The 71,011-nt window shown below is 44.7% G+C and overlaps 2 protein-coding genes across 2 annotated transcripts; one reads left to right on the forward strand and one right to left on the reverse strand.

Moving 5' to 3' along the window:
- Nucleotides 1-3,249: 3,249 nt before the first annotated feature.
- Nucleotides 3,250-24,548, reverse strand: Slc39a6 (solute carrier family 39 member 6). The gene is made up of 10 exons (XM_051164009.1): nucleotides 24,070-24,548; nucleotides 21,539-22,396; nucleotides 19,936-20,119; nucleotides 18,794-18,963; nucleotides 17,390-17,608; nucleotides 12,510-12,612; nucleotides 7,574-7,951; nucleotides 6,090-6,170; nucleotides 4,303-4,493; nucleotides 3,250-3,437 (listed from the first exon to the last, which is right to left on the reverse strand). Exons 2-10 carry the CDS (start codon nucleotides 22,385-22,387, stop codon nucleotides 3,285-3,287), a joined length of 2,328 nt encoding a protein of 775 aa, XP_051019966.1. The 5' UTR covers nucleotides 22,388-22,396; nucleotides 24,070-24,548; the 3' UTR covers nucleotides 3,250-3,284.
- A 185-nt stretch (nucleotides 24,549-24,733) lies between these two features.
- On the forward strand, nucleotides 24,734-59,603 carry Elp2 (elongator acetyltransferase complex subunit 2). Its single transcript, XM_051164011.1, has 22 exons — nucleotides 24,734-24,917; nucleotides 27,834-27,912; nucleotides 30,920-30,990; nucleotides 32,997-33,153; nucleotides 33,627-33,704; nucleotides 35,630-35,694; nucleotides 36,456-36,522; nucleotides 37,135-37,272; nucleotides 38,548-38,643; nucleotides 39,610-39,710; nucleotides 39,909-40,040; nucleotides 43,695-43,844; nucleotides 44,093-44,278; nucleotides 47,282-47,351; nucleotides 47,808-47,903; nucleotides 48,069-48,126; nucleotides 48,639-48,711; nucleotides 51,505-51,697; nucleotides 52,900-53,021; nucleotides 54,462-54,595; nucleotides 55,006-55,113; nucleotides 59,315-59,603. Exons 1-22 carry the CDS (start codon nucleotides 24,780-24,782, stop codon nucleotides 59,466-59,468), a joined length of 2,466 nt encoding a protein of 821 aa, XP_051019968.1. The 5' UTR covers nucleotides 24,734-24,779; the 3' UTR covers nucleotides 59,469-59,603.
- Nucleotides 59,604-71,011: the final 11,408 nt, after the last annotated feature.

Raw genomic sequence — 71,011 nt, forward strand, 5'->3', positions numbered from 1 at the left:
ACTTTGGCCTGCTCTGCAGTTCCTCGGGTTCCCTTTCTGTTTTACATGGAACCACAGCAATTAATTGTTTCAGTAGTGCACACACACTAACACATTCAGGCTGGGGTGTGGACTGCAAAGGGTCCTGTTGTTTCCATGGGCCAGGCTCACCTGCTCTCACCTTCAGAGTTTCAGAATAGACAAGAGACAAGCCTCTGTGTTTCCCAAACTTGTCAAGTGGACATTTCCAGTTAGTACAAGCAGCTCTTCACCTTGCTGTAATAGCAGCCCAGCAGGTCTGTGGCTCTCTGAAGCAGAGAGGTCATTTAGGCAAGGAGGGTGCTTTTCTCACTCTGGCAGGCTCTCCAATAAGTAAGCCTGTTAGGCGTAGCCTTTGCATTAGGGGAAAGAAATGGTGGTTTCACAGTCTGCCACTAGGCCCTATGTAGGAGGTATGACTTGTCTCTGATTGTACTTAGAATGTAGCTAATAATACTTTGAACACTCCTCCATTTTTAGGCACTGTTCCTTTTTTTGTTTGTTTGTTTCAAAGTTAGGGACAGAGGGGGTTGGGGGACGGCTCAGTAGGTTAATTGCATGGCACACAAGTTTGAAGACAGAGGCCATGTAAGTAGCCAGATGTGGCGATGCTCACCCACTGTTCAGGGCTAGCAGGGCACAGAAGCAGACCGCTGGGGTTCAGCAGACCGCTAGCCTTGCTGAATTCAAGAGCCCCAGGTTCAGTTAGAAAACCTGTCTCAAAAAATAAGATGGAGAGTGATTTTGGAAGCCACCCAAGGTGGCGCTCCTGGCCTCCACATTTATATGCGCACACACGTATGCATAACCACATGCACTGAGGCACCCACACACCTTCTCCTCCAAAGTTAGAGAAAGTTGGGGTCAAACTAAGGATCATGATTCTTTAAAATGACCTTTGAAATCAAGAGTTCAGAAGCCGCATAAGGCTATACAATCAGGTAATAGGTAAGTAAATTGGCTGGTGTATTTTACTCTAGATAATCTAGATTATTACATAAAATAACAATGCCCTTTTCTATTGTGATAAAATACCCTCCCCTCAAAGGAACTTAATAGAGGGTTTCTTTTGGCTTAGTTCCAGAGGGGTGGAGTCTATTGTGGGGACCCTCAGGGGACATGGTAGGAGATAGGGACAGTATGGTGACAGAAGTTGGAGCCCTGAGTCGGGAGGTGGTGCCTCACACCTTTAATCCCAGCATTTAGGAGGTAGAGACAAATGCCTCTCTGAGTTGGAGGCCAGCCTTGTCTACAGAGCTAGCCCTAGGACAGCCAAGGGGACACAGTGAAACTGTCTCAAAGGGGAGAAAAAAAAAAAAGCAGCAGCTGGAGCCTGGCTGGTCACATTGTATCTTCATCCAGGAAGCAGAGAGCAAACAGGAAGTGCTACTGTAATATAAAGCCTCACGGTTGACCTCGAGCACCCCACTTCCTTCAGCATGTTGTATAGGTTCACAACCTGGGAGCCGTGTGCTCAAACCTGAGTATACGGAGGACATTTCCCATTCAGATCACAACTGCTAGACATTTTCACTTTTGGTGTGTCTGTACACATGTATTGCCAATATACACACCCATGTGCGTGTGCAGGCCAGAGCATCAGGTGTCCCATCCTATCACACTCTGCATTAGTCCCCTGAGACTAGAGTCTCTTACTGGACTTGTGTTTTGGGAAGCTGGTGGCCAGCGAACCCCACCTTCCACTGCCGGGGTTACACAAGAGGACTCTGTCATGCTTAGCTTTTTAGACAGGGGCTGGGGCTGTGAACTCAGTTCCTCTTGCTGTAGGGGCTCCTGCCCACAGATCCATCTCTCCAGGCCTCGGATAGCTCAACTTTATAAAAGTGAAGTAGATATTTAAAAGGATGGGTAAGAGGACATAGGGAGGCTTTGTTTTGATATAGGGTCTTACCATGTAGTCCTGGCCAGAGAACCACCTGCCTCTGCTTCCCAAATGCTGAGATTTATGGCATGTGCCACTATGACAGGCTGGAAAGTTTTTTGTGTTTTTGAGACAAAATTTCTCTGTGTAGCCTTGGCTATCCTCCAACTCTCAGAGATCCAACTGCCTCCACCTCCCAGAGTGTTGGGACTACAGGTGTGTGCCATCATGCCCAGTTCAGGCTGTAAGTTCTTAGTGGGTTTAGTTTTCATCTTGCAAGATATACAGGTTCTGAAGATACTGTGGACAGAGTCAGCGCTCCTCAGCTGCATGCTTGCCAGCAGGTAAGCTAGTAAAAAAGAAAACATGAAGCCTGACATTGAGTAGATACTTTTATTTATTTATTTTTTTAAGAAAGAAAACATCTAGACAGTGCTACAATAGCCCTAATGTATCTACATGGAGGACAGTTGCTCACAATGACATTTTAAAGCACTGAAAGAGAGCTAAGCGCTTTCTCAAGCCAAGAAGTCAAAACATATTCAGAATGGGTCTTACTGTCCTCACACTAAGGTTTTATTACAACCAGAAGCCCACAGGCAACTCTGAGTGTGACACAGCTTAGTGAAAACCCAGTCCTCTGGGGACACGCACTAGTTACTCATCTGGTCTATCCCCATACACAGATTTAAAATCTTAGTTTCTCAGGCAAGTAACACATGGCTTGGATTAATTAAATATGTTTAGACTTCTCTGTTATACAAACACATGTACAACCAAATTAAGTGGATCAAAAGTGCTCACTGTTTCTACAGGAACATTAACAATCTGACGGAGGTTCACGAATGCACCCGCACTCAGTACGCCCCTTTAAAACACGTCCAGAATTTCCCTTCTCTCCATTACACGCAGTGCTGCGATTTCTCTAAGCAGTGTGCATTCTCAGTCCTCCAACTCTTCTTTGCTTCTACTTCTTGGCTACGCTCAGTCCAAGCTGTTGGCATCTCGCGCGCTGTGCCAGTCTTCCTCACTGCGAGCAGGTGTGCAGGGCTAAAGCTAAAGCTGTACACAGGAGCACTGAAGACACGCTCTCTACAATATACGGAACACGGCATGCCAACACATACGGTAAACCGGTAATATTGCGGGATCGCACATAGAAATTACATTTCCAAAACAGAATAACTTAAATATTAAAACGTACCTTTATGCTACCCAACGTAACTGACTTTATAAGCATAACAAATGGCAAAATTTGGTACAAAAATCACAAACCCCACTAGTTTTAAACGCTGTGTATCACAGCATATGAACATATTTCTACCATCTACTCGTACTGCAGACAGCAATGCTTCTGTAAGCTGTTCTAGGGGTTAGAACCTAATCAGAAGTTTATACGAAACACAATCTTATGTTCAAATATGGAAATGAGTAACATAATCCCAAAACCCAGAAGTATCCCCGCGTTCTGCAGGAAGAAATATCCCCAGCGGCTGCATCCGTGGTCACTGGCGTCATTGTGCAGCATCTCAGGCACCTGGGAGAGGCAAAGCAGCGGTTTAGCTTTCAGAAGTACAGACGAACTCCAGAGACTCTGAGGGCGGGGTGGCTTGGGGCTGGATAAAGCCAGGGTTGGTTCCCCTGAGCTTGACTGACGACATGCACACTGACTGTGGCAGAGCACAGCGCACGACGGTGTTCTGAGGTAAACATTCACACACTGTTAAGTGAGAAGTGATGCTGGCTTTCCTGCCTCCGGACTGCCTGCAGGTCTACGGTTCACTTGTGATGCAGATAGGGGCTCTCCAGCCACACAGAATACAAGCTCAGCAAGAAGACTGAGCAAGAGTGTTAGGTACACGTGGTGAAGAGAAGACTTTATTTTGTCAATAGGGCGTTTTAAGCATAGCTATGGACGACATGTGTCCTGGGCTGGGCTTATTGTGAGTGTAGAAGCAACTCAGGGCCTGATTCTACCAAAAAGGTAAAACAAAGGGAGGGGTTTTCATGTGTTTCCTGGGAAACCTTGAGTAGGAGAAAAGGCATGTATGTGACCAATCAAAGACAACGTACACAAGGGTACTCATAACCTCAACTGCTACCCTTCTGGGTCCAGAACTCCTTCTCATCACTGGACTCTAAGACCATTTTTGCAACAATTTTTTTTTAATTAAAAAAGATTTAATTTTGTTTATATGGCTTTGTGTTTATGAGAGGGTCAGGCTCCCGGAGCTGGAGCTACACATTGTTGAGTCATAGGCTGCAGGTGCCGGAACCAAGCCCTGGTGCTCTGGAAGAGGCGCTCCTAACAGCTGAGCCACCTCTCCATACCCTGCAATCAAGTTTTGCCCAACACTTCCGGTTTTATTTAGTCCGTGCCCTCTGACTTCTTTGAGACTTACCATGTCAACCAGAGCGACGTACATGAACAAGCCGGCCGTGAGCGCAAATATCCACATAGAGACATTTTCGGCATAGTGCCCGATGAATATCCCTGTCGCCATCCCGAGGTAGGCCAGCATGGCGGACAAGGCGTTATAGAGCACGGCCTGCTTGACGGCCATGCCGGCTTTTAGCAAAACAGCAAAGTCACCTGTGACGGGAACCAAAACAAGGGTGAAGCCACTGAGCAGGTCTCAAAGATTCCTCAGGTCACATGAGTTAGATCTCTCTCCAGGGGGATAAAAAGAAAGAAAGTATCCATGACAGCGCAGGGTTAGTTAGTGAGTGTAGTCTCCCCTCAGGGTTACAAACTGCACACTTACTTTAGCCAAAACTGTCGGAAGCTGCCTCTGTATCAGTGAGGTGAGTGAGTGCACAAGTCTGTTCTTGTATTCTTGTACTGTTTTTTTAAAAGATGTATTTATTTATTATTATGTACACAGTGTTCTGCCTGCATGCACACCTGTAGGCCAGAGGGCATCGGATCACATTACAGTTGGTTGTGAGCCACCATGTGGTTGCTGGGAATTGAACTCAGGACCTCTGGAAGAGCAGGTGGCGCTCTTAACCGCTGAGCCATCTCTCCAGCCCCTCTTGTACTGTTTTAAGGGGTTGACGCTGAAAGTACAGGCAGGAACAGCAAGAGTTCAGGTATCCTTAACTACACAGTGAACTTATGGCTAGCGTGGTCTACGTGAGACCCAATCTCAAAAACACTAAAACAAACACCAGCAATAAACCAACTGGCAATGGAGGGGGAGGGTGGAATGCAGTGCACATGAAAGGGTCAGCAACTGGCAAAAACAACACCTATGAGCTACCGGGTCATGGAGATGGAAATGGTTGAAAGCTTCACAGGGCAGGAAGGACTGACAGCGGGGAACAAAAGGGAGCTGCAGGCTCACATAAGCGTGCACCAGGTGGAGGGGCAGCCTTCTGAATGGCTGGGTGTGTGCCAAGGAACGACGCTGAACATAGGGTCAGAGTGATCCGAACAAAGGAGGAAGGTTTCAAATTGTAGTAAAACTAGAACTGCAAGCCACCGGCTCCTGTGCCTCAGCTCCGAGACATATCTGTGTGTGCCTGCGCAGGCGTGAGCAGTCAGCTGTCCTGCTCTTCCGTTTTCCACTTCATTCCTCAGAGGCAGCCTCTTACTAAACCTTGAGCTAGCCTGGCAGTCAGCAAGCCCAAGTGATCCTCCTGTCTCCACCCTCCAGCGCACAGGGGTTACAGGAGCACACCTCAGTGCTAGGCTCTGAACTCAGGTCCTTGGGCTTGCACAGCAAGTGCTCTGGCCCTCAGTCTTAGGTGGCACTGGGGACTGAATCTAGGCTGTCATGCATTCTAGGCAAGTGCTCTACCACGGAGCCGCTACACACAGACAGCTAGATCCGTCTTCCGAACTTCCTGACTTCCTCCTGCCTTGACCTCCCCAGTGCCGGGATGATAGTTATGCACATTTATTTGTAGGGCCACAACACTCCCGTCCCTTGTGTGCCAGCACAGCACGGAGGACTACAGAAGGGGCCCAGGGATTGCCGGACAAACACACACAGACATCACCCACTTGTAGGGTCAGAATTCTGACAGGAAACATTTGTGTCCAGTGAGAAAGGAGGCGGTTCAGTGAGCAGACAACAGGAAGGAAGGTCTGGGTTATGAAGAGGCCTGCTAGTGTCCCTTAGCCGACCAGTGACAGCAGCATAGTTCATTCTCACAGCAAAGGCAGCGCACACAGTTCGCTTACCTAGTTCATGAGGCAGTTCATGACAGAACACAGCAACAGAGGTGCTCAGCCCGCTGGACAGGCCCTCGGTGAATGCAGCGCCTGCGTAAACACAGTCAGAAAAAGATTGGCTGCAGGTCTGAGATCTTGTCAGTACACAAAAAAACACGGAAAAACAAGGACAGTACATTTGGCTGTGCATTAACACACCTTCCCAGATCAACCTCTATCTTCTTACTAATAACAATAAAATCTGGACGTGGTGATGCACACATTTAATTATAGTACCCAGGAGGAACTCTGTGCATTCTGGGCCAGCCTGGTCTACAGAGGGACAGCCAGAGCTACACACAGAGACTTCCCCTATCTGTTTTTACTTGTGTGCAACCATGGTACTTGTGAGGTCAGAGGACAACTCGTGGGAGTTAGCAGTCTGCTTTCCTCACGTGGATTCTAGGGATGGAACTCAGCTAGGCAGGTTTGCTAAGTGCATTTCCGTCCTGAACCATCTCCCTGGCCTCAAGCGTGATCTTTTTTATAAGAAATCTCAGAGCATATCTCATTGGGCCTCCTTTCCCCGGGAAGCACAGGCATACAGGAAAGGTTCAACTGTCTACAGTGAGCCGATATCCACAAACCTGAGACGGGACTGCTACCATATAAAACACTGAGCTGAGAATATGAAGTCGGATTAATGGTAAGCCCTCTGTAGCCAGAAGTACATAAGCAAGTCAGAGCGATTCACAGTGCCATCAGATTTATGTACATGCCTCCTTCTACCCGTCCACAAGAAGGCTCAAGACAGAGCCCCTCCCACTCAAAAAGCTGACCACTTATCTGCTAACTGCGCACCCCGACCCCACCAAGTGAGCCAAAGCCTGGCTGAAATGCAGCACTGCCTCCCTGCCCTCCACCAGCATCTCCTGCCTAATTGCTAGTATTTTCACGTTTTGGGTCTAGAACTCTCAGTTATGGTACAGGATTTAACTTTTGTCTTTTTCTTTGGCTAGAGATGAGTCCCTAGAATCACCAGGTTCATGTGAATCCCTTCAGTGAAACAGGAAAGATCCGACTTCACGGGGGACGTGGATACACACAGGATGCCTCACACATATTCCATTCATGTTTAAACCACAACCTGAAGACCACATGGATGAAGAACAACTCTGAGTGTGTGTATGCGTGTATGTGTTGCAAGGGCTCCAACCCAGGGCTCATGCATACTATGTAAGTGCTCAAGCACTGAGCGAGGGCCCCACCCTAAGAACAACTATTGATAAATATAATTGAAGCAATAGGTGAGGCACAGATCCTAATCGATTTGTGGCCCACATTTATTAAGTACTTTACTGTCACAAAGTAGACAAAAAATATTTTGATAGTTTTAGAAGTCAACATCCTCACCTAAACAAACCTTTTTGTTTCTTTTTTTTCTTTTTTGGTTAAATCTGACAGAGTATTTAATGTGCTATTTCTAGGCAAGCACTAGCTATGGAGCAGCATACCAATAGCAAGGCCATCACTGAAATTGTGCAGTCCGTCACCCATGATCACCATCCAGGCCAAGGTGGCAATGCCAGCATCCTTCAGCTCCTCTCGAGAGTAGCGCTGGCTGTGGCTGTGGGGGTGGTGGTTCTGGTGGTGGTGGTGGTGCAGAATGTGATGGTAGTCGTGATGGTGGTGAATGAGGTCATCTGACTGGCCCAGTGTATCATGGAAGTGTGAATGGCACTTGTTCTTGCAGCCCCTGGACACATATTCATTGTAGACTTCTTGTGGGTGTGTATGCGCTATCATGACCTCTTCCTCTTCCAACATCACTGGCTGTTGGGAATCAAAGGGGGAGGGCTCTTGGGAGTCCGCTCGCAGATAGCTTTCGGGTCCTAGAGAGAAACATGGAGAACACTGAGACCAAATGAAGACGTTATTCCTGAACGCAGTGCAGACGCTCCCACTGACCTCCCACAGCCCTCGGACCTGCAGAACTGAGCAGCTGTGCCCTGTCAATGAGGAGTGCCAACAGGCTCTAGTGAACTCTTCAAACGTGACATATAACGCATTTTAAGAATGGCTTTCCAGTGCAGAATTCTAGCACTAAAGAAGTACAGAAAGGGATACTTGAGCTCAGAGCTTCAAGATTAGACCAGACAACACAGTGATAGTGAGATTATAAAATAAATTCATAAAATAAGAGTTGATTTTTAGTTTACTTTTTAACTACATTAATTAATTAATCAATTTTGGGGTGCATGGGGGCTGACACGTGGCCATGGCATACATGCGGAGGTCAGAAGAGAACTGTTTGGAGTTGTCGTATCTTCCCTGGAGTGGGTCACAGATTGAACTCAGGTAATCAGGCTAGCTACCCTTGCCGACTAACCCACCCATCTCACTGGTTTGACTTCCTCTTAGCCCTCTCTTTTGTCTAACTAATTTATTAATGATTCATTTAAAAATGTTTAGCTGGGCATGGTGGCGCCCACCTTTAACCCCAGTACTCGGGAGGCAGAGGCTGAGGGATTGCTGTTGAGTTTGAGGCCAGCCTGGTCTACAAAGTGAGTCTGGGACGGCCAAGGCTACACAGAGAAACCCCATCTTGAAAAAAACAAAAACAAAAAGCAAAACAAAACAAAAAGTTTATTTATTCAATTTTTTATGTGTATTGATGTTTTGCCTGCATGTATGTCTGTGTGAGGGTGTCGGAGTTACAGACAGTTGTGAGCTGCCATGTGGATCCTGGAAATTGAACCCAGTCTTCTGGAAGAGCAGCTAGTGCTCCCAAGCACTGAGCCATCTCTTCAGCCCATTATTGACTCTTTTTTTGTTTTGTTTTGAGACAAAGTCTCTCCGCATTAGCCTTGGCTGTCCTAGACTCACTTTGTAGACCAGGCTGGCCTCGAAGTCACAGGGATTTGTAAATGCATGTTGAATTGGTTAGAACATGACTGTTCTCAAAATGATAAGAAGCTAGTGGGTTTTGCCCATTACTCACTTTCTCTGACTTTTCTGTCCAGTTACCCATCTCTAAAGCTGCTGTGGTTCCTAGCAACAATGCATGTACAGCACTCTCACAAACTCTGAGCTAGGGGAAAAAAACCCCCACAAAAACTCTCTATCATAATTACCCAGGCCCATCTGGAAGTCAGTCCACTCCAGATATGCCATTCTCTGTTATCCCTTGGCATCAGAGAGATGAGGGCATCTCAACTCAACACATCCAAGTTCTACAGTCAGTTTTCCTACTTCCAAAATGATCCGCAGTGCCTAGGTGGCTTCCCCGGGAGCTAAACCAGCGACTCGAACGCAGTCCTCTGAGTCACCAGAGAGGGATGTGCATGGCGAACAAACCTTTGTACACCTTCTTGCTGCTCCTGTACGATTTTAAAGCTGGGATTATTAACACTTTCATTCCCACAAAGCCACTCCGCAGACCACCACGGTCACGGGGCAGGCACAGCTCTTGGTAGACATGAAGATCCCCTTCCTCGATGTCTAGAGCATTTGATTCATGGGGGAAGGGCCCAGGCTTGGGAAGACAGGAGTCCAGTTCTACCAAGAGCCAGGCTCAGAGCTTATTTATTTATTTTTTTTATTTCAGCTTTGTGAGACAGACTCTACATAAGCCAGGCTAGCCTTGAGTTGTTTAGCTGAGGGTGACCTTGAACTCCCAATTCCTGTCACCACCTCTCAAGTGCTGGGATTACAGGCTTGCATAAAGCCTGGTTTTATGTGCTGCTGGGAATGGGACTCAAGGTTTCATGCACGCTAAGCAAGAACTACCAATGGAACTGCACCCTTAGGCCTGAATAAAATGATTTAAAACATCAGCTTTCATAACTGCCTTTCTGATTATCCCTTAATATCTTCTACCTCCTTGTATTTGAAGAGATGAATTTTTCTTTTCATTAAAAAAAAAAAAAAAAAAAAAAAAAAAAAAAGATGGGTGGTGGCACATACCTTTAATCCCAGCACTTGGGAGGTAGAGGCTGGTGGATCTCTGAGTTTGAGGCCAGCCTGGTCTACAGAGTGAGTTCCAGGACAGCCAGGGCTACACAGAGAAACCCTGTCTTGGAAAAGCCAAAAAAACCAAACAAACGAAAGTACAGCCCTATCAGCCGACTTGCTATTCGTTAGATGGCTAAAGTCTAGAAAAACAACAGCAGCAAAACAACCCCAGTTACTTTATCATCATCTAAGAAACATCTATCGGCTGGGCTTGCAGCTCCTGCCCACAGCCTACATTATCTGCTTGAATGAAGGGAAGGAAACTGTAACAGTAAGGTGCTCTTTGTCCTGTGCACCATTATCAGTTTTCTGGGGGGCATCCCTGACCTATCATTACAAATGTCACTGAAGACCATTCAGAACGCTGAAGAAGGACCAGTTACAGAAAGAAGAGCCGACGCACTTTATTTGTTCTTTAGAGAAAAATAACATGTTGGAAAATGCAGGGTGAACTGGAAAGCTTGCCAACAAGCAACGGATTTTTTCTTTCTCCTTAGTCAGTAGCTGTCGGTTGAGCTCCTACCCTGTGCTAAGTATTCGGGGTTGTTTGTTTTACAGTTTTGCTAGGTAGCCCAGGTTGGCCTCACACTCTCATCCTCCTGTCTCAGGATCCTAATGCAGGGATTATAGGCCTGTGGCCCAGGCCTGGCTACACCAGCTGTTCTTGCAGGCCCTGGGGATGCATTAGAAAACAGCTACCTTCAACAAGTTTAAGTTGACTCGAGTGATACAAGTATGCATTTGTGAAAATTCCTAAAACTATACTTAAAACTGTGACCCTTAGTGAGTAGAAAGCAAAGAAATATAAGTCTCTTTCATCAGCTAAGAGGAAGTTCGCTTGTCTGTGTGTAACAAAGACACTTCCCTTCCCAAAGACTGATGACCCATTAAGATTTCCCAGGAACCCATCGTGATGCTAAGAGACACTCCCCACTGTCTCATAAGACCTCAGTTCAGTTCAGCTCTCACTTCAGCAGAAAGAGGTTACCAGCAACAAGTCACTATGTTCACACCAAGTTCTTAGAGGCAAAGCTCAGGGAAGACTGTGGCTTTCAGCCAAGACCCTCAAGATGGAGCCTGTTGATAACTGTTGGTCCCTCACAGCAGGAGGTGTTGAAGCCTGCTCCTTTGGGTGGCATAACTATAGACCTTTTTATTTTAGGCCCACCAGCCATGTCACCTCACCTCATTGCTGATGTAAAAGAGTCTCTGTATGTTTGATCAGCATACCCTATGGCCTTATTAATCAGCAAAAATTCCCCAACCACAAGCCAGTTGCCCGCAACTGCCAGGCACATCTGCAAGGTTAGCTAGAACTGCTTGTTAGCAAAAATAACTTGAGTCAGAGCTGACCCCACCCTGTTCCACTCTCCACCCTCTGTATGAGCTAATTGCAGTTTTCACTTTTGAATATGCAATACAATTTCCCCTCAAGGACATGGTCCAGATCCCAAACTGGCCACCTCCCTGAGCTCAGAAAATAAAGCTTTCATTTTAAGCGTCTGCGTCTGAAGTGAGTTTTCTCGGCTTCCATCCTGAACCCAACAGAGGCACTGAACGTTGTTGACCTCTTGCCTGGGATTCTGGCCAGCTGTAGGTCCCTCCGGCCTAACTGCACATAGCCTTATGGTCTCTAGAGGCGGAAGGATTGACTGAATGTTATGCAGCTATGGTGAAACGTGGGGCAGTATGGCTGCTTTGGGCTCACCCATGCTCCTATAAGCCAAATAAGCTCACTGATTCTTCAAGTTGGGCTCCGGTGAAATCACACTTGGGTTGGTCAGTGGTGTCCCATCTTGGGTAGGTGGGAGAGCAGGAATTTGTTTCTATTACCCCAGGGAAAGAATTCACAAAACAGATGTTCACACATGAACCCTCCAGCAGTTCCTCGTGACTCAGTGAGAGGTATGGAGGAAGGCCTTCGACACACTGACCCACATTCTTTGGCCAGAGCCAACACTTGCTCACATGAATTCAGTTCTGTACTTTTAGCAAATAAGCAGGATTTCTGTTAGTCTCACATGAATTAAACTGCCTTAGGAGACTGTCCTGCCTACAGCTCTGTACAAGAGCGCTCACACCCTGTGCCACACCTGGGCTCCCTGTGGCATGGGCTCCCTGCTGCACGTCCACAGTAAGCCTCCAGTATCCTCTCTACGGCACACCGGCACACTGTGCTTACTTCTGGCGCCAGCCACTGTGCGGATCCCGAGCCTGCAGAGAATTGCCTGCTAGAGTAAGCCACTCCTTAGACACTTAAATCCTGCCTCTTGGGTGGGTCCCAGCATGCACTGCAGATCCTCATCTGAGCACTCTAGAGATAATTTTGAAAAACCATTGAGATACCTTAGGAAACAAACAAACGAAAGGCCATGGCTCTTCCAAATGGTCCCAGTTGCCCTGGGTCCTGCGCCACCCGAGCCTTGTAAGACTTACGTTCACCCGCATCCACCTTCTCCTGAGATTCCAGCTGAGATTCGTATTTGGACAGCTGCTTCTTGATCTCCACGTCCTCGTCGTTTTCAGGCTTCTTTTGGTTCTGAAGCGGGCAGGAAAACAACATTTTGAAATAACTGATTTGCTTATGTGGACAGCTTTCAATACAAGTGGGGCTGTGGATCAGCGCTACAGCACTGGCCTAACATAAGTGGGACCCTGGGTCCAATCCCTAGCACCACAACCAAGCAAAAACCAGGTAGGTAAGCAAAGACATGGAAAAGGCAGCCTATGCTAAATTAAAGCACCTAGTTTAGCACTAGTATGACTTTTGGCCATAATAGTTGTCAAAAAGAAAAAAGAAAAAAAGCCTGACTCAAATTAACCACAGTTAATCTTCCTGTGCGGCCTCTCGCCAGCTATTGTGGTGTTAGAAATGCACATCTTGAGGCATTTGGGGACTGGCAGTGATGCCCAATGTGGACTTTAATTAGATCCTGGGCTGATCCATCCACACGCTAAAGCTAACTTCCTCCAGGCTTGGTAACCACTGGGCCACTATCGGACATTGAAACTTACTTTTTGTTATAAAGAGCAAGGATAAGTACCTTAGTAAAAACACCATTAACATAATCAAAGATTCAGTTTTCAGTTTTGTATCTGTGTGTTTGTGTGCCCAGAGAGGCCAGCTGAGGGCACTGGAGCCAGGGTCACAGGTGCTGTGAGCTGCCTGATGTGGGTTCTGAAGACTCCAGTCCTCTCTAAGAGCAACAAGAGCTCTTAACTCCTGGGCCAGCTCTCTACTCCTAGTATTTCCTTTATTTTGAAGTACTTATTATTTAGCCTTGAAATTACCAGCTTTTTAAAAAACCTTGATTGTTTCTTGTATATTTTTGCGTGGCAACGGGGATGGAACCCAGGTTTTCATGTATGTTCCACAAGCACTGTGCCACCGAGCTAACCCATCAGAATTTTCTCTCCTCTCCTCACCTCTCTCTCCCTGAGACAGGGTTTCCGTCTGTAGTAAGGCTAGGCTCAGCTCATGGCACTCTGCCTACATCACGCTGAGTGCTGGGATTGGGGGGGGGGGCTCAGACACTATTACTAAGCACTGTAGCCACCCCATGTGCTAGGCTTCCTACGTGATTCTGAGGCAACGTTTATGCTGCAGAGGTCTCACAGAATGGTCAAGTCTGTGCGTCATCTACCATGTGGTAGATAATATTTTTAATTATAGGAATTACCACAAATAATATTATTTGCATTACATTTAAATGAGCAAGATACACCTAGTGGCTACTACTGCTGTTCCCAGAAGACTGGAGCATTAACACAGGTGAGGACTTCACAATTCTTGCTTGTAATCATTGATGCATTTTATAAAAGAAAACCACAGGGTGCTATCAGAGTGTATAACAGGACCTGAGGAAGTTTCAGGATGGGTTTTTTTAAAAATGCAGCAGTTAAACCAAGACCTGAGAGTGAGCATGGCTTTGGGTGAAGGATGGAGAGGCAGAATTCTAGGTAGTATTTTTCTTAAGTGTGAGAGAGGGTTCATAAACAGCAAAAATCCAGTTTCTTCCAGGAACTAAAAGAAATGCATGGTAGCCTGAGAGGCTCTCTCTATAGCATGGTTGGGACAGAGTTGAAGCTGCAGCAACTGAAGGAGACCAGGTAACACGGAGCACTGTTGGGAGTGGCCTTTGTTCAGAGAGCAAGGGGAAGGCGGCACTGGAGGACCCGGAGCAGAGATGTGGAGCACTGCCTGCTCTGTATAAATAAAGTAGGTGGGAGAATGGAAAGTATGTGAACAGGCTGGGAAGACTAGGCCTGGACTAGAGTGACAGCAAAAACGGTTGGGGAAATAGAAAGAGTGTGGACATGTCTGGTAAAGCCTGGCTGGACCTGGATGGCTGGAGTCACAAGGACTCTGGTTCCCAGCGAGAGCTGTAGTTCTGCTGTGTGGAAGGAGCTATGGCGTGGAGCTGCGGGCAGGGCCGGACTACACAGACAGAGCAAGAGCAGTTACTCTAACTGGAGTGCACTCCACACTAACTGACTGCACCTGCCATACAAAGCACCGGGGCACAGCTGAGGCTCCTTCAGGAAAAGGCCTCTTATGCTGAGGGCTGACACGTTTCTCACAGTCATGACACAATGAAGGGCTTTTATTTTGTTTCTCTTTATGAGGGAAAAAAGGAATTAAGAAGTGACACTAAAACTTGAATGCTCTTGAAGAAGAAGAAGAAGAAGAAGAAGAAGAAGAAGAAGAAGAAGAAGAAGAAGAAGCAGCAGCAGCAGCAGCAGCAGCAGCAGCAGCAGCAGCAGCAGCATCATCATCATCATCATCATCATCATCATCCAACCTTTTCTGACATGGGACCAAACTTGGTGCAGGCTGACTGGAGTACTTTCTGCTGCCTCATGGTTCCTCCATCCCATAGGCATGTATCGTCATCTGCTACGTGCCAGATAGAGGGAAGTGCACAGGACACAGACGTCCTGCATCTTCCATGCGCATGTTCCACTGCATGTCTTAAAATAGAGAAACCTAACTTCCCTGCGGCAATCCACAGCAATATGAAGATTGCTTTACTGTTAAAGATACTGGCACAACACATGGTTCATAGTTTATTAGTGACTTACAGTTGGAAAAGAAACTGCTATATTCTATATAATAGCCTGTCTTTTAGCATCTCAAGTTATAGAGGTCCCAGTTAAAAGAAAGTTAGCTAAAATGTAGGTAAAAATTGAAAACTAAGGCTGATAAGATAGCAGAGTGGGTAGAGGACACTTGCTGCCAAGCTTGATGACCTGAGTTCTGTCCCTGGACCCACATGGTATAAGGCAAGTTGTCCTCTTTCCTCCATGTGTGTCATGGCATTCATGTGACCTCCCCCACATAAACATAATTTAAAACTGATCTAGCCAATGGACAGCTCACTCTCCACAGTTGTGGGGAGAGCAGGGACTGCCTCTGGTGCCCCCAATTTGATCACTTCCCATTGGTGGGGAGGCCCGGCAGCACACAGAGGAAGGGGAAGCAGGCTATCTGGATGAGACCTGATAGACTTTGGTCATATGGTGGGAGAAGAGGTCCCCTTCTGTCAGAGGTCTAGGGGAGGGGTACAGAGCAGAAGAGGGAGGGTAGGAATGGGAAGATACAAGCAAGGGCATACCAATTAAGATATAAGCTGAATAAATTATGATAAATTAAAATTTAAAAATAAAAATATTAAACAAATTAGGTTGTTTGAATACACAGCCGGGCAGTGGTGGAGCATACCTTTAATCCCAGCACTCAGGGATACATGTATGTATGTATATATGCATGCATGTATATATGTACATATATGGTACACATATATACACGCAGGTAAAACATTCATATACATGAAATAAATATTTTAAAAATTAAAAAAAAAAAAAGGAATGAAGAAACTATTCTTTCATTTGTGTTGCCTTTTGAAACAGATTCTCACATAGCTCAGACTGGCCTCAAACTTGCTATGTAGAAGAGGATGACCCTAAGACCTTAATATTTGTGCCTCTATCTTCCAGGTGCTGAGATTACAGGCATGTGACACCATGCCCAGCTCAGGAGGAGGCTATTTTTTACTTATTTCTTCCTTTTAAACTTGGGTCCATTAAGTGGAGGGTTCATACTTGTAATATATGATTTTTTAAAAATCTGCTTTTTGAAACAAGACTCTTACTACATAGTCCAGACTGCCGTGAAATTCATTATGTAGTTCAGGCTGGTCTTTAAGCTCAGGATACACCATCCTCCAACTCCTAAGCACAGGGAGATTACAGGTGTGTGTCACCCTACCCTGTTTAGCATATGAAATTTTTCTGAGTGTAAAATCCCTAAGGGTAAACATTTCATAGGATGGAGGCGGTGGCACTTCTGCTCACACATACGCTTGTTTCCCACAGTGAGACTGATGCTCAGTTGGGGCCAGCTACACTTAATCTTTAGGCTTTTCCATGCCAACTATCCTGGTTGTATAATTACACAACTTAATTACAGGTTGCTCAAATTCGAAATGACGGTCAGAGTAGCTACTTCTGTGAAAACAGAAGCTGAATGCATTTAAAAGATGCCAAGACAAATTCTGGCCCAAAAAAAGAAAGGGAAAAAAAAAAAAAAAAAGAAAGAAAGAAATGAAAGAAAAAGATTTTTATATAAGGTGTCCATGTAATATTTTCAAAATCTAGGATCTGTGTTCAGAGCAGCTCTACGAGTAGGTGACCTCTTGTTCAATTTTAGAGAAACCAAAACTGGAAATGAAGCTGAGCTATAGCAGAGGTATAAAGACAATAAGGACATAGAACTAATCACCCCATGCCCATTTTTCTTTTTTTTAATCAGACGATGAGAACTTGTCTGGTTTTTATTTAGAACATTTTGAGACAGGTCTCACATAGCCCATCTGATCTCAAACTCACTATGGCAGCTGAGACTGGCCTTGAAGCGCCGGGGTGACAGTCGAGCCACACCGGGCTGGCTGCACTCCTCACTTCCAAGAGTTCTTCTGCCAGTCTTCTGACTGCGCTGCCTGATCACATCAGATTAGACGGGGACCCCCCTCATGGCTGAAAGGTGGTATTATCACAAAGAAAGGGCCTCTAGCTGCCTTCAGACTGTTTTATGGCCCAATTTGCAAATGACAAGCTTGTAAGTCATGCAGCCGTTGAAGCACAGCAGAACCACAGTTATGGCAATTAACTTAAAACCACCGAGTTTACTTCACCACAGCACCAATGCGGGCTGATGATGTGTCTGTAACACATGTGCTCTCTAATGCCAGGCTTCTGCTTTGGGGTCAGTCATATACATTATACAGATAGCAGGTCCTCAGTAACTGTAGCCTTACCTTTTTTTTCTTATCTTTAAATTGCTTGATCAACGTGAGTACGTGTTCCACAAGAAACATGAAATATAAGCCCCCTAGAGCGGTCAGACCTTTCCATGTGGAATCAAAATAGGTGCTTTCTTCTATGTTCTGCGCTGACAGGTGGCTGAACAGCGGGCCTCTTTTCATTTCCATTGCTGGTTCGTCATGGCTATGACTGTGGTGGTGACTTGCATGAGACTAAAAGTGACGTGATACACAATTTTTATTCACTGGTTTCACACATTACAGCAACTGGTAGATATGAAATCATTCAGAATAAGGCAGTGGATACTTTAGAGCTGAGGAGAACTTGGAAAAACAAAGAGGATGATGGGCAGCTGGCTACCTAGGGCTTCGTGAATGCTACCTGCGATGCACTTAACAGAGTGGGTCTGTTTGCTGTAAAGGCAGACTGATCATCATAACTTAGAGTATTATCAATGTCTGACATGTTAGCACTGCCACAATGAACACACACTTAATATGCATTAGAGATCTATCACTTACAGGTGCCACCTGAAAGGCACAGGGACAGGCCCCATGGCAGCTGAGAGCCTGCGGCAGAGTGTAGCAGTAACTAGCTGATGCTTCTTAACAGGAAACCAATCAGTGTGCAGCATCCTAACAAAGGCCATGGGGTACCTGCTATGCACAGGACACGTCCCACAGATGGTATGCCTAAATACCTGTCACTTGGTATTTGGGGAAGCAGCCACTCAGAATAGTCTTCATTTTGAATCCAACATGAGATTGTCAGTGTTCTAGAAAGAAATAACTTCCCCTTTCTAGCAAACTGAAAATGTCTATGCTAATTTCTTTTTCAGAATTGCGTACTAAAGCCAGGGCTTTACTCATTCCTGTCGAGCGCTTTACCATTAAGCCATATCCTCAACCCTCTTAAGAGAAATGAAAAAGTGACTTCCAAATATTTCCTGCTTGTGACTTGCCCAGCCTGTCTGTTGAAGTATTTATTCAGGTCATGAAGTATGAATCTCTAGACACACAAACTCAACGGCAAAGAAAAAGCTCTAAGTTTCATGGATGTATGAAACTTTACATCTGTGGCAACAACAGGTAAGCGCTATTGCCGCTGTCACGGTGCTTCCAATCTGAGCACGATTTCTCTCCTTTAATTAGTTCAAAAAGCCTGGGATGATTTGGTACAGTCTCTAACAGACAAAAGCAACAAAACAAAACAACAAAAGTCTTACCAATATGTACTAAAATCTTGCATGTTATCAAATATACTTTAAAATTAACTTTTCAAAACAAGGTTTCTAACCTCTTATCAACACAAAGAGTCCGAGTGCAAACCCAATGCTTGTGATTTCAATGTGTGATGATAAAACCCAGCAGGGGATGGGTCACCACCACGGAACTTACATGTGGGAGAAGATGTAACAGAGCATCGCCACTCAGGGTCCCAACAGCCAGTGCCACGAGGAAGCTCAGCAGGAACTTGAAAAACACCCGGTTCATGAGTGGGACCAAGATGACGCCCAGCAGAGACAGGAAACTGATGATGGAGATGGCTATGAAGCCACCGAGCCAGGCTGGCAAACCAGTCAGAAGAGAGGGAAGTCACGTAAATATAAACCAAGAGGCTTCCAGCCAGGGCATTACACAGCACACAAGCAAAGCAGCTCAATGCAGGGCAGTGAGGACCACGGCACCCTCACTCTAACCCTGCCGCAGGCCCAGACAGAGTGTCCCTATGTAGCCCGGGCTGGCCTGGATGGAACTCACAGAGATCCACCTGCCTCTGCCTCCAGAGTGCTGAGATTAAAGGTGTGTGCTTCCATACCTGACTTTAGTGGAAAAATCTTAAAATGGGGAGTAAAGGAAGAGAAAAAGTTACAAGGATGAACTTTATCTTACTTGGGGCCCAAGTGGGGCTTTCATCTCCAGAACAGCTAAGGTATAAACAGGAGAGGAAAACAAACTAGGAACTCACTAATATCCTCAGGAAGCAATTTTCCTCATTATAGTGTTTTCCCTCTCCACTCCTTTTTTTCTTCTTTTCTTTGAGACAGTCCCTATATAGACCAGGCTAGCTTTGAACTTACAACCCCCCTTCCCTAGCTTCCTCAAAACTAGGACTACACCTCCTAACATACAAGGCTTTATTTGCTTTAAAATATATTTATTTTATTTTATGCATATGTGTGTATGCTTGAGTGTATGTCTGTGCACCATATGTGTGCAAGAGCCCTCAGAGGTCTTGCATGGGATCACCTACAAGTGGAGGTAGAGATGGTTGGTGCTAGGAATGGAAACGCATTTTCTTCAAGAATAGTCAGTGCTCTTGACCACTGAGCCATCTCTCAAGCGCCATCCCACCCCCATGCCTTCTTAAAGGAGGCAAACACACTCTTAAAATTTATACTCAGAACATTCAAGGCACAGAACAACTAAGATTTTGCATATAGAGCTACGATTAAAAAAAAAAGTCTCAAATATAAAGAGAAGCACAGTGTTAAGTGTATATAGTAGAAACCGTTCTGATGTAACAAAGGCAACTCTACCTATTTGTAAAGAATAGGTCTTTGGAGGGATTTCCGCCTTCTTCTCACTTGCTGTATGAATCAGACAAGACCGAGCATCAATTTGATTGATGATGGCTGGGCAAAGATAGTTAAACTCTGTAGCATTCAACAGAACCTGGATGTTCATGCCATGGGTTGTCAGCAACTTTGTTGCATTGAAGCACTGAAGGAAACAAAGAGTGAAAATCACAGAAGGAAATTCCCACTAGAAGACTCTAAAATGTAGTCTGACTCATCTCTAGGACAGCTACTTTGTTGATAAAATTAATGCCAGTTAAAGTGAGCTTTGCTTTCAGCACTTTGGAATTTGTTTCCAGTAGCCCGAAGAAGACAGGATGTCACAACCATGGTATGCCAATTCTCCTCTGGCCACATCGCAAGTCACCACGGGACGAAGCTTCCAGGGGAACAAGCTTGGGGGTAAGTGGAGATTCACAAGCCTGTTAACTCATTGTATAAAGTTATTAAGGAAACGAGCTTTAATTTCAAAATGGGGTTCATTAGAGATTGAGAAATAGGTTTTGGGACGAATGCTCCCTGACTTGGCCTAAACAAGCCCAAGACATGTTGCTCCTGCTATGACACTACTTGCAAAAACTCAGCTCAAGTTCTGTCTACGTGCCTGGCACAATGATTCTCTGCAATGAGAGATTATTAAATTATACAGATGCAGAGGGCAACGCTGGTTAATAAAACAAACTTGTCCCAGCAGGCAGATGCGTTCAGCAGTTTTAATTGGAAGTTTAGTTTGAAGAGAAACTCCTCTATGCAATTTAGGGCCCCCCCTCTAAAGAAGGCCCACACTGTTATAGTATCTGTTTCTCACTTTCTACAAAGATATTTTAGAGTCTCCCAATTCTACACCATCACTACTCAGCACAACTTGATCACCAGTGTTGCCAGAGCGAGGACCATTCCCACAACTACCCCAAACATCAGTCATATACAGGTGTGCATGAAGTAGCTTCATTGTGATCATTAAAAGACTGGCAACTAATACCTTTTTTTTTTTTTTTTTTTTGGCCTGATATTGATCAGACAAAGTGAATTATGTAGCGCTGGGGAGTCTATTTTAGAAAAGCCACGTGATCTGGGTATCTTACCACCTGACAATCTTGGTCCAACTTGCTCCAACTTCAATCATTCCACAAGTCTCTGCCAAGGAGAGACCCAAAGCCGCTCTTGCTGTTTTCAGCTCCTTAGCTGTGCTTTCCCCTAAACCCTATAGACCGCTTCTTCAGATCCCCTACTGTCTGGTTATTAACATTATCCATCCCTAAGGACTTCCCCCCACAATTAACCTTGGCGTCTTTCTATAGTTAGAATAAACTCTGTATTAGGAAAACTCAGCAGGCAGCACTATTCTCCCACAGAGCTGGTCCTCAAGGATGTTTACAGCACAGTATAACAGCACTGTTCTTCTGAGCCAGTCTTCAGGGATGTTTATAACACACTGTGAGCCAACACCTTGCTGAGAAGGAAGAAAAGCTTCCCCTTAAAAACAACCGCTTTATTTTTATTTTACACTTATCCCTGGAGGGGAGAAAGAGGTGCATTAAATACTGCACAACATTTATCTTACCTCCTGAATATTGTCATTTGTGTTTCGGGAATACATAAAGCTCTTTCTGGGCTCGCTCACAGACTCATTGCTTTTCCTACTAGCTAGCCGGCTCAACCGGCCCACTCGGCCCGCTCGACTCTTCTCTGTGATGCTGGGTGGGGTAGAAGGGCTTACATCTTTGGGGCGTTTCCCAGGTTTCGGAGTCTCTATTGTTTCTAGAAAGTGAGTTCCCTCAGAGACAGCGTTGTACACAGCTGAGGTCACTTCACTTGAGCTTGTACTCTCCTTGATGTTCCTTCGCTCTGGTGGGCGAGGTCCTTTCCCTTGGCTGGTTCTAGGAGTTTTACCTGAACTATCAGAGTCATGGTCTGGGCAGAAGGCTTTCCGATTGTTTTTACCAGCAGCAGCATGACTGCGGTGGGAATGGCGCTCATGGTCAGAGTGATGGTCATGGTCCGAGTGATGCTCATGGTCAGAGTGATGTTCGTGGTCTGAATGATGCTCATGGTCCGAGTGATGCTCGTGGTCTGAGTGATGCTCGTGGTCCGAGTGATGCTCATGGTCCGAGTGATGCTCGTGGTCATGGTGTATGTGGACTCTTTTCATCTTATCTATGCCTATGTTCTGAAGCAATTTTCTGAACCCTTCAACTGACAAGGAATCATTCTCTCCATAGCGGTAGAAAAGCTGTTGCAGATGATGCCGCTGCATGGTAACCGCCAAGTCAACATTAATGCCAGATTCCCAATACGAATTAATTTTCTCAGTGGTCTGCGAGAAAGCAGCTGTTGACTGTAGTTCATGAAGGGGATTTGTGACCCAAAGGGCAAACGTCAGGATCATGATTACAGATAACTTTGTGGCCATTGCACCTTCCTAGAAAAGATAGGGGAAAAAATTCTTTACCACAATTTAAGAAACTTCATGCTGAAAACTTATGGCTAGTTACACCATCAATGTTCACACAGCACTACTGATTCCAATTAGGATAGCCTGAGGGACTGTAGGGACCTGGAGAACTAGGGGCCTGGGGTTCCCCACCCCCCTCCCGGTGTGCTAAAATCCCTCAAGCAGGTACACATCAGCCAACTACAAAGATACAATAATTAGCCCTGTGAAAGCAACAGGAGGAGGAAGAGATCCCAGTGCTCCAGCCACACTGTCAGCTTCTTACTGAGCTGAGAGCCGGAGCTGAAAATGGAACCTAAGCACTTCCACCATCACCACAATTTCACAGAGTAACAGTCAAAAAATAAAACGTAGAAACAGCACTCTCAACTGACAGCCTCAATTTAAAAAAGAAAAAGGCTTCATTTTCCTTGGACACACATTATGCTCCTCTTCCCACCCTACGTAATTTTACCAAGGTTTTGTTGTTGTTGTGTGAATCAGGTTATTTTCTATGCATCTTCAAACAGACTGGTGTGTGTGTGTGTGTGTGTGTGTGTGTGTGTGTTCACGCACACACGCACACCCCGACCTCTGCACCCTCACTCAGGAATGAATCAGACCTGATTTCACAACAGTGCATCCAGACTTCCCAATTCTTCTCAATGACTGAATAATAGTTCTTTGAACAAGTAAATTGAGCTTCATGAATCGTGTGCTTCCTATCAGCTAGAGAACGCTTTATCAGACAGTGTTTGGAACTCACTCCTTGTCCTCGCTCCTTTCCAAGTAGAGTTCAGTTAAGCAGACTCAGTGGAGTACATTATAGGCAGAGCTTTGGATGAATGTTCAACCCATGTCTCTAGCAAAAGCTACTGAGGGATTTCTGAACTATACCGAGGCACTGGGCAACAAACAGACTACCATTTTCCAGGCTGCTCCTTGGCAGGTTCTCACATTTATGACCTCATCTGAAAACCTGGTAGTATCTATTTGCAAGGATGAATACAGAGTGGAAGTGCTTGTTAAACTCCTCTGTTGCCCAAGTGCTGATTATCACACTAGGCGCTCAGGTAAATGGAGGCACACACAACCAGACAGGACCAGAATCCTGCAAACAATCTTCGGGTCCTCACAGTTTGAGAAGTAATGCGATAGGCAAACAACAAAAACCGCAGGAAATCATTCCGCGTGTGTGTGTGTGGGGGGGGGGGATCAAAGATGGGTGGGGCAGATCTGGCTTTGAGCCAGGAAAGGATGCTGAAAGCCAGAGACCTGTCCCAGGATCTCCTCACAGGCCAAGTCTGCGTGTGTGGAAGAAACAAATAAGCCACAAGAGGCCTTGAAAAAGGGAGTAGTTGGAGAAAACGGAAAAGCACACAAAGCTTGCCTGTGAGGGCTCCTGTAATGAAACGTTAGTAGCTTCCTTGAATGCGGGTGAGAAGTTAAATCGTCGCAGAAAGTCCCTTGTTTGGGGCCTCCAAACCTATATGGGGACCCCAAGTTGGGAGTGGCACCTATCAAAGGCGAGTGGGGTTCGAGGAGGGGCCCTCGCAGCATCCCTTCTCCGTTGCCCTGCTTGGGCCCGGCACCCCTTCTCTACGGATCCCGGCCTGTGGGGCTCCCTTCCTGCCGCCTCGCTCCGGGAATGCGGGACTCACCTCTCCCGGTGTCCTGCCGTCCCGCCCGGCGCGCAGGTTCGGTTCCCCGCGGGCGGTCCGAGGAGGCTACGAACCCGGCCGGTTTGGGTCTCCGAGGAGCCTTTACAGGGCGCTGAGCAGCGGCGGGACCATGAGGTGGGCAGCCCCTCGGCCCCGGGTTGCCGCGCCTCCTCCAAGCAGGACAATCGGTAATTACCGCCGCCTCCCGCTGCTAGTACCGTGGCGCACGCGCAGTGCAGCTCCGGAGCCCGGTCTGCAAAGACCGATCCGCTTTTCCGCGTGTTCTCAGACGCCACGGGCTCGCCGTGATGGAGGGGAGGGCGCGGGTCCTTTCCTCGCGCCCTTCCGCTCCACCGCCAGGACCACGGCCCAGCCCGGTCCGCTGTGGGCAGCCGGACCGGATGGAACCGTCCCGAACCACGAGCTCCTTCGAGAGCTTCCCGTTTCCAGCAGTCAGGCCTGGCTCACGCACGGAGCAGCGGTCGAAAAGATGCGCGTGGCCAGCAGAGGGATACCGGGGAAAAACCACGCCGGCAGACGGGGGCGTGTCCGGGAGGCGTGGCCTGCGGAGCTTGCCGCCTTAGCCCCGCCCCGGCCCCTCGGAAATGCGGACCGGCTGGTGTCTGCGGGAGTTGCTGCGGCTAGCTAGAGTAGTTCCGCTCTGGGCCGGAAGTGCTCGGGAGTGTCTCGGCCACTGACCACCTGGCATCATGGTGGCGCCTGTGCTGGAGGTGTCTCATGTGTTTTGCTGCCCGAACCGGGTTCGAGGCGCTTTGAGTTGGAATCCAGGGTCTGGAGGACTCCTGGCCTTCGGCACATCCTGCTCCGTGGTTCTCTATGACCCTCAGGTACGAGGGATTAGGTGGACTCCGAGCCTCGGGTGCGCGCGCTACGGGCCCAGCTTGCAGGCCGAGGGCGCGGTCCTTTATGATCTAGGGGTCTAGGAGGAGAGCCTCCCCAGGGCCCTGCACCGGGCCCTCTCCTGCGTCGCGCTGACTCCTTGGTCTGTGATCCCTGAGCTGAAACCCCTAGGATGACATCCTTCTCAGAGCCCTTACAAGAACAGAGATTTTAGGCGTGGCTTAGAGCCACACATGGCATCTGAATTCTTTGTTTACCCGCCGTATAGTTAGCGAACTTACATTGAATTGCAAAGAAACGTTTCGTATATTTTAGATACGTGAATGCAACTTTTAAAGACCTGTGGGGGAAAAATAGAGGGTGGGAGCTAGAAGGCAGGACTTAACTAATTTCTTGAAAATCAGCCAGCTGGATTATTATTCTTTTTTTTTTTTTTTTTTTGGTCGGTTTTCCTACTCAACTTTTCAAGTCAGCAATAATGCATACTACCAGAGTTATGAACCCTCTCCAGCTACTTTAGAATGGTGAAGTTAGTGTTGCCCTGCTCCAGTTGAAACTGCCGTGCAGATGCCTGTTTCTTTTTTCTTTTTTTGATTTTTCGAGACAGGGTTTCTCTATGTAGCCTTGGCTATCCTAGACTTACTTTGTAGACCAGGCTGGCCTCGAACTCACAACGATCCGCCTACTTCTGCTGGGATTAAAGGCGTGTGCCACCACCGCCCGGCGCCTGTCAGTTTCTTACAGTGCTGCATTGTTAAAATTTCATTTGAAGTCCCGTTTTCCTTAGCTTTTGCAGATAAGAGTTCTACATGGAAAGAAAAATTGCTTCCGTTTACCTATAGCGAGCTCTTGCGTGTTCTTTCCTCCCCTGGTCTTGTCAGATGATAAATATATATCTCTCCCAAAGGTATATAGCAAACCAAAGGTAAACTTCACCTTGACTACCAGGAAAAGCCCATTTTTGGGCAGAAGTCACTGGATTGGTTCCCATACCTTCCATCACTCTTTTTTTTTTTTTTTTTTTTTTTTTTTAAGTTTCCCTTTGTAGCCCAGGTGGCCTTGCCTTTGAGCCCACTGTGTAGTTGGGGTTGCCCTCAAACTCACCACCCTCTCGCCTTAGCTTCCCAAGTGCTGAGACTACAGACCTGAGCCACCGTGTCCAGCCCTGTCACACATTTTTTTCTTTTTTTAAAGATTAATTTATTATTATGTATACAGTATCCTTCCTGCATGTACTCCTGCACACCAGAAGAGGGCGCCAGATCTCATTATAGATGGTTGTGAGCCATTCATGTGGTTGCTGGGAATTAAACTCAGGACCTCTGGAAGAGCAGACAGTGCTCTTAACCACTGAGCTATCTCCCCTGCCCCTCTGTCACATTTTTAATGATAACCTGATAGTCATGTTACTGTGTCATATATTGAGCCCCAAAAATACTTCATTAAGTATATTCTGGCTGAGTATTTAATTAAAAGAATAGGAACATTTGAAATGTGGGACTAGAGAGATGGCTTCTAGTTGGTAAAGTGCTTGCTAAGCAAACATGAGGACCTAACTTCAGATTTCCCAGCACCTTTGTAAAAGCCAGGCGTGTCTATGTGCACCTAACTCCAAGGCTCACTGGCTACCCAGTCTAGTCAAAACACCAATCTCAGATTCTGAAAATAAGTTGGAGAATTGATTGAGGAAGACATTCTGATGTCAGCCTACGGTCTTCACGCATGCATGCATACACACACACACACACACACACACACACACACACACGAAATGCTACTGTAGTTTCGAGGATGATGTTTATTCAGCATTTTTGAGACACCCCTCTAGGCTTGCAGTAGGCGTCGTGATGCTACAAAGATAATGAGTAATTACTTCTTAGTCTAGTGGGAGAGACAAAATCCATTAAAGTGTTTCCCAACCTCAGAGCTCATCTGTTAAATATATTCCTTTGTGTATATTCGCCTGTTCCCTTTTCCCAGCCATGAGAAATTCTGTTTGGCACACAAGCATGCATCAAGTCAGTGCTGTTGATAACAATCATGGAGAGGACTCTAAAGAGAAGTCACGTGAGCAAATCTTTGCTCAAGAGTGCCTCATGACCTGCTGGGGATCTGTAGGTAGAACTTGCAGGGGTCTGATTTAGAAGGACCTTGGTAGCTGTGGCCTCGTGACCTTGTCACTGACACTAAAGGACTTGACTAGCCATGCATTTGCATGTGTTAGCTGGATTTTTATTTTAAAAAATTATTTAATTTTATTTGCATTGGTGTGAGGGTATCATCAAATTCTTTGGAATTAGAGTTACAGACAGTTACCTTTTTTTTTTTTTTAATAAAAACCATCAATATGGGCTGGAGAGATGGACCATCGGTTACGAGCACTGGCTGCTGTTCCAGAGAATCTGGGTTAAATTCCCAATACCCACATGGCAGCTCACAACTGTCTATAACTCCAATTCTGGGGGACCCAACACCTTCTCATACAGACATACATACTGGCAAAACACTAATACACGTGAAGTAAAAATAAATAAAGCCCTCAACTTAGTGCAGCCTGATAATATTGTGCCAAGGACTATGGCCCACAAAGAAGGGATTACTTGTTTATCCTGGAGAGTTGAGACAGGCTTGCTGGTAAGGGGTGTTGTGTGAGCAGAACTAAGTAGATGAAGATCTTCAGTTATTAATAGGATCCTGGGAGTATGTGTGGAAAGGCAAGAAAGCTCTCTAGTATGTGGGTGACTTAAGCCACAGCTAAAGGTCTATGATTTGAAAGGCAGCTCTCTTGATAGACTTCTACTCTTTTCATTGCATCAAAAGAACTAATTTTTACTTACTTGCCAATTCCTTTGTGGGCTACATTCTAATGTACTAATTGGTATTTTTTTTTTTTCCCTTTAAAGAAAAAGGTAGTTGTTACCAATCTGAATGGTCACAGTGCTCGAGTCAATTGCCTGCAGTGGATACGTAGACAGGATGGCTGTAAGTATTAAGCTGAGAGTGCTCCTCGCAAATGCTTTTTAATAAAGTATGGCTAATAATTTTCTTTCATTGTTTCTCTTAATGTAGCATTTCCTTGACTGATATTATATGTTTGGAAAGAATGAAAAAATTCACTGCTCCAGCAGTGAAGTGGCTGTCTAATTTTTTTGCTTGATAGCAGTTGACAAATGGATGCACCCTATGCCCATAGCTTCTGATGGGAAAGTCTGTGAGCTGGGCGTAGTGGAGGCTGACATTCAGCCTCCTTCATTAATTAGTCTGTTTCTGCCATAGATAGATTGTTGCTTTATTTAGTTAAGACCTTGTAGCTCTGATGCACTGGTAGTATGGTCTGAAAAGTAAGGAACTGGACTGGATCAGAGCACCCTTGGTGGTCCTGAGATGTGTGGGGTCTGTGCTGTTTTCATAATGCTAAGAAGTGTATTCATTCATAGGCTGTCATGAGTGTGCTGTGTCATTTTCTATTAGCCACATGATGTCTGATACTGTAATAGACTAAACAGAAGCAGATAGGAAACTTCAGCCATTTTCTAACATAGACATTAAAGGGCCTTGTAGATGTGTAAAATTGTGCTTCTGTTGTTATTAATTTTTTTTGGTTCTAACATTAGAATTCTTCAGCCCCATGAAAAACTGTATTAACATATGTCTAAGTTAGGGTTTCTATTGCTGCAGTGAAAAACCATGATCAAAAGCAAGTTGAGGAGGAAAGTATTTTTTTCAGATTACACTTCCACAGCAGTGTTCACTATTGAAGGAAGGCAGGACATGAACTCAAGCTGAGCAGGAGCTGATGCAGAGGCCATGAAGCGGGTGTTGCTTACTGGCTTGCTTCTCCTGGTTAACTCAACCTCCTTTCTTTTTTATTTTAAATTTTATTTTTAATTCATGCACATTGGTGTTTTGCCTGCATGCATGTCTGTATGAAGGTGCCATGTGGTTCCTGGGTATTGAACCTGGGTCCTCTTGAAGAACAGATAGTGCTCTTGACTGCTGAGCCATCTCTCCAGCCCCTAGCCTACTTTCTCTCTCTCTCTTTTTTTTTTTTTTTAAGTTAAAAATTCCTTAATATTTTATTCCTTGGTACCACTACCACAATTTACAGGGCAATATACCTGATGTAATGAAAGAAAAAGAAAGACAAGGCTACAACAGATAAAAGACCTCAGGAATGTCCATCTAACTGACACTACATTGCATTAATCACCCTAGCCTATTTTCTTATAGAACCCAGGACCACCAGCCCAGGGATGGCACCACCTACAGTGGGTGGGGCTCTGTCCTGTTGATTACTGATAGAGAAAATGCCTTATAGCTGGGTCTCTTAGAGGCATTTCCTCAGCTGAGACTTCTTCCTTTCCAATGACTCTAGTTTGTGTCAAGTTGGCACAAAACCATCCAGTACAGCATATTTTGTACATCATTGTAATTAAATTACTATTGCCAGAGGGGTTGGGGACACTCCACAGTGCCAGTGTAGAGAGTCCACCCACCTTTGTGTAGGTTTGGCGATCAAACTGAGGTCCCTAGGTTTGTACAACAGGTGCCTTTACCTAAAAAGCCATCATGACTACGTAATTCTTTTTTTGTTTTGTTTTTTTAAGACTAGGTTTCACTGTGTAGCCTTGGCTGACCTAGAACTCACTATGTAGACCATACTGGCCTCAAATACACAGAGATCCTCCTGCATCTCTCTTCTGAGCGCTGGGGCTAAAGGCCTGTTACCACACCCACGTCATTGTAGTCTCTAAGTGAACTACTGAAGAGTATGTTTTACATTTAACTTCCAATATTCATATATGTAGCTCACATTAAAAGGTTTTTAGGGTTTTATGAATGTGAATTAAAACAGAAAATTTGAGCCAGGCATGGTGGCGCACGCCTTTAATCCCAGCACTTGGGAGGCAGAGGCAGGCGGGTTGCTGTGAGTTCATGGCCAGCCTGGTCTACAAAGCGAGTCCAGGACAGCCAAGGCTACACTGAGAACTCCTGTCTCGGAAAACCAACAAAACAAAACAAAACAGAAATGTTGAGAATGGCTTGGCTGTGCTGGGTTATTTCCCTAAGATTCTCTGACTCCAGGATTTTAACTACCCTATTGACCACTGTAACTCTCAATCCAGTGGAACTCTCTCAGCTGTCCCTCCGTACCTACTGCTCTGTCTGACACGCTGAGTTAAGTTTCTTTCATTCTGCATTATGATCCAGGTACAAATGCAGAATTTTCTTGAGTTGCTGAGACTTTTCTGTGTTTTTTATCTGCAATATTAAAGAAAAACCTTAATAAATAAACTCTGTATCTTAATTGGTAAGTCAGAGTACATCTTGTACCAAGTCAGTAAAAGCCATTATGTAATACAAAGGACAACTCTTCTTTTTGGGGGGAGGAGGTGTTTTGAGACTGCTCTAGCTGTCCTGGAACTTGCTCTGTAGACCAGGCTGGCCTTGAACTCACAGAGATCCGCCTGCTTCTGCCTCCCACGTGCTGGGATTAGAGGCGTGCGCTGGCCAAAGGATGACTTAATGTGTGCGCCAAAACACAGTTATAAATATATTAGTTGTCACTGCCTGACATCTAAGACTACTGGAAGCACCCATAGAACTGTGTTGTGAAGTATTAGTTTTGCCTTTCATTTAAAGGTGAGGTTACATAAAATGAATTATATGTGTTACCACTGTAACCTGTGGTCTTCTAATAAGGCTTTGTCACAGGATAATTTATATTTCCTAAAACTTAATTTTAAAAAATGATTAGGAGCTGAATGTGGTGGCTCACAGTTTAATCCCAGCACTTGGGAGGCAGAAGCAGGTGGATCTCTGTGAGTTCAATGTCAGCCTGGTCTAAGAATTAAGTTTCAGGACAGCCAGAACTACACAGAGAAACCCTGTCTAGACTAACCGGGGGTTCAGGGAGGAAAAAGGAAAGATCTAGGGAGAGAAATGATGTGAATGCAAATGTTTATTTACCGAGATACAACTTTTTCAGCCCTTTCCACTGAATTGGTGTCTGGAGGATCTGACAATCGACTGATTTACTGGGAACTCGAGAATAATCAGGTCAGCAACTGTTTCTGATTCCAAGAAATGACTAAAGTTACTTTTCAAGTTTTAGCTCTCTCATCATTTCTTTTCTTTTCTTTCTTCTTCTTCTTCTTTTTTTTTTTTTTTTTTTTATGAAGTGCCTTGTCACTGTATGTCCTGCGTGATCCCCTGGAAGGCTGGAATTGCAGGTTGTGTGTGCCGTCACACTCAGCTGAGACTGTTTATTTTCCGCATGTCAGGGGGCCCGTACCCTTCTCTGCTTCCATATTCCTGTGCTGTCACTGTCCCTGTGAACTCCCTCACTCAGACTGGTCTCATGTGAGCCGTTCTGTTTCATAATGACAGACACTTTGGCGTGTTAGCTGGGCAGCTGCTGCCAGGCGAGTGGAGATCTCTAGCGGAAAGTCATCTCCACACGCTGTGAGCATGCGCATGGCCTCTTTAGTGGACAGTTCGCTTGTTCCTAGTTTCAGGCAAAGAGTAATGAAAGTGAAGCAGGTTACTGTGTTGGTTCTGAACATTACCCTGCAGAGTAATAAGGTAAAGTCCTCCCCTTCTGAGTCAAGGGCATCGTCTTGAGGGCAGAGTGGACTTGAAAAATGAAAATTCAAAGTGCTCTGTGCTCAGCTGTGTGAGCTTCCCGAGCCCCACTACAAACAGACAACCTTTGAGCTGGGTGTAAAGTGGAGGGTTATTGTCTTGGGAAAAATTTAAGGGATGAGGATTCCAAGTATGAAAAAACACATTACAGGAATGAACCCGCCATTCCCACTTAAAATCTCTTAGCATCCCCCTGAACTTGGAGGAGGCAGTTATGGAAATGTTCCTAGAGACTCCATGTGTGCAGAAATACTGGAGGAGAGTGAGGGGAGGTCGGATTGGAACTAGCTGGTCGTGTGGTACAGGCTTGTGTAGTCAGCTCTCTGCAGGCTGAGGCAGAAGTTTGCGTTCAAGGGCAGAGTGGGCTATACAGCAAAACACTGTCTCAAATTTTTTTTTGGTTTGATTGGGCTGGGCTACAGATCAGTGGCAGAACACCTGCCTAGTATGTGTGAGGCCCAGGACTCAGGCCTCAGCTTCCAGGGGAGAAGTTCCTTTTCAGCAGGCTTTTGGAAGTCAGTGATGACTGCTAAGGAAAGGAGTGCATCAATGCTAAGTTAGCATAGGAAAAACAGGAAAAGGGGAGAGCAGTGTAAAAACGCTTTTGGCACTGGCAGGTTAGTTACAAAATAAATTGGGAATATGATGGACAGAGAAATGAGTAAGTGAAAATTCAGTTCTTAGGGCTCTGGGAGAAAGGTGCTTCTGCACAGAAAAATAGTCAAGTAGGAACCTTTGGAGCCGGGTGCAGTCATGCCATGTGAGCTGCTGGCTATATGACCAGACTTACTGCTCAACACCCCATGCTATAGGAAATAGAGGGTCAAGTGGAGATGGCATTTTGGAGCCCTCTGCATTTGAGAGCAGAATGCCATCCTCACTGGGACCAGTCTTAGTAGAAGAATTCAGGGAGGTGAAGTGAGCTCTTATTTTTGAGACCTGATCTCCTAGTGGCAAGACAGTCAACTGAGGGGACATTGAAGCCAGACTAAGTCGGGGTGGGGCTATGAAAGGCGTAGAAGAAAGATGAAAGGAATTGGGATTTAGGGGAAAGGCTGAGCGTTTTAGAGGTTGGATACCCAGTCAAGCATTTCTGTGTGCGTAAGTGCTCAGTGCACCTGGACTGCTGATCAGAAGGAGAACTTCTCAGCTGGTGTAGCTGAGGATGACCTCAAACTAATGATCCTCCTGTTTCCACCTCCCAAGTGCTGGGATTACAAATGTGCAGCTATCGGGTTCTGTCTGCAGCCTCCTCACTTCTCTTTTTTGAGACAGCCCATTTGGCAGCCCACGCTGGCCTCAGACTCGGAGTGGTCCTCTTCATCGGTCTCTTGACTTCTGGAATTACAGACATGAGCCACCATGCGCAGCTTTATAATTCCTTTGTTCTGATAACATATGTGATATTCTTCCTGATTTAGGTTTTAAAAGCAGTCCGTCTCCAGGGCCATGAAGGACCTGTTTATGCTGTGCACGCTATTTACCAGAGTGAGCCATCCGATGACGTGCTGCATACCCTGATAGCTTCTGCAGCGTCAGATTCCACAGTTCGACTCTGGTCTAAAAAGGGGTCGGAAGGTAGGTTCGGAGCCTTGTAACCTAGGTAAAAGAGATAGCAATTGTGAAATGAGTCACAGCTACAAGAGCACACATAAGTTCTAACATTCTTAGCAACTTTAAAATGGCTTTTTTTACTTTTCAAAATATCCCTTAACCAAACTGTTTGACTAAGTAAATTCCCAAGGTCATTGAGGCTTGGGGTTGGCTTTTCTCCATCTCTCTGTAGGCACCCTGGACTAGTGATGCCACCCAGCTTCTTTTTCGTTTTTTAAAGATTTACTTATTTATATGAGTGCCTGTCTGTATGTACACATGAAATTTAGTAGCAAGCATCAGACCCCATTATAGATGGTTGTGAGCCCCCATATGCCTGCTGGAAATTGAACTCAGCCAGCGCTCTCAACCACGGAGCCAGCGCTCAGCTCTTGCCACCCAGCTTCTTTAGTTAGGTAAGCTCAGAGGTAATTGCTTATGTGTGTTCTATTTTTCAGTAAAATATCTTCAGACCTTGAACTTCGGGGATGGATTTGTTCTGGCTGTCTGCCTGTCTTTTTTGCCTGGTACTGATGGTGAGTGTCCTGCTTAGAAAGAATAGCATAAAGAAATGTTTGCAGCCTTGACTTTGTATCTGTTACATTTGTTTCTCTTGTGTTGCTGACCCAGCCCATGGCCTCACACATGCTAAACAGCACTTCAGCACTGAACTACACTCCCAGCCCTATGTCTGAATGTCCTTATGAACTAAACAGATGAAGGTCTGAAACATCAGCATTAGAGAAATGGAGGCAGGAGGGTTAGGAGTTCAAGGTCAGCCTAGGCTACATGAGACTGTCTCAGAAACAGAACAACAAATAACTGATAATTGAACATTTATTACAGTATTTAACATCCCAAGTCTAGATCATAAAGTAAGGACAGACATTAGGAACTTTGTTAGCTGAGATTTACTGATTTAATATGTGCTCCCTATTGATATTGCTGCTAATAGAATTTATTGTGGATGTATCTAAATATAATTGGGAGAAAGTAGTTCTTTGAAGGTGAAGGTTGGGGTAAGTTGAAAAGTGCTTTACTGTGTGAGCTTCCCGAGACGGCAACTCTGCATGCCCTGCGTGATGCGTTTGCCGTTACTTGCCTTCTTTATCCATAGAAGTGAAAGTCAGTGTGACCTAGTGATTCTCTTCACCTCCTCCTTTACCTGGAGGACAGGCCCACCAGCAGAGGGGTGGCTGGGAAACGCCAGCCTCTCCTGCTCTCTGCATTCACAGCAAGAGCCAGGTCTCTGCTTCCATGTCATGCTTCCTTTATGCAAAGGTGACTGGAAAGTGAGCTTAGTTTTGTAACACACACACACACACACACACACACACACACCTTCTAGTCACCTCAGAGGGTTTTGTTGTTGTTGTTGTCGTCTTGTTTCGTTTTCCTTCCTTTCTTTCTTTTTTTAAAGGTTTATTTTTATTTATTATTGTACACAGTGCTCTGCCTGCATGTACCAACTGCAGTCCAGAAGAGGGCATCAGATCACACTATAGATAGCTGGGAGCCACCATGTGCTTTCTGAGAATTGTGCAGTCGGTGCTCTTAACCTCTGAGCCATCTCTCCAGCCCTTGTTTTTGTTTTTCAAGACAGTTTTTCTCTGTAGCCTTGGCTGTCCTTGAACTCACTCTGTACACCAAGCTGGCCTTGTACTCACATAGATCCTCCTGCCTTTGCCTCCCAAGTGCTGGGATTAAAGGCGTGTGCCACCATCGCCCGGCCACCTCAGAGTTCTTAACTGCATATTTGGTTATATACTCTTTTATTTTAACACTTAATTCATTCTCAAGCAAAATGTAAAGTCCTTGAGTCAGCAAGCACATGTAGAGATTTTTAAGTAGCGACTACTGCTGGCCTCAGACTCGAGTACTCAGCTTGGCTATCATGTTTCCCTGTTGGCCTGCTGGCTGATGCTGGAGAAGTGTACCTTACCTGTTCTTATTTAAAACTTATTTTTGTTTAAGGGACAACTATTTTGGGGAGTCCTTCTGTCCATCCACCGTATTTCTAAAATAGGGTCTCTCTTATCACACGCCATATATTCTAGGATAGGCGGTCTGCAAACTGTCTGCCAATTCTGTCTGCCTCTCATCTTGCCAGAGCAGTGTTGGGATTGCAGATGCAAACACCACATCTGGCTTTTTTATGTGGATCCCAGAGATTGGACTCAGGTCGTCAGGCTTCTATGGCGAGCACCTACCCCGTGCTGTCTCCCCGTTCCCTCCTTGTTCTTCGTCACTCTTTCACTCCCCTTGGTCATGATGCACAGAGCAGACTCACTAATTGTCTGAGTATTTGCCAACAACCGTTGATTAGAGCCATGTAGAATGTCCATTATCCCTGAGACAGGTTGACGCGTCAGTTGTGTTATGGTATGGGGAGCAGGAATCAGTTTCTTCACCCAGTGATCGTAGCTGCGCGACTCACAGCCATGCCTGTTTCCTTTCCCAGTACCAATATTAGCATGTGGTGATGATGACTGCAAAATTCACTTATTTGTTCAACAGGATGACCAGGTAACTAATGATTCATATTTTATTTTTAATAATTTATTCTCACATATATTACATGCCCACCACAGTTTTTCCTCCCTCCCCTTATCCCCCCAGCTCCTCCATTCTCTGCCCCCGTCATCCACTTCTCCTCTGTTTCCCTTCAGAAGGGCGAGCCTCCCACAGATAACAACCAAACATGGCACATCAAGTTGTAGTTAAAAGACTAGAATTATGTTTTGATTTATGACATATCTTAATATAGACTACTTCTAGATTATAACACTTTAGAAACATTGTAATTCAAACCAATATAATCCAACAGGGTAATCTTTTTGAGAGTTCTTTGTTAGATGATCTGTCAGGTTTTGAACTCCACATAGCTACTTCCAGAGTTATTAGAGGAAAACTAATAACTAAACCCATAAAACTGTTCCATAGAGAGGGAGAGAGGAATGATGCCATGCTGGGGTTTTCCCTTAAACTGAGTGTGGCACAGCACACCTGCTGCAGAACGCTGAGGTCCTGTGTGCCCTCTACACGGAGTGTACGTCTTGGCTGAGTTAAAGGAGAGAATCCCAGCAGTAGGCCTGGTTGGTTCTAGACTCTTGTTTTGTTCTGTAAGAAATTTTAAAATAGTTGCAGAAGTTTAGGTGTCCAGCATTTTCAGTGCTGTTTTATCTTGTGAACCTTTAAACTACTTGAGACTTGCAGCTAGTGTGTCCTTAGACTAGCCCAGCTAGTCACTTGGGCGTCACACACCTTACTGACTGGTATCTCCTCAGTTTCAGAAAGTGCTCTGCCTGTGCGGACATGAAGACTGGATAAGAGGCGTGGAATGGGCAACCTTTGGTCAGTATGACATTTTGCTAGAAGTGAGCGTGACAAGCTTATGTGACTTCCAGGAAAGCAGTCCTTCCCCCGTTAGTTTTAAGGTTGTTTTTGTATGTTACGTTGTCTACTGTCCCAGATAGAGAAGGGATGTAAAAGTTTTAAAAGGAGCACACACTATGGCATGCACCTGGAGAATAGAGGACAGCACTGGGCAGTGGGCGCCACAAGGTCAAACTCACAGAGTCAGGGTGGCAGGTACCTTTGCCCCTGATCCATCACACTGGCTCAGAAAAGGGGACTCAGCTCTTTTGTTAACTGTTGATTGGGTGGTAAAGGATGAAATAAATTGATTTTTACAGGATGACAGTAGTTGTCTTATTTATATGTAGATATTCTTGAGGAGTTCTTTCTAGAGCTTTGTGGCCTGGCTATAGACAACCACTTGTTATATCCTTAGTTAGTAACATTGTGTGTATATTTGCCGGTACCATTAAAGATGAGTGACAGTCAACTAAATGAAGGGTAGGAACCAGAACTAGAAATACACACACCATAGATGAAAAAATCTTACACCTAAATTTATTACATACAGTGTTTTAAAAAGTAATGCTGCATATATTTTCTAATTAGGTAGAGACCTTTTCCTAGCAAGCTGTTCCCAGGATGGCCTAATAAGAATATGGAGACTGTATATGAAGCCAGCCTCGTCAGAAGATGAGGATGATAGCATAAGACTGAAGGAAAATACTTTCACTCTAGAAGATGAAGGTGAGCCGCTGTGAATGTGTGATGTAAAGTGCTTAGCACTGCAAGCTGTTCCAGTTGTCGGTGTCTCCACACATCTCTGTGAGGGGTGGTTTTTCATTTTTATGTGAGATCTGTTATTTTTCATGTTTGAAACATTTTTATAAACTGTATCAGTCCGGTCTTTTTAATTGCTGAAAGGGATGCTTAATGTTCAACAATGAATTAACTTGTGAAATGTTGCAAGCAATTCAGATTTTCTTATGATGTTGTAATAGACTGGCTTCCCCCCACAGGTCGGATTGGAGTGTTGTGGGACAGAGATACTTGAGTTTGTATCTAAATACTGTTCTTGGTTAATCTTAGCTATAAAGCCTGTTAGAGTTGTGACTTTGCTAACAGTTGTATGGGGAAAACCAAGAAATGATATAACCAACCTTTTAAGAAGGTATGCCAACATATGAAATTTTTCATTTATTTGTTTTTAAAGTCTATAATATGAATTTTAGCTTCCCTTATTTCTTCATTTATGTTAAAAAACTTAAAACTTCTTAAGTAGGGAAACTAAAAGGTTGACGTACATGTTTTTACTGTCTGTCTGACTGCCTATCTAATCTTGTTTATCGGTCTATGAACGAATGACAGGGTTTTGTTTGTTTCAGGCTGCCTCCTTGACTCCAGTCTTCCTCCTTCTACTTCTGAGTGCTGCCGCTGTTAGAGAATTCTGCTCATTAGTGTCAAACTGTGGGTGGAAGCCAGGGCTGTGAGTGTGCCGACATGCACTCTCTCAACTGAGTTATAGCCCCAGCGTTTGTTTTTGCTTTAATACTGTGTGTCTGTGTGTGTGTGTGTGTGTGTGTGTGTGTGTGTGTGTGTGTGTTTGATTGTGCTGGAAGGCCTTGTACATGCTATGCAGTACATGGCTGAACTACACTCTAGCCCTAGTTTTGAACTGATACAAAGGAGTTGTATGTATGATATTTCAAAATCTAATGCTGTGTGATTTTGCGTCTTAGTTGCTATGTTACAGCCTTTTTGGGAATATTTCAAATAGTAAAATATATTCTTTAATATTTCTGCCCAGATAGAGAAAAATTTAGGGGACAATTCATTTTTAGCTCTTTTTCTCTAGTGTGTGGGGTTAATCAAGTCTAGATTTTTCTTTTGTTCTTTTTGTTGAATCTGGATTATTGTGTTTTGTTCTAACTTCTTTATACAATTACACAACAGAATTGATTTTTAGAAACGTTCTTTTTAGAAGAGTTACGATGAAAGGTCCCCGTGTCTCTTGTGTTGTAGGTGTTAGCACAACAGTTGCGGTTACCCTGGAGACCTTGCTGGCTGGACACGAGAACTGGGTAAATGCAGTTCATTGGCAGCCTCCCTTCTACAAAGGTAGGAGAACAACAAGCAGCTCTTGCTTCATTAATGTAACAGTGCCCAGCTGACAAGCTGAGCTGGGGGATTGCTGTGAGTGTGGCTAATGGTGGTGGATGAAGGCATTTTCCAGTTGATAGCAGGCAGGCAGGGTGTAGAAACTGCCGTACTCCTGACAGCTGTGCTTGTTCACAGTTCATGTGTGACTCAGGAGTTTAGGAAAAATGGTGGTACATACCTGTGATCGCAGCACTCGGGAGGTGGAGACAGGCAGATCTCTGTAAGTTCAAGGCCAGTCTGGTCTACAGAGCGAGTGCAGGACAGCAAGGGCTACACAGAGAAACCCTGTCTTGAAAACAAACAAACAAAAATTTAAAATAATATGTATTACTTTTTAAAAATTGACATTGGAGAGACAGCCTGTAGTTTTCTGTAGTCCAAGGAGCCTGTGTCCTTTTCAAGCTGTCTCTCCATTCTTCTGTGGAGACACAGTGCTAAGGTCAGTGTGTATCAGCCCTAGGCATATTATTGAGCCTGAATTTCATGTTTGTATAGTCATGGACAGCATTGTTGTCATTGACAAAACTTGGCTAGTATATACTTACCCCACTGCATCCGTCACACTCATGTAGCTTTGGTTATTACCTTGTAATATTCTGTTATCTGAATATATCACTATAGTTTGTACTAAGGGTAAATCTTATGGCTGTTTGTATGTTGTTGTTTTTGTTTTTGGAGACAGGCTCTCACAGTGTAGCCCAGGCTGACCTTGAGCTTGAAGCATTTGTCCTGCCTCAGCTTCCTAAGTGCTGGGGTTATGTGCACCTGGCTCTGCATGCTTTGCTGTTGTAATCAGTGCTATGTGCACCTGGCTCTGCATGCTTTGCTGTTGTAATCAGTGCTATGTGCCCTCTGTTGCGTCCTGAAGTCTTGAATTCTGCTTGTTGATCATCTGAAGACATTAGTGTTTCTTTTCCTCTTCAGATGGCGTTCTGCAGCAGCCAGTGAGATTGCTGTCTGCCTCCATGGACAAAACCATGATTCTCTGGGCTCCTGATGAAGAGTCAGGGGTTTGGTTAGAGCAGGTAAGATGTGAATATTTAAGAAATAAAAAATGGAGCTTTTAAAAGCCAGTATATATACCCCAAATCTGTATTCCCAGTGCTGTAAGGTTTCACTTGGTGTACATGTACATTAAATGAACTGTATCTTAGTCTCCAGACTCCTTTACCAATGTGAGAAATGGACCTATTGGTTCATCATTGTTTTTCTGTTCTTTGTAGGTCCGAGTAGGCGAAGTAGGTGGAAATACCCTTGGGTTTTATGATTGCCAGTTTGGTGAGAATGGCTCCATGATCATCGCTCAAGCGTTCCACGGCGCGCTGCACCTTTGGAAGCAGAGTACAGTAAACCCAGTACGAGCATATGGGCTCCTTGTTGATTCGTGCTTTCCCAGTAGGCACATTCAGCAGAGATAGCAGTCGCTCCTAAAGATAGTCTGTGGTATTTATACTAGGTTAGAAGTCTGGGCTTTTCTAGGAAAAACAGTGCAGAGTTGTGCAGCAGTGTGACAGTGTTGAATGGTGTCTAAATGCTGTTCATGTGGGCTGGAGTGTGTCTCAGTGGCATTGGCCTAGCTAAAGTGAGACCCTGGGTTGTCTGTCCTCCTGCTCCCCCCAGTCATGTGCAGATGAAAGTCAGGGTCTAGATGCTACTAAGTAAGTGATTTTAGATTTAATAAATGAAAGGAGTCAGGATATCGGATGATTGTGAATTTTCATATTTTGAGTGTGTATCTGACAGCTTCCTTTTAAATATATAGTTTGCATGTTTTTATTTTTAGTGTATGTTGGTGTGCATGTGCCAGTGTGTTGCTTTGCAAGTGCAAAGATTAGAAGACAACCTGCAGGGCCTAGCTTTCTCCTTATACCGTGTGGGTCCTGGGGATGGAGCTTAAGTCATCAGGCCTGCTGCTAGGGCCTTTATTTGCTGAGCCATCTGACTAGCCCAGTAGCTCTCTTGTTTTTGTTTTGTTTTGTTTGAGACAGGTTTTCTCTGTGTAGCCTTGGCTGTCCTGGACTCGCTTTGTAGGCCAGGCTGGCCTCGAACTCTCGTGATCCGCCTGCCTCCGCCTCCTGACTGCTGGGATTAAAGGCATGTGCCACCATGCCCGCCATCAGTAGCTCTCTTTATAAAGTACAAATTCATGGCTTGGGATCACTTTTGGCTTGTGATAATTCCCTTTGAGGTCATAACTTCTTGTTTTCTTGGAGAACTAGTCTTCCAGCCTCCATTTGGACTTAGCTTTTAGGATTGTTTCCGCAGTTTAAACAACCAGTAAGACTATGACATTGGTAGTTTAGGAACTTCTTTTTTAGGAACTATTTTTTTAAGGTGGACTTTTATTTCCTTAACCTAGCTGGTCTTCGAGGGTCTTTGCAGAAGAAAAGCACAAGATGAGAAAGGAGGTACTGAAATCTGAAAACAGGTTCATTTAAAAGTAACTTTTATTCTTCTGGCTTAATTGTTGTCTCAGAGGCTTACTGCTTCCTGCTAACCTAGGCCTAGTCCTGGAAGCTTCTAGTTTCCGTACAATCTAGTCTAGGCCTAGAATGTTTCAGCCTCTGAGACTTACTGCTTAATAAGCTCACCCTTACTCGTTCTTTCTTTGCTCTGGGCTGGCTGGTTCAACTCAGCTGTTCTGGCTCAAACTCTTCTCCCAGCTGACTTATTAACTCTGGCTTCGCTCTCGGCCCAGAATTGACTCTGCTTGGCCTGAGACTAACTCAGCAATCTGCGCTCATCTTCTGGCTTCTGCTCATTTTCTGCTCGTTCCATCTTCACCCGAATTCCCTCTGTGTAACTCATGTCTTTATTACTGTCCTGGTAAAACTGCCTCCTCTCTCTGTAAAACTGCCTCTTAAGTAGCCTCCCTTTCCTCGCTTCTTGTGAGAGTTGGGAGTATCCTATTCTGTCAAATCTTCTCAAATTCTGTCAAATCTTCGTCACTTTCTTTTTCTGCCACTCAATTAGACATCACTTTCAAACATGACGCTTCTTTCTACAAACTAACTTTACCTTCACTTGGGAGTAAAGGCCTGTACCACCACACCTGGATCTAAGCTTTTCTTTACCTGATACCAGGCTGGACTTGAACTCAGATCTGTTTGCCTTTGTCTCGTGGATTGAAAACGTGTTTGTATTGCAGCCGGATGACACAGACCTAGATCTTTGGATGTGGTCTCTTGTCAGCCAGATCACATAGACCTAGAAGCTCTTTGGATGTGTTCTCTTGCCACAATAGCCATGTTCTCAATTCCTCTGCAGTGTCACTGTGCTTGTGCCTGAGAACTTAACATATATAGTGCTGGGAGTTTGATTTTTAAATGGACTAGTTTTTTAGAACATTGTTAGATTGACAGCAAAACTGAGCAGAAAGTAGAGTCCCTAAATACCTCAGATCCAGTGCTTGTATGCTCTCCCACACTGTCAGCAGTCAAGATTAATTTTTTTTTAATTTATTTTTATGTGTCTGTGAGTGGGTGTGTGCATGTGAATGCAGGTGCCCATTGAGAGCAGAAGAGGGTGTTGGATTCATTAGAACTACAGGTGGTTGTGTGCTGGCTGACATGGATGTTGGCAGCTGAACTAGAGTGGTCTAAAGAGCAGTTCATACTCCTAACCATTGAGCCATCTTTCTAACCCTTCAAGATTGATTTTCTTTACTTTTTAGAGATTTATTTTGTGTGCGCATGTTTTGGTGAATGTATGCTCAGATGTATGTGTAGGTGTTCTTACCTGCCTGTGCACAGAAGCCAGGAAAGCCCTTGACAGCTGGAGCTACAGACATTTGCAGTATGCCTGGCTTATGCCGTGGCTGCTGAAATTGCATTCTAGTCTTCATGATTGCTCAGCAAGCACTCCTAACCACTGAGCCATCTCTCCATCCCAGGCTGATGTTAATGAGCAAGTAGGGAGTTACTATGGGATGTGGGAGATTGTACAGATAATCTCAAAGTGCTGTCTGCGGCCTAGAGCTTGTTGTAGACACCCATTAAAGCTTACCTTTAGAAACTGCACTTACATAATAGGGAAATTAGTATCATTTATTTGCCACATTTCCTTACAGAATGTAACTTAGTTTAATTATTGAGCCAGCATGTTAGTCTGTGCCTATAATTCCAATGCTTGGAAGCAGAGATGGGGATATCAAGAGTTCAGTGCCAGCCTCTGGTGTTGAGTATGCTTGAGGCCAGCCTGGGTTACATGAGACGCTATTTCAATGAAACAGAGAAAATATTGACTATATTCATTAGACTTGGCATTAAACAAACTTAATTGTGCAATTAATTTCATTTTCCTCTCATAGTTTTACTCTCACCTGAGTATATTGGAAAAAGAGCTCTGAGGGCAGGTTTATGGCATACTCTGTTACCTGTATACATAGTTGCTGTTGTGAGCTGAATAGGTAGACAAACTTGCTGGGGTTCATCATCATAAGTCCATTAACTTTTGTTTTTTTAGACAGGATCTCTCTATATAGTTCTGTCTGTCTTGGAGCTTTCTATGTAGACTAGGCTGGCCTCAAAGAGATCTGCCTGCCTCTGCCTCCCCGTGCTGGGTTTACAGGGATGCACCACCACACTCTGCTAAGCCCTTGAACTAGAAACGCTTTAGGCTCACACTCAAAAGCAGTCTCATTTTACTCAATATTCTTCATTATTGTGTTTAATAAATGTACTTGAGCATGGAGCACGTGCTGTCATTGTCTGTATACTTCATGAGGATAAGCTCATTTAGTCCTCCTAATGCGTTTGCATGGTGGTCACCAGTATTTAGTGCCTGCCTTATGGGAGGGTTGATAGACAGGTAACGTCAAGCTTGTCAAGCTGTCTGGCTACCGGGAAGTTTCCCACAGTTACTGTTTGAAAGGGTAGAACGCATATTTGGATGTTGCCGTTAGTGCGGTCGGTTGGGAGGCAGCTGCCTTTATTTTATGGCCTCGTCTGGCAGCTCCTCTGCGTGGTCCTTGTCTCTCTTCACACGTGCTGTGCTCGTTTTCATTGCAGAGACAGTGGACTCCAGGGATTGTCATTTCAGGACACTTTGATGGTGTCCAAGACCTGATATGGGATCCAGAGGGAGAGTTCATCATCACCACCAGTACTGATCAGACAACTCGCCTGTTTGCTCCGTGGAAGAAGAAGGGCCGATCACAGGCATGCCGTCTACCTCCTTAACTCCAGGCCTTCCTTCTGTGGGCAGCTTTCCAAGTGGAGCAGCCTCCTCAGCCATTAGGAGCATGCAGGCTGAAGCCGTGATGAGACGTAACACACACCCACTGGATTGCCGCCAGTGGGAACTCTTTGGCCATAGCAAGTTTTGCATCCCATATTTTGCTTATTGAAAAGAGCTGATTTTTGAAGTGTGCACTTACTTTCACTGTGTCTGTTGTGCTTTAACCCAGGTGACTTGGCATGAGATTGCAAGGCCTCAGATACATGGCTATAACCTGAAATGTTTGGCGATGATTGATCGGTTTCAGTTTGTGTCTGGAGCAGATGAAAAAGTTCTTCGTGTTTTTTCTGCTCCTCGGAATTTTGTGGAAAATTTCAGTATCGTTTCAGGGCAGTCACTGAGTCACATTTGTGATGTGAGTATTCCTCTCAAGGCTTTATTTTAGTCATTTTCCTTCAAGTTTAAAAAAAATGTTTGCTTCAGGCTGTAAATAATAGTATATAGTAGAAAAAAGTTACATGTTTTTGGTTTGATGGACTTTTTATGTCAGCGGTGGCATATAGTGATTTAAATGTTAAACACAGGCTGGAGAGATGGCTCAACAGTTAACAGCACTTGCTGGCCTTATAGAGGGCCTGAGTTTAGCTTTCAGCACCCACATGGTGGCTCACCATTTTTAACTCCAGTTCTAGGGGATCCTATGCTTTCTTCTGACCTCAGCGGGCACCAGGCACATATGTACACATAAGAATAAATAATTCTAAAATAACTAAATAAACAGGTATTGTGTGTAACAAATGCATTCAAGACTCTAAAGCAGCAATGTCACGCTTAATTGAGACATGGCTGCCATATGTTGTTTCTGCAGTAGGTGCCTTGACAAAGTGAAGGATGAGTCCCATCCTGATGAAGATAACAGTCTTCTATATGGCAGGACTCGGGCAGTGAACTAATGGGATAGGACTAGTTAATTGCTACATTTTTTTTTTTTTAAAGTTTTTTGAGACAGTGTCTCATTATATAGCTTTGACTGGGCTCTAACTTGATCCACCTGCCTCTGCCTCTCGAGTGCTGGAATTAAAGGTATGTTCCTCCACTCGTGGCCTGATAGCTATCTCATATGACAGAAAAATGAATTGTGTGAGAAAGAATCACCATTAGAATAATGAGAATGTTGTTGGGTTTTTGGGTTTTTGTTGTTATTTTTTAAGTTACAATGATTTGTATGTGTGCATGTCTTACTTGTGCTGATTTGTATGTATGCATGTATCTGTGTACCATATGAATGCCGTGCCCTGAGAGGCCAGAATAGGTGGGTCTTCTGGGACTAGAGGTACAGATGGCTGTGAGCCACCATGTGGATGGTAGGGGTGGAATGCAAGTTCTCTGTGGAGAGTAGCTAGTGCTCCCAAACCCTGACAGTGCTCTAGACCATGTGGATGGTAGGGGTGGAATGCAAGTTCTCTGTGGAGAGTAGCTAGTGCTCCCAAACCCTGACAGGGCTCTAGACCCAGCGGATGGTAGGGGTGGAATGCAAGTTCTCTGTGGAGAGTAACTGGTGCTCCCAAACACTGACAGTGCTCTAGACCCAGTGGAAATGTTTTACTGGAACTTTGTTTATATTATATTTTTATTTTTATTTATTTTTGCCTGCTTTTTACATAAGATTTGAGTTACTTACAAAAATATGTGAATTTGGGCTTAGAATACAGGTTGAGTTCCAGAGCACATACCTGGCCCATGGTTCTAGCACTGAAGAAAACAAATAACATGGCTTACGGATCATGAAGTAGGTGCTGTGTGCCTTTAATCTCAGCACTTGGAAGGTAGAGGCTGTCAGATGTGTATGAGTTCAAGGCCAGCCTGGTCTTCATAGTGAGTTTTAGGTCAGCCAAGACAGTATAGTGAGACCCTGTCTCAAAAAACAAAATAAAACAACAAAAAACCACTGATCAATCAACCAATTAAAATAATGAAGTAGGAAGACAGTTGACTATAGAGCATGGTTCTGTTGCACATAGGTGCCTGTTTATATTTTATTACTAAGAATTGGGTCACAGGTAAAAGGTGTGTGTGAGTGTGTGGGGGAGGGAGGAGAGGGAGCTGTTGGGGCTCATGTTGAAGTGAAGACGGAATTGGAGGATTGAAGGAAAGTGCTGTTGGCAGGATGTGATGAAAAGCATTTGGAACAAAGAGTATTGTGTGGGAATCCTGCATTTGAAGGGTCAACCAGCAGCAGTGTAGGGAAGGCAGGAGAGAGCAGAGCCTCGCGAAATGAAGCTCAGCTCATTGGCAGTGCTTTGTGCCTCAGCTTTCTCAGCTGCTGGAGGCAGCTGCTTCTGCTCTGTGGCTGGCAGGAGAGCAGGTCCAGGATTGGTCTAGTTCTAGGAAATGAAGTGGGGTTTTCTAAGACTGCAGAAAAGGTTTGGCTCTGGGCATATGCTTGCTTTTTTCTTCCCATTCAGATTTTGTTCTCATGCTGAGTGTTGGATAAGTGTCAGGATTGCTTCTCACCTCCCTTCTCCACAGTGTGTAGGATAGCATGCAGGTACCATCCTCACCTCCCTTCTCCACAGTGTGTAGGATAGCATGCAGGTACCATCCTCACCTCCCTTCTCCACAGTGTGTAGGATAGCATGCAGGTACCATTCTCAGTTGTTTGGCATTTTAAATTCATATCATTCATGTCTAGTTCTAGCGTATGTGCTATAATTGAATTGGTAAGTGCTAAGCATATGGTTGTATACGGCTTATGATGGTTAGCATGTGGTTCACATGTGAGGCAGAATCTAGGCAGAGCTTCGCTTCTTCAGCTTTAAGTTATTTACATATGTATAATAAAAATGTCCACTGAGTACTGTGGCGCACACCTATAATCCTAGCACCTATGTAGGTAAAGGAAGGTGTATCTCTGTGGGTTCAAGACCAGCTTGGTCTACAGAGTGAGTCCGGGTCAGCCAAGGATACACAGAGAAACCCTTCTTGAAAAACCAAGCACGCGCGCGCGCGCCCACACACCATACACACACATTTCATGACTGTGCCTTTTGGGGCTATGTATCTGTCTTGGGGACATCCCTTGAGGCTTCCTTGTGGGCGGAGTCCTTGGCCTTAGATTTAGCCTGCTGAACCTGTTAGACCCTGTGGCCTACTGCACCGTGGGAGACTGAGGAGCCTACAGGGAGAGCTTTCCTAGAAGAGGATGCCTGGTGGAGGTGGGGTAGTGCGTAGGCCCTGTCTGTTGGAGAGAGATTGCTTGAAGTGGTGCCTGTCAGCTCAGGAGTTGGAAAGATGGCAGACAACCACACAGAACAGCTGAAAACGTTGTCAGCATTTATGAACATCACTTTTTTTGTGGTACTTGAGGTATCAATGATTTTTAGTGTCTGAAATGTACATATTGTGCTTTTCATTCTAGGAAGACCATGATCTTCCAGAGGGAGCCACTGTTCCTGCATTGGGGCTATCAAATAAAGCTATCTTTCAGGGTAAGGATGTAGTCTCCAAAAGTATTGAATGCCTCTATTATTTACAATTTAGTTATAGAGTTGTGTAACATGCACTCAGTGCTCCCTTAGGCCTGTTTTAAAATCTCATGTTTGTGGTAACTGCTCTGCTCACATGTAGGCCACTGACACAGGTGCAGTTTTCACCCAGGATTTCACAGAGCACTCCAACCACGGGTGAGATTGTCAGCCACTTGAAGGACCAGCTGTAGATGCAAAAACAAAACTTTTGTAAAGAGCTAGGTAAAAGAAAATGGACAGAATCTTGATGGAATTCAATCCTATTTCAGGAGCTAGTTTGGAAAAAACTAGAGTAGAAATACCGTTGCAGTTTCATGGACATAGACACCATTTGAAAAGGCTGCTGCTCTCTGATATGTGACTTTGAGACGTTGTCATGATAGCTGCATTCCTGATATCCATCTTTCTCTAAACTAGGAGACATGACTGCTCAGTGTTCTGAGGAGGAGGAGCTCTTAACTAGCCCTGCCTTTGGGTACCCCCAGGTGATGTTTCAGCCTGCCATCCTTAATGGTAAGACATTACAAGAGACAAGTTAATGAACCTTAGTACATACAATCGGCTCTGTGGCTGTGGACCTGCTGTTGAGCTATGGCTTTTACTTAATATTTGGATAAAAACGGAAAAGAAACAACCAAAGCATTGAAAGTTTATTACAGAATTTAAAATGTCTTGTAGAACCTCCAACTGAGGATCATCTTCTGCAGAACACATTGTGGCCTGAAATTCAGAAACTGTAAGTTGGACTTTCTTCTTAGAGTTAGCCGTAGCTTGAGGGTCCCCTCATACCTTGACTTCCGCCTTCCCCTTCTTCCTGCCCAGTAGAGCTGCACAAGGGGGAGAATTAAAGCTCACATGGTTTTTTATTTTGTTTTTTTTCTGTTTGTTTTTCTACATTATTGTTTATTATGCTTATTGGTTGGTGTAAATTTCCAAGATAGAGAAGTGTCACAGTTTATGCTTCTGTTTGTTACTCAGCTGGTCATCTTTATCTGTGTTGGTTCCCGTCAACGTTTCCATGGTGTTTTATGAGACATGAAAACCTGTGTGGACTTACGTTACCTTTGGAAGCTGTCTTTTTCTGGTTTCCTGTTTTTTTCCCTAAATAGTTACCTAGGCCAAGTGTGATATTCCTTTAAGCAATATGTGTTGGGTCAAGGGAATGATCCTTTTCACTTTACATTTATTGCAGTGTAAGAAAAAAATATTAGTAATACAGAGAACATGTGTTTTCTCTTTAAATTTTAGGTATGGACATGGCTATGAGATATTTTCTGTTACTTGTAACAATTCGAAGACTCTACTTGCCTCTGCTTGCAAGGTAGGGTGTTTGTGGGATGTGTGTGTTTAATTTTACTTGATCACAGGTAATTGGAGTCGTTGGGCTTTTGTAAATCCAGCAGGTACAGGCAGGATCCACATAAAACAAGCCTTTCAGATGCATTGCCTGCATCTCTTTCTTACATTCTCTTCTCCTCTCTTTAAAAATGTGATTGCATTTTACATCTATTTAAGAACTCATTTATCCTTAGAGTTGATCTCTTGAACAGTTTGGGTTTGGGGTGCTGATTCCTGTGCGCACACACAAAATATTCAAATGACCATACAGTGCTTATGTCACTGAAGAAAATGTCCTCTGCGGTCAGTTAAGCTGACCAGGTCTTTCCCTTAATGGGGTGCAGCCTGTTGCTTGTGTGGTCATAAGGGTCCTTGCGACAGAGTTGGCTGGTATGTACATGGTTTGAATCTCATGTTGTCCTCAGTTTAGGCTCCAGACAGGCCTGAGGGTACCTTTTAGAAGCTCCAGAGCGCAGTGGCCAGGAGGCATGTTGGCCATGCCATCATGTCTTATCTACACCAAGCTGCATGGTAGAGAACATGTGATTGAGGCCCTGGGCAGGGAATGTTCAAGACGTCTGGCTGCTAGCAGATGCATGTTGCAAAGACCTTGGCTTCCCCAAGTTTAATGCAGATGAACTTGAAGATGTAGCTGATGGCTGTGTGGTAATGGACAAGGAGCAGTGTCTCAGAAAACTCAGAACAAACAGCAGCAGCCAACCAACTTTCTTGAATAGCTTATAACACTGATTTTTTTTCTGAGATTTTTATTTTTATATTATGTGTATGAATGTTGACCTGAATGTGTGTCTGTGTGCCACATACATGCATGCCTGTGGAAGGCAGAAGAGGGCACTGGATCTCTTGGTTCTGGAGTTGGAAACAGTTGTGAGCCATCATGTGAGTTCTGGGAACTGAATCAGAAGAGCAGCCAGTGTTCTTAACCAGAAGCCATCTCTCCAGGCCCCTCCAGTATTTTTGTAAAACAGTTTAATAGGTTTAGTCCATTTTCATCATGGCAGTGAGCATGGCGGCACACAGGCAGGCGTGGTGCTGGAGGAGAAGCTTAGAGTTCTACAACTGGATCCACAGCAGCAGGAAAAGACACTGGGACTGGCTTGGGCTCTCGAAACCTCAAAGCTCACTCCTAGTGACACACTTCTCCAACAAGGCCACACCTCCTAACCCTGTCAAATAATGCTACTCACTGGTAGCATTCCGGTCTGTGAGCCAATGGGGGCCGTTCTCATTCAAACCACTACACTGTGCGAATCCTTTAATGGGTGCTGAATAAGGCTGTTCTGAGTTACAGAGTTCTCCCTGACGATCATTTCAGTAGCTGCAGAATCACCAGTGATGCTGTTTTTTTCTATTGCGGTAAAAACCATGATCAAGGCTACTACAGAAGGAAGGGCTCATGTGGCTTACAGCTCCAGGAGGATGAGTCCCTCGCCATCGTGGTGGGGCAATGTGTTAGTCAGCAGGCAGGCATGGAGGGAGAACAGTGAAGAGCTCAGGGCTCACATACCAAACCACAGACAGGAAGCAGAGAAATGGGGAGAGACTTTTAAAACCTCAGAATCTTTCCCCAGTGGCAGACTTCCTCCACCAAGGCCATACCTCCCAAGCCTCCCCAGTCACCAGCTGACGACCAAGCAGTCAAATGTGCAGACTGTGGGGGACATCTCACGCAAACCACCAATGTCATCTTTTAATTCTATCTGCTGGAAATACCTCTCTTTGCACAGTCCTTTCATGTGTGTGTGGGCTCCTCCTATGCCTTCTGTCAGTACAAAAAAGTACACCTGCGTTTGTCTGCACTTTTCTTCCATCTCATAGCGCTGTGGCCAGCTCTCATAACGTTGGAACTAGCTTTTCTGGAATAAGGCATTCATTCACAAAATTTAATCTGGTATTTTTTTTTTTTTTTTTTAAGTTAAAAAGACTTTGTAACTTTTTGATCACCTTTGGCCCTCTTGGCTATTTTTTTTTTTCTTGGCTGTTTTTAAATATATAATTTAGTTTCCATAAACAAAATGTTTTCCAAGTACTTTTCTATTGCTGATTTTTATTTTTGCTTCACTTAGTTTGAGACCACATTATGACTTGAATCCTTTGAAATCTGGTTTTGGTAAAATCTCACATTCAGTGGAAAAGAGTGTTTGGTCTGTTTCTTTTGGATATAGTGTCAGTCACTAGGGTTAGTTGGGGACGGTGTTAAGGTCTTTATGCTCTTGGCTCCCTTGAGTAGAGTTTGAGATCTCTGACTATACTTAGGGTATTTACCTTTCCATTTCTTTCTTTCTTTTTTTAACCTTTCCGTTTCAATTCGTACTTTCCATGCTTTGAAGCTTTGTGGCACGCTTGTAAGTAGGGTAGCATCCTCTTGGATAGTCTTTTCATTTGTTACTATGGAGCAACTCTCTTTCCAGTGATACTCCTTGTTCACCAGAGTAGAGACTTCTAAACTGTTAGCCACACAACTGATAGACACATGCCTCACTGTTATACAAAGTTCAGACATCCTCATTACATGGTGGTCCCTGGAGAGTTGTCTCTTCTAATTCCATTTTTCTCTACCGTTTCCTAGAATTAATCCTTGTGGTTGTGTGCAGCCTCCCGAGGGATTTCTGGAGGCGTTTGTGGAGATATACAAGTAGATGCATTCAAACAGACCCACAGAAACGCCATACTGTTTTAAGTGTGTTGTTGGGTTTGTTTCTGCCCCGTGGTGTCACTGTCTCATCTCTGTCACTGTCTCATCTCCCTCCTGCAGGCGGCTCAGAAGGAGCATGCAGCTATCATCCTCTGGAGCACAACATCTTGGAAACAAGTGCAGAGTCTTGCTTTCCACACTCTGACTGTCACACAGATGGCCTTCTCGCCTGACGACAAGTTCTTACTGGCTGTTTCCAGAGATCGAACCTGGTCTTTGTGGAAGAAACAGAATGCGACCTCACCCGAGTTTGGTAAAGCAGCTTGTAAAGTTATCAGGCCATCATATCCGTTGGCCGCATTTAGCAGCTGTGAAATTAAGAGAGAGGTGACAGGGTGGAGACACTCCTGTCTGTGAGGGTTTAATGGTCTTGGGCAAGTGGAAAGCACTTGGCTTTTCTTGTAAGATTTTATTTAAACCTTTTTTTTTTTAAAGATTGATTATTTATGTATTTGTAGGGGGTGGGCACAGTCAGGCATGGATCATTTGTTATAGGCTCATAGTGCAGACAATATTTCAGATTTTGGATTTTGATCTTCCCCTGTGTTTAGCCATATGGCGTGTGGTGTGAGTAGTGGGCCACAGCTGTCACGATGAAAGCCACCACTCCACAGCAGTGTGTTAGCTGTGATGTTCAGTAGACCAGGTCTATGAGAGGTATTTTTGACTTAATAGTGTTTCATGATCCATGTGTCAGGATGTAAAGCCATCGTATGTTTGGAGCAGTTGTTTTTCCTTTGACATCACTAGTGACATCCTAAGTTGCAGTACTTCACTTTAAGTGCTAGACCACCAAGGTGGCTCAGCAGGTAAAGGCACTGGCCCTAAGCCTGAGGACCAGGCTCAGTCACTGGAATGCACATGTGGAAGGAAGCTGCTCTCTGACAAGCACTCATGTGTACACAGGACATACATACCCACTAAATAAATAAACACAAAAAGAAAAAGTTTATGCACTATACATGATGTAGGTGTTAATTTGTTGTATCTTTTGGATTATGGATTGATAAATTCCATTGATTATTCTCTTCTTTCTTGATAAGCAGTTATGTAGTCCATATAAAGGTTAGGAGTTAACCACTGAGCCTTCGTTTATATATTATGAGAAAGATCTGTCTTCTCGCCTCTCTTCATAGTATTTTCCCCATATTATGCAGAGCTGGCTACTTCTGTATTACAGTTAAATCATCCCAGACCTTTTTTTTCCTCCAGTTTACATCTGATTGCAGCTTCTTCTCTGGTCCCCCAGACTTGTTTTAGAATCATAAGTTAGCCTTTAGTTGAATGCCTGAACGATTTTGGTTGTCAGTCATCAGGGAGTGAGGAGGCCACATGAGCCGCATGCACAGCCTTGTGGAGGGGTGGCTTCCTGGCCTCTGCTGCAGACTGAGTGCATGTGGGTGTCTGGCAGACCCTGTCCTGCATTGTGAGCAATGTATGTGTTGTTTTTTTTAGACCCATTTTTCAGTCTCTTTGCCTTCACCAACAACGTCACTTCTGTGCACAGTAGAATCATTTGGTCTTGTGACTGGAGTCCTGATAGCAAGTATTTCTTCACTGGAAGTCGAGACAAAAAGGTAATTTTTTTCAATCAAAAATAAAACTTGTTTTAAAAAATGAAAATAATGTTTTTGCAGTTATATTTAAAAGCACATTATTTTGCCTTTCTGATACGATGTTTACAAATTAGTTCATGGCTTTCGTGTTATATATGTACCTTGAAAGGGTTTTTCTAGTTATATCTCTCTGAGACATGAAGAGAAGACCTTGCGGTCAGTTTCTGTTAGCAGGTAGCTCCAACACAAGATGAGGGAACATCTGGTTAAGGAGAGCAGGAGGGGCTCGAGACACACTTCTAGTTCTCTGATGAGAACTAGGAACTCTAATGAGAATGAGCTCTAGTTGTGGCTGTTGAGCCAGCCGCAAGGATGACGTCTACCTCAGTGCTGGGTTCCTGAACAGCACCTTGCTTGGGATTTGTTTTCATTTAAGTTTTGTTTTTAACAAGCAGAGGCCCTCGTATTTGTGTGGCAAGCCTTTCAAGACTCAGCCACGTCCCAGCTCCCATTTTTTAGTAGTAAAGGTTATGACCTTTTAATTCAGTGACGTGTGAGAGGCAGAACATCATGGAAGCTTGAAACTCAGGGAATTAGGCAGCACTCTGTGTTCAGAAGGGAGGGTTCAAACTCACCTTCCCCTTGTGGCCTAGGGACCACCCTGGCTCTTCCTGAGCCCTCTGGTTCGTGCTCATTGAAACATTGTCTTATCCAAGTCTTTTAGTCCAGAGCTACCAGAACGGTGTAGTGTCTCTTCCTCACCATTCCCTTTCTATTTATAGATAAAAATCCATGTAGCCATTGATGCTCAGATTAAACCCGTCAGTGTGGGTCTGCCAGCATTGCTCTCCCACACTGGCCATTTGCTCCTTTCCTGGTGTGAAGCCCAGCTCCCTCACTGGGCTCTGTCTGCCCAGCTCTCGGGGACATAGTGGTTAAAACAGACCAAGTGCATTTGCTGCACTTTCAGAATTATGTGCTTCCAAGAGTCTCTGTTCAGAATCATGGATTGGTCCTATAGTTGCGGCTTGTCCATTTTGCTTCCTTCTTCGTTTCTAGGTGGCCAGGCAGATACTCTTGAGCCCTGGCCTCCCGGGGAAGCTTTGCGTCTTATGCAGAGTATATTGTCAGAGTGCTGTCCTCTTGATAGCCACGCTGACTGCCTGAGCACTAGGTGCTGTGGAAGACTGCTTCTTCCCCAGGAAGTCTATGGCAAGTTCTGAGGATGGCCACTGTAGCCGGGACATGACGAGTGATTTCACCTCATTGGAACCGTGTTATGTCACGGAGCATAAAGACAACACTCATGCGCTCTGGGTACACGTCAGCATCTGAGATCTCAACCTGTGTCTGCCACACTGTGGCTTCTGCGTCGTTAAAAAATCCCAGAGAGGCTCCTGGACTGGAACGGAGCACTAGGGACCCTGCAGAGAAAGCCCCACAGTGTGCTTTGTGCTCTAGGTGGTCGTCTGGGGCGAGTGTAGCGCCAGCCATAACCCCATGGAGCACAGCATTGGCCCCTGCTCCTCGGTTCTGGATGTGGGCAGTTCTGTGACAGCTGTCAGTGTGTGCCCGGTGCTGAGCCCGGCCCAAAGGTGAGTGACTGGGGAATTTGGTTGTTGAGTGGAATCCCAGTTTGTGTTGGTGTGTGGACCTACCTTCAGAGTCTGCTGCTTTCAAAGTGCTTATGCTTACAAGAATTCCTTGATGGGTGCTCAAACGGGATAGGAATGGCAGTTCTTATTTCAGACTGTGCACTGCCCTGCTTTCTGTCACAAGCAACCTAGGAAAAAGGAATCCATGTGGCCTCCTGGGAAAGCTTGTGGGCTTTGACAGCTCAGGATAAATGGACCTGTATGCCTCCTCTGCAGAAAGGAGGTTGGGGACACAGCCCAGCAGTGCAGGGTGGGTGATTGAGACACTGTGAGGAAGTGCTCAAGAGCAAGTAGAGATAAGAGAAATTCATGCTGACTCACCCTCTGTCATCTCCCTACCTTGAAAACAGATACATGGTTGCAATCGGATTAGAGAGTGGGAAGATTTGTATATACTCCTGGAACAAGACCAATCAAGAAATCAATGACTGGACCTGCTGTGTAGAAACAAATCGAAGGTAGTTTTTCCTACTTGGCTTCCATCTGCTTAGATAGAAACAATGGTGGTCTTTGACAGAAATCTCTATCTTTGGTAATGAGAGCCACGTAGTACCTCCTGGAATGATGTTTGCTAGTATGCAGGACTCAGTGTTTGCTTTGCTCAACTAGATTGCTGGGTTTGTCACACTGCTTTTACAGACATTACCCATGGCTGTCTCCCGTCGCCTCTCCCGTCTCCCCTTTCCTTCCAAGGCGGAGTCTCCTGACTGTGATCCTCCTCTGTCTCCTGAGGTCTGGGATCATAGGCCTGCATTCATCACACAGTTGTTTAATGTGGTGCTGGGGATGGAACCTAGGGCTTCATGAATGCTAGGCAAGCATTCTGCCAGCTAAGCTACACCCTAGTCTCAGCAGAGGCCATTTGAATCTGCCTTTTAGCACATGTTAATGTTTTTAAATGCCTAAGCTTTCAGTAAGTGTTGATATTTTTCTGTGTCTCATATTCTTGGGCTTTTCAATCTTTCAAGTCGTACTGTTTAAATATAATTTCAGTCATGTTCTAGCTGACAGTATCATGATGAGGGTAAGAGATTAGCAAGAACAAGCCTTTCACAGCCATGCTTCTAGAAGAGCTTGTCTTTGTTAGTGCTCAGTGTACCTATTTGTTAAGATGCAGTTGAAGTAGCTCATGCTCAGCTCGCTACAGAAGGAAGCAGCTCGTGGCATCCATCTTCCAGCATCTGGATTCTTGTTCCTGCCCTCGCTTTTCCTTTACGCCCTCTGCCTTGTCTGTGCACAGTGCCCTGCCCTCCTCTTCCTTTATGCCCTCTGCCTTGTCTGTGCACAGTGCCCTGCCCTGGCTTAGTACTCAGACTTCCACTGTGGCTCCCATGTAGGAAACCAGTTAGTATGGGAAGATGTGCAGAATTTAGTTTTTTTGGAGTTATTTCTTTGTTTTTGTAATGACAGACAGGGTTTGTAACCTGAAAATAATTCTAGATTTAATGTTTGTTATTTGAGCTGATATTCTAATTATTAAGTTTTAGCTTTTTGCTAGTAATGCGTTCACAGAAATATAAGCAGGACTTTCCGACTGGCTTACTAAGGGCAATATCTTGTAATTAACTGGTTAATTTTGTGGTGCTAGGGATTCAACCCAGGGTCTTAAGCATGTTAGGAAAGTACTATACCACTGAGCTATATCCCCAGAACCCCAAATCTTTTATCTTTCCAAATCTTTTATCTTTCCTTTTCCCTCGTTACCTATCTCTTTCCCCTTGCCCTTCGTGTGTGTGTGTGTGTTTGTGTGTGTGTGTGTGCGCGCGCGCATGCATGCATGCATGCATGTTCAAACATGTGCCCAATTCCTTGTACATGTGTACATGTCCAGGGGTCTGAAGAGGGCATTGGGCACCCTGTTCTATCCCTCTGCCATATTCACTTGAGATAGGGTTTTTTGTTGATCTGGAGCCATCTTGCTGTCTCCAGTCCACACAGCATGGGGGCTCCAGATGTATGTCACTAGTCTGGCTCATTACATGGGTCCTAGGGACTTAAACTCCAGTGATCTATTTATATGCTGAGCCGTTTCTCCAGGTCCCTCCATATCTTTAAATGTGATGTGGTAATTTGCTAGATTTAAAGGAAAAAATAAAACAAACACATCCTTTTATGTAAATCAGTAAGATCTGCTCTTCAGAACAGCCCCCTGGGACACATGCACTTCCACTTCCAACAATTTGCTTACTAAGATGAGAGAAACGTATTTAATGAATCTGATAGTGCCTGGGCCCTCTGCTGCTGCTGCCATTAGCACTGCTTTTGGAACTTATATAAATAAAAATAAACTATATAGCAATGTTTATTATAAAATGATCCTACAGTTATTATGGTGGTATTGTCTAACCCTCTATCATAAACAATAAAGACACAGATGCCTGTTGTATTTTACAATAGCCCCATTTAACCTGGGACTGGGCAGATATTAACTCCCAAAACTATCTTCTAGCCCCCATGCCATGCCATCTGCTTTAATCATTTCTATCTGGGCTGTTTTCCATCCATAATTCCAAATACTTGCTTATGTTGTTCATCTGGGCCACTTCTTTCCATGTGGAACTTCAGAGTTCCTCCTCGTGGCTCTTTCCTATCCGCTAGTGATTCTGCTCCTTCTTCCTCTAGTACCTGTTTCCTACAAGATCTGTCTGTCTCAGAAGCCCCTGAACCTTTGCTCTAACCCTTCTTTCTGCCCTGCCCACGTGTAGGCCTTTTACTGGCCAAACAGAGAGGCAAAGTTAAACAGCAATACTTGGGCTGTGTGACAGACTGCTGGTTAATAGTAAGAATCCTGGGAGCAAGCAGTTGAATACAAAGCACCGGACCATGCCCCAACAAGAACTTCTCTTTCAAAACTGTGTCCCAAACCTTGATAACTTGTGATACCAGAAAACCCAGTAACAATGTTTTTTTTTCTACAGTTGCTCAATTAGCTTTTGCTTTTGTAAAACTCAACACCTATATTTATAGAGCTTGCTATGCATAGTAAACCTCCATTTCTATTTATGCGTAATGCTCATGTCCAAGGGACTAAGGGACTGCTTTAGTAGTCCATAGGCTGCTTTAATAATCACATTCCTCCTTACAGAAGGATGAGCTTTCATGAAGCACTCAGCCATAGCCTGTATAATATGGACATTTCCTCCCTAGAAGGGTCTCAGAAAACTTGTACACAGCAGCATGATCTCCTCACTGTTTTTGAAAGCTATGGCATCTGTGTCATCTTGTGTCTCCTCTGGGTTGGACATGACTGAAGCAGATCAGGCCTATTAGTGTGCCCTTGTATGGGAGCACCAGACCTTCAAGTGAGCCTCAGGAGGCCTCACTCTCTTAAATGACATGAGGTGAACAGTTGACAGATGGGTAGCTGCTTATCCATCTTCCGTGCTCTTTTGAAAAGCCCCAATAAACTCTGTGGTTCACCGAGCTTGACTGGGCTGGTTCCTATCTTCATCCTCTGTCTTCTGTACAAAAGGCTCACACTCCCTCAGGGGCTGTTTTTGCAAACCCTGCTCTTCAGACTTGCACCTCATTCTTTCCCCTTGACCTCCGGCACATCTGAAGAGATCTGTGCCCTGAGCTCTTTCAGTCTTTCTGCCTTAAAACCCACTTCAGAGTTTTGCTCTTGACTTTATTCATTTTGAGCATGTGCTTACAAGTTGGACACAGAACATGTCATACTTTTCTCCAAGAACTATGACTCATCTGTCTGGTAGATTTTAAGTCTGCCTTTTGGGAGACCCTATATCTTGCCTGATGCCCTGTAGTTGTGTCTCCCTGAGACTGTGGCTCTCACTGTGCGGCTCACTGAGTATTTCACGTCATCTTTCTTTACTTAGCAGTAAAAATGTTAAAGTCTGCTCATCTCTTAGCAGTGTCAATGAACAAAAGAACCTGAAATATGTTACAAAATTGAAATATAGTCAGCAATCTTGAATTAAATAATTAATTGAATTAAATCTTGAATTAAAATGTTATCTTGAGAGACTAGCTTTTGAGAAGTTTACATTTACTTATGTGAGTGTGTTTGTATGAGCATGTGCATGTAATGGTGTGAGAGGAGGTCAGAGGTCAGCTTGCAAGAGTCAGGTTCTCACAGGCAGTGAACTGAGGTTGATTGGCTTGCTGGAAATGCCTTGACCTACTGAGCTATCTCACTGGCCTCTGAAAGGTTAGCCTTTCAATTCGTCATTTCAGTCATCTACTGATGATTAAGACATTTGACACAGCCAGGCGGTAGGTGGTGCAGGCCGGGTGGTGCAGGCTTTTAATCCCAGCACCCGGGAGGCTGAGGCGGGTGAATTGCTGTGAATTCGAGGCCAGCCTGGTCTACAAAGTAAGTCTAGGGCAGCCAAGGCTACACAGAGAAACTCTGTCTCGAAAAACCAAAAAAGAGGGGGAAAAAAAAGACATTTGACAGAAATTTATTATTTCTTGTTCCTATAGGCACCGTCACTGGCCAGTGAGTAAGGCATTGGTTTGTTTTGAAAGTAAATAGATACTTTCAATGTAGAATAAAATACTGGAGTATTAGACTTCTGTCCATGCTATATATAACAGCTGTAAGGGCACCTGGTTATATCATTGTGTAGGCGAGCTCCAGTGGGGTATTCTGCAGTCATGGCTTGCATTGACCTTATGATTTCTCTGTCTGTCTTGCAGCCAAAGTCACGCACTTGGTATCAGAAGGATATCTTGGAAGAACTGCAGTGGCAGCACTAAGCAGAGTGAAGAGGGCACTGAGTGGTTGCACTTTGCAAGCTGTGGTGAAGATCACACCGTGAAGATTTATAGGGTTAACAGATGTGCACTGTGACAGACTTGACCACACCCTCCTGTCCTGAGGTGTCTTAGAATGTTTGTTATGTAAATTGATGGCCTTTCTTTACCTTCTAATTGAATGAGTTTCCCTAGCTGAGTCTCAGTCCTTTTACTGTCTGGTAAAGTCCATGAACCTGGTCCATGCTGTCAGAGATGCTTGCATCTACCTCTGTGTGTTTCAGATGAAGAACATGTTTTAATTTGCGGCCAAATTTGTCTGAATTTGCATTATATTGAGTCTTTAGTTCTCTCTGTGCCTGTTTTGTTATAACAAAATGCTAGAGGATGGGTCATTGGTACAAAAAAGAAAAAAGGTTATTTAGTTAAGAGTTCTGGGAGTTCAAGGGCATGGCCCTGGGATCTGTTTGGTTCTGGGGAGGGCCTTGTGAGTAGGATGACAGTAGTGGGAAATGTGTCTAGAATAGGAAGATCACATGATGGGGTAGGAAGCAAAAGAGACTGAGAGGAGGTACCAGATTTGCTTAAAACTCTCTCAGGAGAATGCAGTCCCTTTTAAAGGCCTGATCACCAGTCATTAGACCCTGCCTTTTAAAAGTTCCCTACCTGTCACCAGTAAATAGGCTTCCAGCGTGTGGACTTCTGGAGTCCCCAGTCAGATGGTGTCCACAGAGCCTTTGGGATGCTCGCTTTTATTACCATCTATGGAGGCTGGGGATAGAGGAAATAACAGAGAAGCCCAGAGTGTTTGTTTTTATTTTTACACTCCCTGTAAATAAACATGCCACACACAGTGTGCTGTCTTGACCTCTCCTTTCTACTAGCTGCCAAGTATTTCAGAATTTGGCAGGCGGTTGCAAGCTTAAGCTGTAGCCATCCTTTCCTTTACTTAAAGACATTGAGAGTCTCATTTTAAGAGCTTCAGATATCATTTCCGGTTGTAAAGCAATACATTAGGGGCCGGGCAGTAAGAGTGATCTGAGTTTAGGTGTCAGCTGATGTCAGTAGTGTGAAGGATGTGCATCATTAGGGTGACTGCAGAGGGACAGGAGTGGCTGGGGAGACTGGGACGAAGAAGGTCAGGATAGAGGGAGCTTGGGAGCGATGTGGGAAGATGTGAGGTGTGGCTGGGGCTCAGCCACAACCCTCCCAGAAAATGGTTATCAGGCAAAGGAAAGAAAATGAGGGTTCCATTGGTAGGAGTAGATACCATTGTCAAGCTGAGGTGTGTTCCTAACCCTCAGCTTATCCTCATATCTCCCCTGCTCAGTTCACAGCACAGACCGATGCCCAGCACCAGCCAATGACATGGATGGTTTTGTCTTGACAGCTGTCCTAGGCAGAGGAGACGTGATAGGATTGTTCAAGAACATACTGGCTTTGAACACCAGGAGTCATACATGTCCCTGGTATCTCTCTTTGGTCTTGTCAGAGGAAAGTGGCTCTGTTACTCATTCCAGAGAGAGTGAGGACTGACTTTGTACACGGGGCATTAAGTCTCCTTGGCAGTGTGGCACACTCCTGAGTGGGCTTCTGGCTGAGCTGTTCTCAGCAGTTCTTTAACTTGGGTGTGTGTTGGCATCACCTGCCCAGCTGGTGATAAACTGATGGATTGTTGGCCCTGACCTGAGAATTGTGCATTTGTGTGATGTTGGGAGCTGGTTGGTTGCCAGTGGTGTCCTGATCTCACAGGGGGTCCTTACTAATTCTGCTTCATTGAATGTAGCCTGTCTTCGTAATGATGAAACACATTGAGCCACCAGTGGATTTAGAGTGTTGTAGAAACAGAGGGCCTGTTTCTACTGTGCTCCACTCAGGAGGACCACATCTAGAGAGATAGGCTCTTCAAGCCATGCAGTGGCTTTCTGACAGGATCCTTGCTGCTATGGAGAAAACTAGGTCACATGCTGCCGTCACTGAGTAAGATAGTCCCATGCAAGAGGCAAACTCAACACTAAAACCAGGGTAAAGAACAGACAAAACCAGACAGCGGTAGTGCATGCCTTTAATCCTAACATTGCAGAGGCAGGTAGATTTCTGTGAGTTCCAGGACAGCTAGGGCCACACAAAGAAACCCTGTTTCAAAAAACCAAAAAGAACAGAGACAAAACTAGTAAAAGCAAATGAGCATTGTAGAGGGTTGAGTCAGTGAAGTACTTAGATGTATCCTGAGAGTGATGCTTTTCTGGGAGAGGGTTGCTGAAGACCCAGCCATCAGGTGCTCAGATAGGTGTGGTCCTGCTGTGGCCAGGACAGAAGTGAAAAACTAGTGGAATGAGTAGTGAGACCCCAAAAGCACACGAGTGGGTGTGGTGATTGGTTACCCCATACTACCATTCTTCCTGCCATGACTACATCTCTGAGACTGCATCTCTGAACCTGTAAGCAACCCCCAGGTGATGAAATTGGGTAGTGCTAATAAAATCATACCATTGTATGTTCTCATAAAAAAGGTTTTCTGTAGTGAACGTAAGAACTACATGTGCTTTTACATTCTTATTTAATGTTTTATGTGTGTGGCTGTTTTGCTTGCATGCATGTCTATGTACATACCACTTGCCTAGTGCCTGCAAAGGCCAGAAGAGGATGTTGGATCCCCTGGAATTAGAGTTATAGATGGTCATGAACTACCACGTGGGTATTGGGAATAAAGCCTGGGTCCCCTGCAAAAATAGCTAATGCTCTCTTTTGTTTTAATTGAAATTTTTTTCTTACAATATATTCTGATCATGGTTTATCCTCCCCACCTTCCCACCTATCCAACTCTACACAAACCAGAAAAACAAAAACAAAACTATTTTTTAAAAAGAAAAGAACAAGAAATATGGACATAAAATTCATAAAGACACCAAATTGGAAACCATTATATATAAACAAGATTGGTAAGACAAAAAACAAACAAAAACTGACAAAACAAAGCAATATGGGAGAAAAGTCTGTAAGTTCATTTTGTGTTGGCATCCACTGCTGGGCATGGGGCCTACTCTCAAGTGGGCTTAATATATCCAGTGAGACTCCCATTGGAGAAGACCTTTTCCATTGCAAGCAGATGTCAATTGGAGAGAGCTTCTTGATCAGGCCTGAGAACTAGTGTTCACTCCTTTCTGAACAATGGGACTCCCAAGTGGCTTGAACCTGTGCAGGCCCTGTGTATGCTGCCACAGTCGCTTGAGTTTATATGTGTGTCAGTCCTATTGTGTCTAGAAGACACTTTCTTTGGTGTCTGTTTTAGTCAATGTCATCTTCCTGTGAAGAGCTACCGTGACCATGGCAATTTAACTTAATTGGGCCTTGCTTACAGGTTCAGAGATGTGTTGTCATCACGGCAGGAAGCATGGTGGCATGCAGGCAGGCATGGTGCTGGAGAAGGAGCTGAGAGCTCTGGATCTGCAGGCAGCAGGAGGAGAAAGCACACTGGTCTGTCTTGGGCTTCTGAAACCTCAAAGCCTACCCTGGTGACACATTTCCTCCAACAAGGCCACACCTCCTAATCCTAAATAGTGTCACTCTCTAATGACTATTAAAATATAGGAGCCTATGAGGGCCATTCTTATACAAGCCACCACAGTGTCATTCATCTCCTCTGGCTCTTACAATCTTTCTACCTCCTCTTCCACATAGCTGCCCAAGTCTTGAGGGGAAGGGCTTGATAAAGAGATTTCATTTAGGATTAACTGCTCCGAAGTCTCTCACTCTGTTCCTATCTACTGTAAGAGGAAACTTTGATGGTGGCTGACAAAGGCACTGATATACTGAGACTTTTGTTTTCTTAAAAAAACAAACAAACAAAAAAAAACCAGTTACGTTATGTGAATGTTTTTGTTTTAATCCCAAGTGTGGGGTATGGGATGGTTTCAGACTGTCCACAGTAGCTGACTATAATGTGTTGCATGCTCTGGCAGGGGCATAAATTTTGCCAGCTGCAGATAGTTTAATTGTGGGAACTCTTGAGAGGGTATAAATAGGAGAGCCCCAAGAGGGCCTGTGGTAGCTGCTGCTCCCTGATGTTGGGTTTTGCTGCTGCTGGATTGCTGGATATTCTGAGGAGGAAGATTGGACTTGTCCCTAGGAACCCAACAACCCTAATCAGCAGGAAATACTTTGAAGAGGTCCATGTCCCCTTTCCCCTCTAACTTTTTTTCTTGCCTACCTAATGTTGGGAGGTTAGAAGAGTTTGGGGGTGGAGAAGGGTGATAGATATAGGCACCCAAATAAAATAGCTTAAAAAATATGCCCATACCTTGATATGGGTATAGCAGAATGTTATCAGGGGTAATTTTATTGCTATATTCCTTTAGTAGCACGATAGTGTTTGGGTTTTCTCCTAGGGCTAAAGCCTGCATAGTCTCAGGGTGTTGGCCACCTGAGCAGTATCGGGCATGGGTTCCATCTTGTGTAGTTAGCCTTAAATCTTTTAAAAACAGTGATTGGTTACTCCCACAATGTTTGAGCCACTATTGCACTAGTGTATCATGCAGGCAGATCACTATTATAGATTGCTGAGTTTGTAGCTGGGTTAGTGGTTAACCTTTCTCCTCTAGCATCAACACTCATCAGTAGGAATGGAGGCTCTAGTTAGGTACACAGGTGAGATATATATATGTGTATATATAGGGCTTTACCATCAGTTTGTAGAAAGCAACTAATTGCCTTGGCATTAGGTTGAGATTTTTGTGGGCTTCCATGGAGCCCCTTTGGCCAACAACTCAACTAGATATAACTCACTTCTGACACAGGAGTTTTCACTTGGTGGCAAAGATGTCTAGTTGGAGTATTGTCTGCCCTGTTGTTTGGTGAATTCATTTAGCTTTCTTTCATATATGTATGTATATTAAGAAGCTTCTACATCAGTAGATTTCCATGTGGCCCCTCAAATGGCCCTCAGTGTTGTTTCTCCTCCTGTCCCTACCTTCCAACCCTCTTCCCTCCCCATGCTTACTTAATCCTTCTACTCCAATCTCCCCCATCTTTCTATGTCTATATATTTTATTTCTCCTTCTTTGGGAAATCCTTCCCTCCCCACTAATCCCTTACTCTATACCTAACCTCTGTGGTTATATGGATTGTCTATGCCTATGGAAGGCTTAAAAGCCAATATCCATATATAAGAGAAAAAGTGATACTTGTTTTGTGAGAGTCGGAGTTATCTCCCTCAAGATGATTTTTTTTCTAGCTCTATTTCTGGTGAATTTCATTTTTTAACAGCTGAATAATATTCTAATGTATAAATGCACCAATTTTCATTATCTGTTCATCAATTTATGGAAATCTAAGGCTGTTTCCAATTTCTTACTGTTATGAATAGAGCAGCAATGAGCAAGTATCCTTTGAATATATACCCAAGAGTTACAGCTGGATCTTGAGGGAGATCTAGTTCCAGCTTACTGAGGAACCACCATACTGGTCTCCACAGTGGTTGTACCACCAGCAATAAGTAAGTGTTTCCCTCACTCCAAATCTTCACCAGAATAAGCTGTCTTTTATTTTATTGATCTTGGCCATTGTATCTGGTGTAAGACAAAATCTCTAAGTAGTTTAGGTTTGTGTTTCCTCAATGACTAAGGATTTTGAACATTTCTTTCAGTGTTTTTCAGCCATTTGTGTTTCCTCTTATGAGAACTGTTTAGATCTGTATCCCATTTTTACAAATAGGTTATGTGTTTTCTTGATGTCCAATAGTTTTAGTTCATTATATATTTTAGATGTTAACTCCTAACTGTATGTGTGTAGAATTGTTAAAGATGTTTTTCCATTCTGTACCCTGCCACTCTGTACAAATGATGATGTCCTTTGCCATATAGAGGTTTTCTGTTTCATGAGGCCTCATTTATTAATTGTTGTTCTTAGTATCTGTGATATTGGTGTTCTGTTTAGAAAGTCTTTTCCTGTGCCAATGAGTTCAAAGCTATTTCCTACTTTCTCTTGTATCAGATTCAGTGTATCTGATCTTGTGTTGAGGTCTTTGATTGAGTTTTGGGTAGAGTGATAACTATGGATCTATTTGCATTCTTTTATGTGCAGCCATCCAGTTTGACCAGCACCATTTGTTGAAGATGCTGTTTTTTTTCCAGTGTGTATTTCTGGCTTCAGGTGTCCATAGGTGTACGGACTTATGTCTGGGTCTTCCATTTGATTCCAATCATTAACATGCCTGTTTTTATGCCAATATCATGCTGTTTTTATTACTATAGCTCTATAGTACAATTTGAAATCAGGGAGGGCAATACCTCTAGCAGGTTGTTGTTGTTGTTGAAGATTGCTTTTAGCTATTCTGGGTTTTGTTTGTTTGTTTTGGTGTGTGTGTGTGTGTGTATGTGTATGTGTGTTTTCATATGTAGCTAAAATTGTCCTTCTAATTTCTATGAACAATTGTATTGGAATTTTGATGGGGTTGGTGTTGAAACTGTAGATTGCTGTTGGTAGGATGGCCATTTTTACTATGTTAATTCTGTTAATTCATGAATACAGGAGATCTTTTCATCCTCTGATAGCTTCTTTAATTTCTTTCTTTAATGTCTTTTTTGCTTTGTTTTTGTTTTTGAGACAGGGTTTCTCTGTGTAGCCCTGGCTGTCCCGGACTTGCTTTGTAGACCAGGCTGGTCTCGAACTCACTGAGATCCGCCTGCCTCTGCTTCCTGATTAAAGGTGTCTGCCACCACCTCCCAGCTTTCTTTAATGTCTTAAAGTTTTTATTATACAAGTCTTTCACTTGGTTAGCTAGAGCTATGCCAAGAGTTTGTTTTTGTTTTTGTTTTTTAAGCTATGAAAGATATTATTTCCCTGATTTCTTCCTCAGTCTGTTTGCCATTTGTATATAGGAAGGCTACTGATTTTTTGTGTGTTATTTTTGTATCCTGCTACTTTGCTGAAAGTATTTGTCAGCTGTAGAAGCTTCCTGGTGGTTTTAGGGACTCTTGTGCATAAAATTGTGTCATCTGCAAATAAAAATACGTTGACTTTTTCCTTTCCTATTTGTGTCCTCTTAATCTCCTTCAGTTTTTTTATGGGTCTTGCTAAGACTTCAAGTACTATATTGACTAGCTGTGGAGAGCGTGAACATCTTTGTCTTGTTCCTGATTTTACTGGAAATGCTTTGAATTTCTTTCCATTTGGGTTGACATTGGCTGTGTGCTTGCTGTATACAGCCTCTGTTATTTTGAGGTATGTTCCTTGTATTTCTAGTCTCTCCAGGTCTGTGTGTGTGTGTGTGAGTTTGAGACAGAGTTTCTCTGTGTAGCTCTGGCTATCCTGGAGCTATCTATGTAGATCAGGTTGGCCTTGAACTCAGAGATCTGTTTGCCTCTGCATCCTGAGTGCTTGTATTAAAGGTCTACTGGCTCGTCACTCCTGGCTCTTCAGGACTTTTTATTATGAATGGATGTTGAATTTTGTCAAAGGCCTTTTATATATCTAATGAGATGATCGTGTGACTTTTGTCTTTCATTCTGTTTATGTGGTTGGTTACATTCATCGATTAACCTATATTAAATCTCTGTATCTCTGTATCTCTGAGATGAATCCTATCTGATCATGGTAGATAACCCTTTTGATGTATTCTTCAATTTGGTTTTATTTTATCATAGTAGAAATTTTGGTTTCTTTAAAAACTCAGTTATGTTATATAAACATGTTTTTGTTTTAATCCCAGGTGTGGGATACGGGGCTGCTTTAGTTTGTTCACGGTTGTTAACTATGATCGTCTCATGCTCTAGCAGGGGTATGATTTGTGCCAGCTGCAGATAGTTTAATTCTGGGGACTCTGAAAGGGAATAAATGCCAGGACCTCGAGAGGCCTGGAGTTGATGGCTACTGCTCTCTCTGCCACTGCTCACCACTGCTGCTGCTGGTTCATCCTGCTGCTACGTTTGCTATTGCTGGTGGCTGTGAGCTGCCCGTGGGTGCTAGGAGCGGGGTTCAGGCCCTCTGCAAGGTCAGTATGTGCTTCTTAGAGCAATCTTTCCAGCTCTGTATGTCTCTTGATATCTCTCTCTCTCTCTCTCTCTCTCTCTCTCTCTCTCTCTCTCTCTCTTTCTCTCTTTCTCTCACTCTGCCTCTGCCTCTCAGCTAGCTGCTGTGATTTCAGGTGTGAGCCACCAAGCCTAGTTAGCTCCTTATGTGTGCTCTTGGGGCCACACTACCCATTCTTTTGGCTTTTCAAAATGGCTTTGAAAACTCAAATACCTAAACCCTAGCCATTGGTATATAGACTGGTATTTAGGGAAATTAAAACATTTCATTACACTCTATTATTTTTGTGTGCATGTGGGTGTGCATGTGGGTGGAGTTCAAAGGACAGTCTTCTGATGTCAGTCAGTCCTTTCCTTCCATCTTATAGTCCTGGGACTCAGACTCCTGTGATTAGTCTTGGTGCCAAGTATCTTCCCAGGTGAGCCATCTTGCTAGCCCTATATTTAGGGTCAACTTAGCTTTAAATACATTAAAAGGTACAATTGATGGACAGAAAAGATGAAGCAAACACCGTGCCAATATGCTCAAAGAACTCTCTGGAGCTACCCTTCCATAACACCCTTCACTGTAGCCAAGAGAAAGAGCCTTGTGTTTGGTAGCGGATGAACAGGTTTGCATTTTCAGAGGACACAGGTTCTCACACTGCAACATGGGTAACACCAGAGGATTCATGCTAAGTGAAACAGACAAGCCACAAAGACAGAGACAGTGGGACTCACTTATCCTAACTCTCCAGAGAAAGTATGCATAAAGACAGTAGCATGGTGGTGACCAGAGCCTGAGGAGGAGGAGGAAACAGTTGTTTGATGGACACCGTGTTGTTTTGGAGATTGTACAATGAGCACACAGAAGTGTTCGTAGACACACGCCTTTCCTGGGCGTTAATTGACGTGCCTTAAAAATAAACCCCCAAGTAAAATGTGTTTGGACACTAAGCTAAACAAAGTGATGCCTTCATTCTGGCCATTGGAGTCACTACACTACCTTTTATATACTTGGAAATTCCCTGTGTGGTCTTCTAAATGGGAGAAAGCATGAACAGGCAAAGTATGGACAGCAAAGGATGTACTTTGTAACTTTCTCCCCTTCTAAAGATAGTGCGTGGCCGGGTTGGAGCCCCTGGCATCTCAAACAAGAATCCAGAATGACATGACTGTGAGCCTGAAGGGAGAGGAGAGAAAGAATGGTGCCGTGCTTTGGGAGGTCCAGAGAACACTGAACCGCACAACCAGGTGGACCCAAAGCTTTGGATCCAAGGCTGAAGGCATCTTCCTAGAATCACTCTCTAAAGCGCTCCCTGTGGCAGTGAGTGGCCACTGCCTGTCCAGCTTGACTGAGTTATGTGTATTCCCGAAGGCCACCTAGGTGCAGCTCAGAGCCTCCACTTGAGGAATCAGTGGACGTGGGGTTCCCTCTGGGCTCACTCCTACCCACTATGGGCGAGCTTTCCCTGCACCTTTGTGACCGGAAAGAGTATTAGATAGTCACTCTGCCTTTCACTTCAACTGGGTATGACAGAAAATGCAAAACTCTTCTTCTCCTTTATACAAGATAAGACTGTTTCTCAAATAAAAGGAGTCAAATGAGGGAGTCCAGAATGGGTGGGGAATTTCCCACCACCAGGCACCCAGGCTTTTAATTAGCCGGGTGTCTTCCACCTGCCAGCTGCATGGCCTCCAGCCGTGATCTCTGCATTCCAGCCAGAGGAGAGGAGAAAGACCTTTCTCTAACCAAGGGCGTTTCTTGGAAGTCCCACATAGTGTTGTCCAGTATCCTTGGCCAAAATTCAGGATTGTGGCTATAGTCAGTAGAAAGAGAAGCTGGGAAAAGGACCCCCCTTCCCCGCCCCCCAGACGCTGTGGTTTTTGAGTCAGAGTTTCCACTGTATCTTAGTCTGTCTTTTCTCTCTGCTTCTCTCCCGCCTGTGCTGGGGATCTAACTCAGGGCTTCCCCAGAGCAGAAGGGGCTTAACTAGCCTGGCAGGAAGCATCCTCAAATGTTACAAAGAATGGGAAGGGAGAGGCGAGGTGTCCTAGCACAGAAGGAAGAGGAGAATAGGCTTCTGGATGAACAGGGGACGTCCAACTCCCAGGAAAAAACATCGCCATGGCCAGGAGGAGCTAATCCGGATGCGCCCACCCCGCGGGCTACGCTCTCTCTGCAAGAACTCGGGTTTATTTTGAACTTTACAATATGAATGTAAGTATAATGGACCCTTGTTTTCAATCTCTTCTGATTCCAAGCTGCCCTTTCAGCTTCTACCCACAGAAAAGGTCTCTCCGGTCCCTCTGCGGGGGAAGCTTCCGGTCGCCCCCCCCCCCCCCCCCGCACCCCTTTCCATTATTGTCAAGTTCATCCTGCTGCCGCAAATTGCTGCGCTTAGGAGAGAAAGCCGCTGCGTTGCTCAACTATCCCTCTTCCGCTTTTCTAACTACCCTGATACCTAGACTGGCAGCTTCTCTTTTAGGGAGGCGCCTGCTACTTGGGTGGACAGTCAGAATTATTTGCATGATCTAAACCACCGAAACCACATGATAACCTGTTTGGAGATTTGATTCACGATGTCCACTTCCTCCAAGACCAATAAGCAAAGGTCTTCTGGGGAGTGGGAAGGCCTCTGTCCTGCTTCTAGTGAGTGGGAAGGCCTCTGTCCTGCTTCTCCATCTGAGTTGGCTCTTCCAAAGCAGCTTCGTTTCTCAGACTGACAGAACTGTCACTAGGTCACAGTAAACCACTTAACTAAGTTATGCTAACTAACCCTCACAGGCCACCAGGCAGGCACTATCCTCTAGTTCTCCACTTTGTACCAACTTTCTCTGTCATCACTCTGCTCTCTTTCCCGAGCTCCTGAGGTGTCCCCCCATAAGCTCTCCATGTGTCCTGTGTCGCCAGCCTCAGACACTATAATTTTTGAACACCAAGTGAGAATCTCCACTTAAATGACCTGTATGGCGCGCCACATAATTTCTTTCTGTGCCTGAGCTCCCCGTCCCCCAACCTGGTTTCCCGTCATTCTGAGCTACTCAGGTCATCCTGAGCTATCTTTGGAACCCCATTTGTCCCTGAACCTCTGTATTATCTGGACCTCATAACCTTACTGTTCTGGACCTGGACAGTCCTGCCCAACCTTTGAAGCAGAGCCAGGCTAGGAGTCACACTTAGCACAAGGCTTCTACCATCAGCACCCACCCCACTGTATCTTTAGCTTTTGCCCAAGTTATCAGGGAGCGGGTGGCTTCAAACTTGGGCATGGTGGCTTCCCATCTGGTGGCCCGCTGTTGGCTTCTGGGCCTCAGCCTGAGTCCACCTTTGTGCAGGGACGTGAGCCTCTTTGCAAGTCCCGCAGTATGTGATTCCTGAGGGCCGTGTTCCACAGTGATGTCTTCCAAATTTGGTTCCTCACCCGCGCCGTGCCTGAGTTCACGTTACCACGTCTTCCTCTGCCACTGGTGATTGTGCAATCAACCACCTCCACATCCCATAGCCTCAGAATTAAGTAGCGCTTGGTGCCCCTGTCACCTCCCAGCCCTTAGCCCCAACTCTGCGCAAGTGAGTTTGCCTGGCTCTCCCCGCAGTGTTCTGACACGGTGCCTGTGTTGTGAGTCGCCGGGG

This window comes from Acomys russatus, chromosome 20, assembly GCF_903995435.1.
Source record: "Acomys russatus chromosome 20, mAcoRus1.1, whole genome shotgun sequence".
Lineage (NCBI taxonomy): Eukaryota > Metazoa > Chordata > Mammalia > Rodentia > Muridae > Acomys > Acomys russatus.

Excerpts from the sequence above, each read along its gene's own strand:
- Slc39a6 (XM_051164009.1), bottom strand. The coding sequence starts at position 22,387 with ATGGCCACAAAGTTATCTGTAATCATGATCCTGACGTTTGCCCTTTGG. Across the intron at positions 20,120-21,538 it reads CAAATGACAATATTCAGGAG|TGCTTCAATGCAACAAAGTT; the intron begins GTAAGATAAATG and ends TGTTTCCTTCAG. Across the intron at positions 6,171-7,573 it reads CAGTGATGGCCTTGCTATTG|GCGCTGCATTCACCGAGGGC; the intron begins GTATGCTGCTCC and ends GTGTTTACGCAG.
- Elp2 (XM_051164011.1), top strand. The coding sequence starts at position 24,780 with ATGGTGGCGCCTGTGCTGGAGGTGTCTCATGTGTTTTGCTGCCCGAAC. Across the intron at positions 27,913-30,919 it reads GATACGTAGACAGGATGGCT|CCCTTTCCACTGAATTGGTG; the intron begins GTAAGTATTAAG and ends CAACTTTTTCAG. Across the intron at positions 36,523-37,134 it reads CGTGGAATGGGCAACCTTTG|GTAGAGACCTTTTCCTAGCA; the intron begins GTCAGTATGACA and ends TTTTCTAATTAG.